Below are 72,089 nucleotides of genomic sequence, written 5' to 3' on the forward strand. Positions count from 1 at the left end.
AATTCTTCTCTGTCAGGAAATTTCTCCTTAGTTCTAAATTGGTTCTCTCTGATTAGTTCTCATCCATGGCTTCTTATAATGCTTTCAGGTGCTTTGGAGAATAGATTGACCCCTCTTCTTTGTGGTAGCTTCTTAGATATTGGAACATTGCTATCATGTCACCCCCTAGTCCTTCTTTAGGTGGCTTAACTAATAAAAGTAATGGAGGCATGACAAATGCCCCAAAATAATTTTACCTTACAAATAATAATAATAATAACAATAATGATGATGATGATGATGGAAGGGACCTTGGAGGTCATCAAGTCTAATCCCTTGCTCAGGCAGGTAACCCTATACCATTTCGGACAAATGGCTGTCCAGTTTCTTCTTAAAAACTTCCAGTGTTGGAGCATTCATTGCTTCTGTAGGCAGGTTGTTCCATTGGTTAATTCTTCTAACTGTCACGAAGTTTCTCCTTAGTTCTAGGTTGCTTCTCTCCTTGATCAGTTTCCATCCTTTGCTTCTTGTCCTGCCCTCAGGCACTTTGGAAAATAGCTTGACTCCCTCTTCTCTGTGGCAGCCCCTGAGATATTGGAACACTGCCATCATATCCTCCCTTATCCTTCTCTTAATTAAACTAGACATATCCAATTCCAGCAACTGTTCCTTATATGTTTTAGCCTCCAGTCCCCTAATCACCTTTGTTGCTCTTCTCTGTACTCTTTCTAGAGTCTCAACATCTTTTTTACATTGTGGTGACCAAAACTGGTTGCAGTATTCCAAGCGTGGCCTTACCAAGGCATTGTAAAGTGGTATTAATACTTCACGTGATCTTGATTCTATCCCTCTGTTAATGCAGCCTAGCACTGTGTTGGCTTTTTTGGCAGCTGCAGCACATTGCTGACTCATATTTAAGTGATTGTCCACTTACAGTTACTACTATTGAGCAAGGTACCCCCTATACTATACCTGTAAATTTGATTTTTCTTGCCTAAATGTAGAACCTTGTTTTTTTCACCATTGAATTTCATTTTGTTAGATAGTGCCCAGTGTTCAAGTCTGTCCAGATCCTTCTGTATCTTAAGCCTGTCTTCTGGAGTGTTGGCTATTCCTGCCAGCTTGGTGTTGTCTGCAAATTTGATGAGTTCCCCATCTATCCCCTTGTCCAAATCGTCAATGAAGATGTTGAAGAGCACTGGGCCCAGAACAGAGCCCTGGAGCACCCACTACACACTTCCCTCCATGTAGGTGTAGTTCCATTGGGGACCACACACTGAGTATGGCTGGTCAGCCAGCTATGGATCCATCTGGTGATGATGCTGTCTAATGTACATTTTTCTATCTTATCAAGTAGTAGGTTGTGATCTACTTTATCAAATGCCTACTGAAGTCCAAGTAAATTATATGCACAACATAAAGTTAGAGCTAGTACTCGGTTTGCTTATCTGCCTTATATTGCAAAAATCTTAGGGATCTGGCTGAGCAGTTAACTTTTTCTTCTCAAGAATGCTGTTTTTGAATGAAAGGGGATCCCACCTTTAAAAAAAAATCCAACTGAAGGATTTGCCTGTCAATGTTAAGGATTAAACTTGATAGAGAACTGTTTTGTGCTTGTAGCTTCTTCTGTGCCTCTCCCCAATCTCCAACTTTTCAGGCTGGATGTATGAAAGTAAGTGATGTATCTATATTCCAGCCAACATCAAAACATAGTCTGTGTTCATTGCAGATCACAAGTACTATACATAACTATATAGCCAATTATTTGGCGTAACTAGATAGCAAATTAAATTGTCATAAAAAGATGAAACAAATGGTGCATACCCTAGTTTCTCTGAGCTGCACTATAGCATGTATGTAGCAAGATGGCCACTACCACCATAGATGTTCATGCAGTGTCCAGGGCATAGATTAGCCCTCCAGCCAAGTCACTGCCTCACTCTTGTTCTTCTGTTACTCAGTAGTTAGTTCATGCATCTTAAAGTTGCTGAGACTGAGAAACACTGTCAAAAGCGCTTGGGTTCCTAATTACTAGGTTAGGATTACCCTGGTCCAACAGAATGAGAGCTAATGTGATAGAAGGAAAGTTCTATCTGCATATTTAATAGTCTTGGATCTAAGGCAGGAAAAACTGTGAAATAGTATTGGTAAATGCTATTGCTGTAGCTCTACACTTAAACACGTATGGCTGAACTAAAAATCTTCTCTGGATGACAGAACACAGTGCATACTTAAAATGACATATTAATTCTAAACCAGTTTTTCCTAATAGTGTGCCCTACCAGTATGTTTCGTTACAACCTAATTCCTAGCCAGCTGATTGGAAATTCTGAAGGTTGAATGTTAGGTCAAACACACCCAGAGGACATTGAGTCGAGCAAGGTTATTCTAGAAGTCTTTAGTCTTTTGTCTTCTTATCTGATGTTACATATGTAACATGAAAGCAAGTTCTTGTCAAAACATTGAATGCAGTAATATTCACTCTAACTGATCCTTGACGGCTGTTATGACCACAAACAGCATATAATATCCATGGCACTGAATTTATAGGCAGTAATCTCTAACACCACTAGATGGCATAGTTGCTCTTTAAACCAGTTGGAGGTCAGTTTGCTATTTGAAATGAATGAAAACAAGGCTTCTAATCTCTCAAATATTTTCAAATATGACATTCTCAATGCCATTCATAATTTAAACAAATATGAGATCCTGTATGTATTTAGAACTGAACTGGTCAGCTTTTGGTCTGTATTATAATTTGTCTGTTCAATAATCATACCAATTTCAGGGTGAATAAAACAGCCAAAAAGGGAATCACATAGATAGTTATTCCAAGTTACAAATACCCTTGCCCCTTTCTTGGACTTTTCAACTCCACAACTGCAGCGGGATAATCATAGTTTTTTAATGGAAGAATCAGAGAGATGGGTATTCTAATTAGGAAAAATTGTTAGATATGCAATTCATTATCTTCTGTTCCAAGGAGCTTAGAAGCTTAAATTAGCATAGGTAGTTTAAGCAAATTAAATAATCATTTGAACCACATTTCTTAGAAGCACAATTGAATTTCTATTTGGCATTGCTTCATAGATAACATTAGAAATAGAAAAACAGGATAAATTGGTTCAGATTTCAGGAGATGTATAAAAATTTATGGGCTTTCACAATGCTTTTTTTGTTAAAAAACAAACAAACAAACAGGTGCTGGAACTCACACATGTCATACAACCCGCCTTGCCTACCCTACAAGGTTCTATCCAAAAAAGGTGCTGGAACTCCGTTCTGGGCGTTCTATGACAAAAAAAAGCCCTGGGCTTTCATTATATAACTGCATCAACTTTCAGAAAAATTCCATTGCTCAACTGGGTTGTTATTCTCTGCATGCATATTTGATTCTGCAATTTTCTGTACTTTGTCTGACCACCTAAGAAAATCAACATTAATTAATTAATGATACTATTTTTGTCTTTGAACGATCCTTGATTAATTCTTCTGTACCACTTTTAGTTGTTAGCTAATTTGAGTTATTGAATAAATTGCACTGACAATAGCATTCAAATAACATTCAATTATTCATAATATTTCTTTTTCTTGAAGCTCTGAAAGTCAGATGAAATATATGCACTGAAGGTGGGAATATATTTAAAAGTTTTAAGCATCTGCAAAAAAAGAGGAAGTTTAGAATATTTGTTCCCCAAAATAAGTTTGTTAATAGCTACATTATTGTGAGCCTCTTAAAGAAGTAAAAATGCAGCTCTGCTCACAAGCCTGTTTTGTGAATGCTTTTCATTCAGGAATAAGGATCACCTGTGCTTTGGGCATAGTAAGTTTGTTTCTTGGATAAAAATCAGATTTGGCCTCAAAGTTATTATGCATTAGTACGATGCCTCCTTAGTTTACAAGAAAACACAGTATAACAAGACAAATTAATGAATGGGCAGCTGATCTTAGAAGATATCTCAAATAATATACATGAGCAGACTATGACCAGTCTCAATCTGAAATTCAGCATCAAACTCCTTAGAGGAATTTCAAATCCATAATCTTTTCTGGCTTCAATCTAATACACAAACAAGAGATAATTTCAACAGAATCCTGCTAGTTAGGATAATATGGACAATATCTAAGGCTGGTCAGAGGAATGTATGTCATACTAAAGAATCCTTTTGTGTCGGCTGAAATGATGCTGTCCAGATGTGGGAGATGTTCAGACAGAAACACAATAACAATTTCAGTGATGTTCTGGCAGTTGGGAGAGATCAAGGCATTAAGCAGTCAAGTGAGGCTACATGTAGAACATCTGTGGACAATGATGAGGACAATATTGTAATGCAACAATCTCTATAGAAGATAACTAGATACGGATATTATGGGATATTTTCCTTGTTTCTATTTGCAGTATAAACTGACCAGAAACACAGAGCTCTTCATAACAATATTATTTAGGTCTGGGACAGAGTGAACCAAAATAAGCCCATGTATTAGGTAGGCAAGTTTCCAATAGAAGGAGAGTAAAAAGGAAAAGGGGAATGAGAAAGAGGGAACATAGAAAGGAGAAAGGAGATTAATATAAAAAGGAGATGTTTCCCCTTCCCACAGGTTGTATCAGATTTAGAGACTTCATTTACATTAAGCCAAGAATGTTGGATAAAAGTAGATTTCATGAAATTATTTACAACATCAAGTTAGGAGCAAGTTAAATAGATCCTGTTTGGTATTATTACAAAACCATTCAAAGGAAGGCTATTTTCTAAGGTTTACAAAAAGGAGAAATAGCATTTTAAGGTCACTGTATTGTTTCACTTTCATCAACATTTTAAAACCAATGGGTGTACACAGACAAGTATGTAAAAAGGGAAAATAAGTGATGTTGTTGTAATAAGTCTCAATGAAAAGACAGTTCTGTGTAGTTTTACTAGCCACAAAAATACTTTGCAAAACTCATGTATAATAATGAATTCAGGTTTCATTCAGCTTCTTCTTTAAAATTTACCCTCAGAATAAAGTGATGCATGTATGAGAGAAATTAAGCTTCACCATTAGACCATTCAAGGCTTAGTTGTAAATATATAGAATAAAAAGAAAATAAAACATTTGATGAAGCCTATAGAAATAACTTTTACTAAAATTAGTAGAAAATTAGTATCCCTGATTGCCAAAAAAAAGATGCCAATTTAGTTTACTGGCTTCTATAAACTACATAGGGATCTGAACATTTTCACCTAGAGTTATTATTAAATTTGGAAATGATAGTTAATATTACAAACTTTCTCATTTCCAGGTCACTAACATCCTAGTAAAACGCAAACATCATATCCCAAGCAATGTGGTATTGTGGTTAAGGCATCAAGTGTACTCTTAACTATGGCAATTCACCAGCAAAGGTGATGCACAAAACAATTATTAGGTAATTCTCCAATCTCATTGTCATGGTTACCATCTTAACTGCTTTGATCATACTCTGTGGATATTGTTACGAATTGCTATTGATCAGCTCCATATACTTCACAAAGTTGTGAAATTAAAAAATGAAAATGATCAGAGGATTAGTATATGCTGCTTTAATTTGCTAAAAAAGGTGGGAAATAGGTTTAATAATTAGTCACAAGCATGACTTGTCAGATGTTTAAGATAATAGATAATTTGAGACAGCCTTAAGAGAAAGAGTGGCAGAGTTTGGGGATGAAGTTAAAAGAGGAATTGGCCTAGCATCCCTAAGCCACCACAAAGGGACAAAGTCCAATCCTCCTGGAATTCCATTAATCCTTATTCAGCACCAAAATGGTGCTGTTAGTTGAGTAGATTCCTGTGCATAGGCAAATCAGCTGAATTGGAACTTCGTATTCACTCCTGGTCTTTCATGCCTGACAAGCCTTGCATTCAAGACTCAGATTTTCAAGAGATATAATCCAGGTACAGGAGAATAAACAATTCTTCAATAAAGAAATGACTAGTTAAAAGAAGGAGAAAGAAGGTTTCTATAATGGGATTTCTCAGAAAGGAATGGCAATTAAAAAAAAAAGTTTGAAAAAATGTGGTCAACTACACCCCACGTTCATTAAAATAGGCCCAGCCACCAATACATACAGTTAAATGTGTGTCAACAGATTAACAATTTCAGTTCAGTTGAAAACCATATTTAATAATATTTATAAATAGTATTTGTTTTGTAATCAATACGACAATGGGTGGAAATGAGGTTGTATAATTCTTTGATCAAAGGATTAAACAACTCATCTTATATTAGAAGGCATATAAATACAGATACATCTTTTGTACAAAATGCATTCCTTGATCCTCCTATTAAGAATTCAATGTTACCAATATCTTGCTTTATATTTCTATATATTATCAGCTGTTTTAAACTGCAGCCCCTCTACCATGTTTTCTGTTAAAATACAGCCCTTAACAGAAATACCCAAAATACTGATATAAACTACAATGTTTAATCCAAAAAATACATATTATCTGATGTATCTAAAAGATTCTCAACTGGTCTCAAAACTGTGATCTAATTTTTCTGGGTTCCTGTCAAGCAAGAAGGCTTGGAAGGGCTCCTTCAAAATTATGTAACTGTACACAAGAAAGCCTTGTGTTTGCTTAAGCACCTTAATTCGGCTTAATGTCTTTAGCTCTCATTACAAGCAGAATTCAAGAGATGTATAACAAACCAAAGTGCAACACTGAGTTTGTTGGTGGCTAGGATTTTAAAATAGTAGTTCAAAAATAAAAACAAATCTGTTATCACATTGAATATTTCTCTAAGAAGCATACCAAGATCTGCAAAATGTTTAATATGCAAAATGCCCATGTAGCCAGCAGGTTGTTTGGGCTAGTCACATGTTTTCATCTATGTGGAGAACAAAAATATATGTTTCTGTTTTGATAATGGATCAAAATCCAGATATTTAGGGCAGTAGTGGCATAGAGAGTGGAAAAAGCCCTGAATAAAAATGCTGATGAGACATTATTGGGAAGACTGGGAGAAGAGGATCGAGTGTTGCCCATTTTTGGTAATCCTTCTGGATTCTGTTTTTGTCCATAAAAATCAAAATGTTACAGATTTTATTTCTGTCAAACTATGGTTGATATTAGAACATGTAGGATTGCAAACATGGCACTGATATTTTATTGAATTAAAATTTTACTGTTAAATAAAAATAACAAACTTCAAACACTGATAAGAGACAATAATTGAGACTGCATAATCTAGTATTAATTTAATGTCAACTATTATAACTCTCATAGAAAAATAGACTTTCTCACAATATACTAAAGTGACAAATCAATAAATAAATGGAAACAAGAATTAGTCACAGACACTACAAAATATTTAATAAAACAGAATAGGAATTCAACATTTTAAAATTAATACTTTGATAAGATATTATTCTCTGCATATTTCTTTCCTAGAAAGAATCTACATAGTAAAATCTAAATCCACAAAACATGACTGATTCACCCTTTTTTGCTTAAAAAAGGAAAATAGAACAGTATACACTATACAAAAGCATCAGGAAACACTACAAAATATATATTTTCAGTTAGGTCTATTTTAATTGTATCTATATAGGAAACTGTAAAAAAGGCTGATCAGAAATTCTAGATATTGTACTAGACAAAATATTTTAACACTTAGTACCTTTTTATGAGTGTGCAAAATAGAGGCCTGAGGACAATATGAATAAAACCACAGATATATCTTTTTACAGTAATAGAAATTGTTCTGCAGTTGTGCAGTTTAAGCCTTAATAGAGCATATGTCCAATTTCCTAGTTCTGTTAAAAATAAAAAATAAAAACAATCCATGGGATATGTGCACATTTTCAGATATTCAAATTGGCCTAGGAATTGCTATCAGTATAATATACCAATAAAATACCAATAGAAATTCCAACCATATAGTATTAGGATGTGAAGTTCATATATGATCAGGTCTTAAATATTATCATATACTGTATGCTTATGCCAAAAGTAAGCCCTTCTACTAAATTCAGTTGGACTTACTTTCAGTTAAACTGGGGCTTAAATATATTAATTTTTATTTTAGCTGAGTAGCTTTAATTTTGATCATACCATCAGAGTTGTGATCTAAATCAGGGCTTTTCAACCTTTTCACCCATTGTACTACTTTTAGGATATGGCAATATCAGAGTACCACCAGTCGCCTAGCAAGATGTCAAAAACTTATGACAAAAAAAGGACAAAAAGCGATAAAGTACTGGTAGTCCTCGACTTACAACAGTTCGTTTAGTGACTGTTCGAAGTTACAATGGCACTGAAAAAAGTACCCCCCCCCCAGCCACAGCCAAGCAAGACACCTGCCTGCCCACCTGGCGACGCTCTTCCTCCTGTCTGAGGTTTCCATTGTTGTGGGAGCATTTCTGGATTGGCAGCGGGAGTGGGGTGGGTGTTTGGTTTTTATTCCCCCGTCTGCTGGATGGTTGCAGCAGGTTTTGGTCACTTCACATTACCCTGGGACACTGTGACCATCATAAATATGAATCAGTTGCCAAGCATCTGAATGTAAATCACAAGAACCTGGAGATGCTGCAACATGCAACATTCCAGCTGATTGGTGTTTCTTCTGGGCTCAGCAGAAGCACCAGGATCAGTGCCAAGCTCCAGCTGGAGCCTGGCACTGATCCTGGCGCTTCCGCTGAGCCCTGACAGCCCTGCAGCTCCAGCCATCTCTCGCTCAGGCTTGTGCGGTGCTGCCACCAGTTCAGCTCATTCCCTTCCCCCACTATCACTTTTCTAGGATGGTTGTGTACTACCTGCCAGGTGCCAATGTACCACAGGTAGTACCCGTACCACTGGCTGAAAAGCCCCGATCTAGATCATTCTGATCTGGCAAATTTGCCACCTCAGCTTTTTTTGAACAAAAGCAATAGAAACCGAATGCATTACCATTTTTTTTGCATAACAAATGAAGAATTCACTGTATTTGACTATAACATTTTAATTTTAAAAGTTCATTATATTTACTCCTATCTTTTACCGAAAAAATATCTATCCAATTTTTGAAGCAAACTAAATGCAAATAAGAAAGTAAATACAGATTATGTAGTGATCAATTTCCTGATTCATAGGAATTGTGCTTCATTTGAAAACAGGGTGTTTTCAGACTGTAGTATAAAGAAAAAAATATATAAAGATGATGGCTGCACTGTTGCTTGATGCAGGAAAAAAAATCAGGGAAAGCTTCTATTGCACCATCAAGGCCACCATCTTTGACCACACTCTTAAAGAAGTAGGTTTTGCTTTCTAATATATTCTCCTCCAAAAGCTTCTGAACATTTGCAAGCAATATTGACACTGAAATATGTTCTATGACAATTACATACATATGTTTGGGACAATGGCTTCCATATATTTTGAGCAACCTGGATGAAAGCATACTTTTTCACTTTCTTCTAAACTAGTGCAATTAAAAAATCCTGGGCTTGCTATCCACTGAGGCTGGAAGAATAAGGAGTAACTGTACCCTTCTAACAGAGTTTTTAAAATGCATTTGTTTTCTCCCTACTTCCACTCTGTCCCCAGTGCTCAGAATAGGAAGATCCATGGATAGCTGATTTACTGATTTCTGTCAGTTACAGTTCTCTAGAATGAGATTTGGGAGTTTGTGATTATAATCCTCATCCATGTTATCTACTTCTAAAGTGAGAACAGTGCATTTTTACCACAAATGTTTTAATTAATATTCTATAACACAACTAAATAAGTTATATTATGTTAAAGTGCTACAATACCGAGTGGCCTTGCAAACTGATATAAAATCCAAGTTCCAGAATATTTCCATGTAAGCCAATGTTACCTTATCACTGCCAAGTGGAATTCAAATACACGTTAGCTGCAACCAGTAATTTAATCAGATTAAACAGTAGTTAATGCACATTTGTTTTTGTTTTGAACAAGCAGCTCTTTCTGAAACCTAGGCAGTGTTCAACTAGGACTCCAAGTCAGTTTTTTTTTAAATTACAGTGTTCAAAATTGTAAATCCCCATAGCATTAAACAATATATTTTAAAAAAAAAACATTCTCAACCGAGAAAACAAAAGATATGAAGAAACAGGTTCCTGTCTTCAAGAGCTGCATTTGAATGCTTCATTTACTTGTCTCCTGCCAATGTTTATTTCTTCAGGCTTGTCACGCCGGTAAGTTACTGTTTTTGCACAAACAGTAGGCAAGAAGGTCTTATCCTTGAAGGAGAAAATATAGTTGGTCAGAAGGCTGGCACAACTAGCATTATAATTATGTTCAAGAAAACAATCATCAGTTACCTTTTTGGCTGCAGGCACTCTGTAACCTGCAGAAGTCTTGATTCTACTGTGGTCACAATATACAATTATCTGACGGATTATGCATACTTTAAGCAAACCAATCAAAAATGTTATTATAAATATAATGAAAAATATTCTGAAATAACTTGGATCATCAGAAAGGCATTCTGCAATGAAACAGAAAAAAATAACAAAAAAAACCCTGACCATCACATTTACAATATTGTAAGAAAACTTCGACAACATATTTAGACTGCAAAAGAAACACCTTACTAAGTCAACCACTTAACTAATCAGTTTATATTGACAAAGTTTGTTCATGTTAAGAAGAACCCTTTAATAATAAATATGAATAAATTAATAATTAAATATTTATTGTCTGAAATACACCTTGTCTTTCTGCTGAAAGAGATTTACTACTTACTACTTAAGGTCACATAAAATTATATAAAATCAAAAGAAACAACAAAATTACTGATTTGGTCAAAAAAAGAAAGAGTGTACTTAATGCACATCTTAAGGAGCACATATAATAGCTTGTGATCTTTGAAGAAGGATACACACAAAAGATTGTCTCTAAAAGTTGAAAGTCAAAAGAGCTGCTCCTGTAGATCTTAAAATAAGGAAATATTTCATAAGTCAATCAATCAACTAAGCCTTCAACTGGAGGGCTACATTCCATTATACCTGCATCCTCTCTTTCTCCCAATTATTTTCTAAGAGTTTTTTAGAATGGAAATTCTTGAGGATTACCCATGTCTGCTATTGCAAGTAACTGAGTTGCAAGTAACTGTTGCAAGTAACTCTCCTGTTGCAAGTAACTGAGTTGTTTTTGATATGTAAGATAGCGTTTTATTCAAGTCAACTTGACAGACATGATTGATGTGATGACGTCAAAGGAAATTTCTGGGGAAGAATAAGGAAATGGTCTGGCAGTATGCCTTTCAATGTGTTTCTTCAAAATTCCCCATCTATATCTATGGAGATTTGATTTACCATTCTGAGATTTATTAAGGTCAGCTAAGTGCATCAATTATCTTGGCAATTGTATTTGTGCTTTCAAATTATTGGTGACTCCTGGTGATTCCCTGGGTTGGAACCAGTAGGTTTATTGGAAGATTTTTAGGAGTAGTTTGCTATTGCCTTCTTCCTAGGACCAAAAGAGAGTGACTGGCCCAAAGTACCAAGTATAGTCTCATGTTTGCTGATTTTGGGCCAGTCACCCTCTTTTAATCCTAGACAACATAAAAGGCAACAACATTAAATTAAGTCTAAATGTAGTGAACACCTTAATTATTATTCTAAAAAGGCCTAGGAGTCCCAAGTGAATCCCACCATATTCAGACACTAACAGACTTGGAGTGATCATCAAGATGATATTTTGCCTAAGGAAGTATAAGCTTCTACAAGTGATGCTTGTACAGTGGAAAAATATCTAAAAGGAGCAAGATTAGTTTTCTTAAAGTTTAAAATAGTTGCATGTTTTATTTCAATGGACAGCCTTATATGCAGAAATGACAACATATAGTGATAATCTGAGAGAACCATTTTTTCCTGAATTATTCTGGCCAGTTTTGCCAGTAACAAAATTAACTCTCAAAGGTCTCAGACTATTTAATAATCAACATTTTCTCAATATTTTAATTACATTTACTGTTATATAGATATTGCTTTCCACAGGAACAAAGATACTGGTCTTAGAACAGTTGAAGTGTTATTACATATGTATATTTATAAACATTCCTCTGAGTTTTCTTAATCAAACTGAAAACTGAATGTGATTCATATGTGAGAAAGAAAATTCTAAGCATTTGGCAACATGCTGGTGAAAGAAAGGGCAGAAGAAGAAAAAGTTACACTAAAATATATAATTTGATTACAGTTAGAAATTAATCTACAGCCATTAATCTACAGACAGTATCTATTTTTAACTATGAGTTCTATTAAAAGGAATTACACATCAGACAAATTCATATCTGGGGATGAAGAAATGTTTCATAAACAATTCTTTCTTAAAACTCACACCAAGTGAGGGTTATGAAAACTCTAATTTAATAATTAGGTCAAAGAAGGCTGATATACAAATTAAGTTGGTATTTTTATACCTACCCGATTTTTCAAGATAATGTATTCTATAATTGCAAGAGATTTTGCATTGATCAAGTGTATTGTGTGAAGAGTTGAATTGTTGGCAGTATTCACAATTGCTGAAAGACAAAATTAAGCAGACCAGGTCTTTAATTTTATTTTTCTCTATGGACTTCATAGCAATAAAAAATATTAGTCTTGGATGTAAGTCTGCTCACTGATTCATGCTTTCAGTACCAATTAGAATAATAATTATTATTTCCTGTTTAATCAAGGAAATGGACTGAAATCAAATACGCAATCATTGGGATTTCAGCTAGCTATGAATAGAAAAGGTTTCACAAGAAATATTATAATTGGAATGGTGTCTTAGATACACTAAGGGATAAGAAAGGTTCCTCTCCTTTTCTTAAACAAGCAAGGCTACCTAAAGCCTTTTTTGACATGAAAGAAGACTGGGAATTAAGGGATTATTGGCGGGAACGTAATCAAGAGGAGAGAGACTTTACTTTTTTTTCTGATAGACACCAATCTTTTTCAAGAATTGACTTTTTCTTGATTACCACGGACTTGTATAATAAAGTAAAGAATGTAAAGATTTTTCCTAGATCACTGACGGATCATAGTCCAGTTTGGATGGAGCTGATTCAAGAGAAAGAGGAAAGAAGATCTTGGAGAGTTAATGAAAATTTGTTTAGACAAGAAAAGAATGTTCAAAAACTAAAGGAGTGTTTAAAGGACTATTTTGCTTTGAATATGTATAAGGGGACTTCAATGTCAATGGTATGGGATGCAGGTAAAGCATTTATGCGCGGTGTTTTGATAAAAATGAATAATTTTTATAAGCGAAATCAGATTCAGAAACGTAGAGAACTTGAAGATGAAATTAAATTAAAAGAAAGGGCTTTGATTTTAAATCCTTCTGATGAGAGTATTAAAGAATCTGTAAAGTTATTAAGGTCACAATTTAATATGTTGATAGCAGATCAAGCTGCAACCAACTTATTATTTATGAAACAAAATACATTTTGTAATGCCAATAAGCCTGGGAGATGGTTGGCTTATCAATTAAGAAAGAAACAGAGACAAAGAATAATAGAGAAAATAAACTATAAGGGTAAATTAGTTTCTCAGAAGGAATTGATTAAAAAATCTTTTTTGGATTATTATCAAAACCTATATAAATCTACTAATATACAAATGCTAGATATAAATAAATATTTAGCTGAGGCAAGTTTTCCTAAACTGACTGAGGATCAGAAATATGAAATTAATGGTTTAATTACTAAGGAGGAAATTACCTCAGCAATTCAACAATTGAAATTAGGGAAAGCACCGGGTACGGATGGGTTAACAGCTGTTTATTACAAAGTTCTAATAGAGGAGATGATCCAACCATTACATGATCTTTTTAATGGTATTTTACAGGGTTTAGAGATTCCTCCTTCATGGCGTAGTGCTTTTATATCATTGATTCCAAAGGAGGATCAAGATCTTACCCTACCAAAAAATTACAGGCCTATATCTCTTTTAAATGTGGATTATAAGATATTTGTAAAAATTTTGGTAAATAGGCTTATGAGGGTGGTGCATCATCTTGTGCATAAAGATCAATCAGGATTTATAACAGGAAGGTATATGAAAAATAATGTCAGACAAATTATTAATTTACTAGAATATTTAGACAAGAACAACCAAGTTCCTGCAGGGCTCATATTTTTAGATGCTGAAAAAGCATTTGATCAATTGAATTGGCATTTTATGTTAAGAGTAATGGAAGAAATGAATTTTGGTGAAAAGATATTACAAGCCCTTACGGTAATATATCAAAAACAAACGGCACAACTTATTGTTAATGGAGGTTTGTCGGAGGTTTTTACAATAGAGAAAGGTACTAGACAGGGGTGTCCTTTATCGCCATTGTTGTTTGTTTTAACATTGGAAATATTATTGATCAAAATTCGAGAGTCTCAGGAAATTAAAGGAATATATGTTAATAAAAAAGAATATAAGTTGAGAGCTTTTGCGGATGACTTGGTTGTTACTTTGTCGCAACCTGATTATTCTGTAGTAAACTTATTACAGTTGATTCATCATTATGGTTTGGTCTCGGGTTTTAAGATTAACGTAAATAAGACTAAAATTTTACCTAAAAATATGTCGAGTCAGGAGAAGCAGATTTTGGTCAACTTGACGGGTTTTGAGATTGTTAATAAGGTAAAATATTTGGGGGTGATGCTGTCTGTTTCTAATGCAAAATTATTTAAAAATAATTATGAAAGGTTGTGGGTCAGGGTACAGAAGGACTTGAAGAATTGGGAAAAGTTGCAATTATCCCTCATGGGAAGAATTGCAGTGATAAAAATGAATATTCTACCCAAGTTTCTTTTTTTGTTTCAAATGTTACCAATTTTGAAAAATGAGATTAATTTAAATGAGTGGCAGAAGGGTCTCAACAAATTTATTTGGGCAGGGAAAAAACCAAGGGTTAAGTTTAAAATTATGCAAGACTTCCGTGAGAGGGGTGGACTTAAGGTACCAAATTTGAAATTATATTATGATGCGGTGGTTTTAACATTAATTAGTGATTGGGTAAATTTGACAAATTCTGAGATACTTTACTTAGAGGGATGGGATTTACTTTATGGGTGGCATGCCTATTTAATATTTAATAAAAAAATAGATTGGGCTTTTAAATCTCATATTTTAAGAATTTCTTTACTTAGGATTTGGAGAAAATATTATAAAAGTGATTTTAAAGTACCATTATGGGCTATACCTTGGCATGCGATAGAAGGAATAAAAAGAGGGGTTAAAATGGATATGGTGTCTTATAGACAGTTACTTAAATGGGATGGACAAAACTGGCAATTAAAATCACGGGAAGAGTTAGCACAAGAAAATTTTACTTATTCTTGGTTCCAATATAGGCAATTATTAGATAGATGGAAGATGGATTGTAAGGTGGGTTTTCTTAGAGAAGATGAAAACCTTATTAAGCAACTGAAGGATCAAAGACAAACCCACATTAAGAGAATTTATGGGGTTTTAGTTGAATTGGACTCAGAAACGGAACTAATTAAAGATTGTATGATTAGATGGGCGCAGAATTTTGGTGAGCCAGTTTCATTGGACACCTGGGAAACTATTTGGGTGAGAAATGTCAAATTTACTCAAGCACAGAACTTAAGGGAGAATTTTTATAAAATGTTTTATAGATGGCACCTTGATCCACAAAAAATGTCTTATATGTATCCTGACGTGCAACCCAAATGTTGGAGATGTGGTTATAAGGAGGCTTCTTATTATCATATTTGGTGGTCATGCAGAGAGATAAAAGCATTTTGGATTAAAATATGGTGGAATATCCAGAGAATTTTTAGAAGGAGGGTAAAATTTACTCCGCAATTATTTTTGTTAGGTATTGTTACAGATTGTGATACAAAGGAGGTTGTATTGATGTTAAACTTGATCACAGCCGCTAGGCTGTTAGTAGGACAATACTGGAAGAAGGAATCTTTGCCTACATTGCAGGAATGGTTTCTTAAAGTAGCTTATCTGGCAGAAATGGCAAAGATTTCGGCTTTCTTAAAGCAACAAACGCAAGAGAAGTTTTTTGCTGTTTGGGATAAATGGATAAAATTTATACAATTTAGATTGGGTATACAAAAATATTATATAGTTTTTTCATAAGTTTTATTTTCATATATATTATAGATAATTTTTTATATATATAAATATAAAGTTTTTAATTTAATTTTTATTTTTATTTTTTAAGCCTATATTCTGCTCTGGGAAGCTCAGGGGGGGGGGAAGGGAGGGTTTTTTTTTTTTTTTTGGGAGGGCTGGGGGATGGGTTTTTTTTTTTTATTTAATATATGTATTGTTTAGTTTTATTTTTCTGTATATGTTGCCTCTTGTTTTGTATTATTTTTCCTTTTTTGTAAAATTTATAAAACTTTCAATAAAAAAAAAAAAAAAAAAAAAGAAATATTATAATTTATCTTGTCTTTTTTGGAAGCTCTGCTTGGCAATGATCCTTGGGTGGAAAGGTGGAATCTATGCTGCAATAATATATTTTAAAGTTCACTTTATACAATAATCACTGTTTTGCCTCAGCCCTTTTAAATACAATCTCCTTTAAATGGACTCTTTGATGAGATGTACAAAATATTTTGACCTTGAAACAGATGTCACAAATATTATATTTTATTGAGTTGTGTTATTCCATACCATATATTGTATTGTATCATATCATATCTCATAGCATTTATACATCTTCCCAGTTCTATAAGGAATCTGGGCAATTTTCTGATGAGATAGAATTTTGAACTTTCAGGTCTTTGAAAAGAAGTTTGGAATAAGATGGTCTGATCTCAAAACGCTCTTTTAAAGTGTTCTGACTGCAAAACGAAGTATTTATTTTTTAAAGCACTCTGAATCCTTTTCCTTAAAGGTTGTCATCTGGTGGGATTGTGGAGGCATACAACTTCTCTCTAGCTCTGCCAGCCCTCTGAAATAGCCTCAAATTTGATTTGAGGGACCCTCGCTCGTCTGGCTTTCTAGAAGGCCATTAAGACTTAGCTCTTCACCCAAACACTGAGCCATGATGGGAATCAACTAAGGAGGTTAATAATTTGGTTGGTCTGTCTTGTGGGAAGGGTTAGGATTTTTATTATTCTACTTTTATTCTTGTTGTTTTAAGCCACCTATGATCACTATATGAGATAAATAAATGTTACGTTTTTAAAGTAATAATGAATGAAAATGGCAACTCTAGACAATTCTCCCTTTCCTCTTCCTACTCATTGCAATTCATCTACTCTTCTAAAAGCCAACTATGTCACAGACAATTAGTGTGTTTTCTCTCCCTGAAACACCAAGAAAAAATTAAAAAGTGGAATCAAACTACTTTGTGAAGCAAAAGATTTAGGAATATTTCATATATTGGATTTGGAATATCTTTTAAAAATGACAAATATTTCCAAAAACACAGACTTACTGCATGTCATTGCAAACTTTTTTACAAGAAGGACAGAATTCACACAAACGACCTAAACTGTTGGGGTCAGCACACTTGCATTTCCCACACACACAAGTTCCTCTTCCGCTGCAGATTAAGCCATTGGAGTTCATGCAGTGTTTTTGCAAGGATGTGGCGCACTGACAGCGATCACCTTCCCAGTCCATAAAGCATTTGCATTTGCCAGCTTCACACTCTCCATTGCCTACAAAAGCAGAGCAAAAAAAAAGGGTAAAGACTTGATTATATTATTTGCTAGAAGTCCCTTTAGATTCTTTCATATTAATAAAAAAAATACATTTTTAGGCAGACTCTTTAGAACAAATGTTATCCTATTTCATTGTGAAACCACAGGGGGTATTTTCGAGACGAAAATACTTAAAATATAAAAATGCCTTTGATTCAGCTGTGATTTTATACCCGTACAATACACTTGTGTGAATTGTAAGTAGTACTAACCCTAACCCAACACCAAAGTTCTTAGCTCCATTCATTGACTTCCAATTGCTTTCTCCAACACAACAGAATAGGTACCGTGTTTCCCTGAAATTAAGGCCTATCCTGAAAACAAGCCTTAGCTTGATTTTTTTGGGGTGGGCCTAATATAAGTCAATCTAGGGTGGGGATGCAGGGGTGGAGCTGCCCCACGCACCCCGTACCACTTATCTCGCAGCCAGGCCTCTCCTCGCCGGCCCACTTCTTCTGTGGCATCTTTTGTAGCAAGGCCTGCATTTCTTAGTCACAGGCTTTTCCATTATGGATTGAATCCATAGTTCGGTAGTTAGCTGCAGTGACTTTCCGTAAAGGCCTGACTGCAAAATGCGGGTTGGAATGCAGCTGGAAAATGAAGCTGCTCTTTTGGTGAGAAGAAGTGGACTGGCTGAGCGGGGCTGTTAGTGCCTGAGGTGAGTATAAAAGACACCCCCCCATAATAAGACCTGGTGCCTCTTTAGGAGGCAAAAAAAATAAAAAAATAAGACCTGGTCTTATTTTGGGGAAAACACAATTCCAGAACTGGGAGAATTACTTCCAAAAAATGGCAAACCAATTTTGCAATGTCTAGATTGGAGTGTTTTGGAGAAAAAAATAGAACATTGTTACCATACTAGATCTATTTTTGCTTATACAATTCTGTATTTCAAGAATGGAACTGTGGGAAGTGGGTCTGGATGTGAGGAAGACAGAGAATTTGCTTCTTAGCCTGGGACTTAGTATTAAGATGAATTATTATAAATTATATTAGAAGGACTAAAATATGAATAAAACATTATAAAATTCCAACCTTACCAGCACATAGGTGTCCAAGATAATATGGGCAGGAAAAGTCATCTTTTTCACAATATTTGCCATATATTGTACCATATTTGTTTTTATAGCAAATGCATTTCCCATGTACACATTCTCCCTGTCCACTGCAAAGAAGATGATCCTGTTGCATCTTACATTGCTCTGAAGATAATTTTTCACTGGAACCACAGACTCCATCCTTGCAGGTGGATACTTCATCATCATGAGGGGTTTCAGTGATGCAGATTTTTTTGTGTTTTGCATTGTCCTCACACTGACACACACATCTTTTGTGGATGTTAATTCTAGAGGATTCATTGAAACCAAGGGGTTTTATCATCACGTGGTTTCTTCTGCCAGTTGTACTACATTCTTTCATGGCAACAGAAATATTAAAGAATACCTGAGATTAAAAATATAAAGTATTCAAATTACTACATAATAAAAATGTTTAATGGAGATTTAGGGGAGATGCATGTTAGGATTTTGTGCTGGCTTGGAACCAATCATGGATTTCTGTCCTGGGCAATTGAACTATTGTAGAGATGGGAAATCAGCACTTTGGATGGATGATATTGTACTTCTATTTTTCTACCGAGGAACTCTTGACATTTGCCATTCTCACTTATAAATAAATGACTTCAAGTCAGTAAGACTTTTTGAAAAATATATGAGCATTTACAATGACTTGACAAGAGCATAGAGGAATTCTAGAAAATAAATTTAACTTGATTTGAGCTTATTGAAAATTCTAAGAATAAATATTTTGATTTAAAATTAATTTAAAATGAAGCTCCAAAAAAAAAAAAAAATCCATGGCAGAAACATGGAGAATGTAAAAACTTTAATCCTCTGAAATGCAGCTTTAAATCCACAGAAAGCCTTCTTCTATTTAAAAATATCACAATGTCATGAACAAAATATTTCATCTCCCTTGTTAAAAAGAAATGTTCATACTTCAGTTGAGAATTTCACATTCTTGCATCCTTCTGAACCCATTTTTCTACTTCCATCAGGACAGATTGCAGTAACTTTGACATGTATATCTTTGAGGGTGTTATCAACCTGAATTTTCACTTCAGAAAGCAGCTTCTGAAACAAAATAAGATCAAAATAAAAATAATGATATTACTTTGTGCAGCAACATATACTACTATTAGCAAGCTTTACTCAGTTCAGTCAGAGTGAAATAACGTATCAATCCAGGAATAAAGGAGAAAATTGTTTTCTGCACAGATTTTTGTTTTCACAGCTGCGTGATTCAATGCTTATGATGACCTTCCTTTTCATTCTGATGCCACAGGGCAATTTCTCATATTAGTTTCTTAACTGGACATTATTTGAAAATAAGAGCTTAAGTATTAAAGAGCAACCTATATGTCTACTATTAGCTAAAGATTATTAGAGTTTCTCACTTGTCTGATATCCAACCCTTTCCACCAATACCATCCAAAAAACATAGAAACAAAAGCACTTGCAGAAGTGTGTGTGTCATTTGAAAAGCAAGATGGCAGCAGCAATGTAAAAAGGCAATGAGGCATGGAGCATATGGTAGTCTTCCTCGCTGATCATCCTCCATTAAGTAAAATATATAATATTAAACAGTATGGGTTGTTACAAATTACTCTTCTAAATATGCTGGATTGAATCATAAAGCATGAAGTACATTCCTAAATTTTTCTAAAGCAGCACATTAACCAAATGATATATTTTTCAATTTGCTTACAAGGCTGTGCAATAATTGAACATATCGTATATATGCTATATGTTCGGTGAATTTTAGTAGTTTTTTTCCTTTTAAGAATATAAATAATATATATAATATAAATGTTACAACAGGAATTTATGGCATTATAAGCAAAATGTGTTATCACGGTCAAATGCATATACCTGCATTGTGCAATAGTCAGTGCTAAAAAACAAAATACTGAATTATACAAATCACAGCAAAATCATAGATATGCTAAGAATTATCTATGATAAAAATGTCACATACATATATATACTAGCAATGTGAGTAGTACAACCTAATTGAAAATTAGCATGAGGAAACAGAAAGAAAAGTGTGTAAAAAGAAACCTGCAGAAGTTTCAGACTTTTTCTTTAATAGTACTGAGGTAGCTAGTCTGCCTTCCAGATTTTTTGGAACATACCTTCCAAAATCCTGCTATAAGCCAAGATATCTGAGGTTACAGGGAGTTGATTTGAATTCCAAAATATCTGTAGGATTTTTAGTTTATTTTTCAAAATAGTCCAATGGCTGTTTCACAGTATAAAAAAAGATCCTCATTGATGTGAAAATAGTAGAACCTTAACATATCTTATTCAGTTTATTGCACATATATCAGTTCTAACTGTTATCACAAAAAGCAATTGATTAAAGCAAAAACTGCAACCACATTAATTTATGAAGGGAATTTTATTTTTATATTTTATAGAGTTACATGTACATACTGAACATATTCCTGTAACATATGTCTAAAATCTAAAGAATATTAACTTTAATAAACATTTTGAAAAATAAAGAATATATAAACACCATATTATAATGATGTATTAGTGTTATTGGAACATACCTTGTAAGCTTCAACTACTAAATCCCCAAGATTTGCTGTCTCTGTTTCTATCTGTTTTGCAATAGTTCCTGGTAGCAGAGGCAAAAGATCCTGTAAAAATATTAGTTTATGGTTATAATGCCAGTGTATTTCTTATCCCCAAGCAACAATTGTTTTATCTTTAAATATACCTTATACCAGTGATATTGGCTTCCTCGAACTGCAAATATTACATTAATATTGTTGTCTATGAGCTTTTCAGAAAGTTGACCAAGTGATGGGTACTCCTACAAATCAGAAAGAGGATTCATAATGTGGCTTTTACAGATTATTATAATTACCAATCCTAACATTTTACTTAAAGAAACTAACATATGTACACATATACATAAATATAAATAATTCTTTAATAATTCCAATTCCTTTTAAAAAATAAGAAACTACGTTCACACATTTAATTTAGAACCAAGACCCTTCATACAATTTACTAGCCATCTATAAATACATACTGAAATTCAATGATTTACTGAAGACTTATTCCACCATTGCCACAACCATTAGCAAGTAATGGAAAGGCTAAAAAGTTTCCTAGTAAGATAATTTTGTATAAATCATCAATTATATATAATAGCCCACAATGCAACTTAACCTAATGTTTAACAGGATAACCTTTTTTTCCTGCTTAATACATAGTTGAGTTACAAAAGTATTATTTATCATCCCAAGTACAAGGGCCAAAGCTGGCAAGGCAGAAAATGGTTACAGATTTTTATGCTATTTGTTCAATAAATAGACCTTCCTAGTAGTTTTTCAATTTCTATGTTTTTTAGGATATTTAAGTTTTGAAACACCTGGATATTTCAAAAACAATGAAATACTTTTAAATTAAAAAATCTGACCACCCTTTTTCTGAATGAACAGAAACAGAAACTTATGTATTATACAAAAGAAACATGATTAGTAGGAATGGGTTCACAAATTTTTTTTTACTATGGCAAATTTCTTCCTTTCTAGATATAGTTAAAATTGTTAAAGTTTCTTGACTCTAAAGACAAAGCAAAGAGTACAATGCAGAACCTAATGAGAGATCAATTAATCAATCTAATCAACAAGTGTGCAATCATATTTCAACTCCAAAGTAAAATAATCCTCAAAACAATAAAAACCTGAAAGAGGAGATCAAGTGGCTTTAAGTTTTCCAGAACAATTGGGTATTCTGCAAATCTGAAAAGGAACAACCTGGTAAAACTATGCAAATGTTTTAAGCTACTTTGTATTATGCAGGAAGCCACTTAAATAATCTGTTTGCATCTTTAAAGCAACTCTTGTTGCTTTACAACTTTAGAAATTACTTCTAGATCTCTCTGCATGCATGTCCAAGCTTAACCACTTCACTTTTTATTGCAAAGGGATATATTTGAGGGGAAAAAGAGAATGTTTTCTTCAACAACTGCATAAAACCAGTTTTCAATTTTTAATGTCCCTAGTACTGAAGAGAGAACCTCTGTTCTATATTTTTCTTGCGACTTTTAATCTTTTTCTCCAATGATTAATGCATTTGAACATAAGTACCCTTACTGGCAGGAACATTCATGCCAACAGTTTCAGCAATATTCTCTTCTATTAGTCATCAATCATTACCTCAGCCAAGATCTATAGAGATAAAGGGTACTCTGGCCAAGAACAAATGTATTATGTATTCTCTCTGATCCATCAAAACCATGAAATAATTTGAATGAGATAGTTTGAGCAGAAGTTCATATCTCTCAGAACCTGATTCCCACAAAGGCATTTCTAATGCTTTAGGAATTATCCCAAAAATATGACATACACCTTACCATACTGTTTGCTTTGATATACACGTTCTCTTTCAAATGGCATTTTCCATCATTTGGAATGACTATCCCTGCTAATTTACTGTCAAGAGCCAAATGAGATGTCTGATCAGTCATCATCAGAAGTAGACGCTTTGCTTCTTTGCGCCAACCAATATGGTTCTGCAATAAATAATAAATGTTAAGCTTTATAAGGGAAAGTACAAGTGCTAAGAAATATTGTAGTGCTTTTTTAAAAAGGCATCTGTATATTCCAATTCACAAAAATGGCTGGCAAAATGAAATGGGCTATAATTAAACAAAAATATCAAAGTAGCCAGCAGGTGTCAAGGGACAAAGTCACTGGTTGATCCACTATGGTGATCCAGTTCTACTGAAAAGGGTTTAAATCAAGAATCTAAAATACTGCTGGTTGTATCAAATCCTTTATTTGAAGGACAATTTCTTTTTATCCAAACTTTCACTATAAATATACCCCCAAAGTATTTTGATGGCTATAGAAGGCAAAAGTGGTAATAAATTCATTAAAGTGTATAAACCTATAGTAGAAAGTAACATGGTTTCACAAAGAATTATCATTTACATATAACATTGCAACATTACAAGATTAAATCATCCCCCAAAGAGAAAAATAAAACGTCAAATTATCTGTTATTGCTTACTTGACAAACCACTGCCTGAAGCATAGCATCAAAACCTCCTTCGGGTGTATCAATATTTCCAGAGATTTTCTGCTTATTAATTACACTTCTGAATTCTGATATTTTGTCAGTCAGTGATAAAACATGAATAAAACCATGAGGTGGCATACAATCAAGCTCATAATCACTGTTTGGAAAAAAGAATAATACTTTGTAACTCCCACAAAGAATTTTTAAACTAGTTATATTTGGAAATGCAGCACAGCAGAGATTTATAACATTATACTAATAATTTCTAGGCTTCATAAACTGAGATAGGAATTATCTTTGGTCTCCACAGCTTATTAATAATCTTCTGTTAATTCAAGTTTCTTACTATGACTTGGTTGTATCAGCATAGTTCAGAAAAAAAAATACTTTTAATTACTTTTTGGGACATGTACATCCTGCAGATAGGTAAGAGTGTAAGTGTCAATTATTTGCACATGGTAGCAAAATTTACAATATCAAAGAAGTGGACAATTTTAAAAATATCTCTATTTTTCTTATCACTAAAGTCATACAGTATATAGCCACAGAAAATTGTGACTTTTATGAAGGAGTAAGCTAGCTTCAAAAATCCACCTGTAACTTTCTGCCTCAGAAGTGAATTATATAAATTGGAAATATGCTATTTACAGAGAGAAAATAATGAAAATATTTTTTCTTTAAAAATGATTAATAAACTGTTTTAAAAAATACAACTATCCTTCTTAGCATAAGTAAAAGTGAACATCATTTCTATTCTCCTGCCATTCTCCATTCTTCTCCTAACCTCCCACACATATATCAGCAAAGAAATACCAACTAAGAAGAAAAATAACAGCTCTCAAAAAAACCAGCACGGCTGCATAAAGAACTCTCTGATAAATTGAAAGACAAAAAGGACAAGTATAAAAAGTGGAAAGAGAGGCACATAACTAAGGCAGAATATCAGCAAATAGCCTGAGCCTGCAAAGATGAAGTGAGGAAAGTTAAGGCTCAAAATGAAATAACACTTGCAACAAAAGTCAAAAATAACAAAAAAAGCTTCTTTTAACATGTAAAAAACAAGAAAAAAGTTAAGGAAATGATTGGTCCATTAGTGGGAGAAAGTGGCAAGAAGGTGACAAGCAACAGGGACAACTACTTAACTTGTTTTTTGCATTCGTCTTTACACAAAAGGAAAAAACAGTCCAACCTATCAAAAGCAGTACCGTAAAAAACAAATTAGAAACACAAGTTAAGATAGACAAGAAAATCATAAGTGACCATCTGTCCACCCTAGATGAGTTCAAATCACCAGGACCAGATGACTTATATACCAAGGTTCGGAAGGAACTGGCAGATGTAATCTCAGAACCACTGAACTGTATCTTTCAAAGATCCTGGAGCACCGGGGAACTACCAGAAGACTGGAAAAGAGCTGACGTACTTTCCATCTTCAAAAAAAGAAAAAAATGGATCCAGGAAACTACAAACTTATCAGCCTGACCTCAATACCCAGGAGGATTCTGAAAAAGATAATCAATCAATGAATCAACAAATACCTAGAGGCAAACAAAATCATTACCAAAAGTCAACATGGGTTTGTCAAAAACAGATCATGCCAGACAAATCTTATTGCATTCTTTGACAGGTGACAAAATTAGAGGACCAGAGGAATGATGTGGATATAATTTACTTGGACTTTAATAAGGCATTTGATAAAGTAGACCACAAGCTATTACTTTTTAAGATAGAAAAATATGGGTTAGACAGCATCACCATCAGATGGATTCGTAGCTGGTTGACTCAGCATGTGGTCCTCAGTGGAACTGCATCTACGTGGAGGGAAAGTGTGTAGCAGGGTGTCCCAGGGATCTGTGATGGGCCCAGTGCTCTTCAACATCTTCATCAATGATTTGGCTGAGGGATAGATGGGGAACTTATCAAATTTGTAGACATCACTAAGCTGGCAGGAATAGCCAACACTCCAGAAGATAGACTTAAGATTCAGAAGGATCTTGACAGACTTGAACATTGGGCACTATCTAACAAAATGAAATTCAATGGTGAAAAAAATAAGGTTCTACATTTAGGCAAGAAAAACCAAATGCACAGGTAGAGTATAGGTGGTATCTTGCTCAATATTAGTAACTGTGAGAGGGATCTCGGAATCCTAGTGGACAATCACTTAAATATGAGCCAGCAGTGTGCTGTAGCTGTCAGAAAAGTCCACACAGTACTAGGCTGCATTAGCAAAGAGATAGAATTAAGATCATGTCTTGATACCACTTTACAATGCCTTGGTAAGGCCACACTTGGAATACTCATCCAGTTTTGGTCACCACAATGTAAAAAAGATGTTGAAACTCTAGAAATAGTACAGAGAAGAACAACAAAGTTGATTAGGGGACTGGAGGCTAAAACATATAAAGAACGGTTGCTGGAATTGGGTATTCAATGAAGAGAAGGACACCCCCTTTGCTCCGTCGCCTCCTGCGGCACCATGCCGCCCGTCCTTGCCCCACGCTATGGCCTCAATATCTCAGTGGTTGCCACAAAGAAGAGGGAGTCAAGCTATTCTCTAAAGCACCTGAAGGCAGGACAAGAAGCAAATGATGGAAACTAATAAAAGAGAAAAGCAACCTAGAACTAAGACGAAATTTCCTGACAATTAAAACAATCAGTGGAACAACCAGCCTCCAGAAGTTGTGAATGGAAGTTTTTAAGATGAGACTGGACAACCATTTGTCTGAAATGGTATAGGGTTTCCTGCCTGAACAAGGTCTCTTCCAACTCTTCTATTATTATTATTATTATTATTATTATGGATCATCGCACAGTCAGCCAGATGTTCAGACTGGATTTGGCATTTTGTCTACCTATCGAGTCCTTACCCAGGACCTGGGATAGGCAGATGTGGATGTTTGATGGTATTACAGGTATCGTCGCAGGATGGAAACAGTTTCTAATAAGGCTGACTTTTGCAATTGACTAATAGCGAACTTGTCAATGCCAATGGTGTTCAAGTGGTTGTTCTGGGATTGCACCCAAGGAGCCTATGACTATTGGTACTACCCTTGCTTGCTTTTGCCACAGTCTTTCTATTTCTATTTGTAGGTCTTTGTATTTTGTTATCTTCTCCAGTTCTTTCTCGTCTATTCTGCTGTCTCCAGGCACTGCCACGTCCACTATCCAGACTTTTTTGTCTTTCTTATCGACAATTGTTAAGTCTGGGGTGTTATGTTGCAGGTGCTTGTCTGTTTGAATTCTGAAGTCCCAGAGCAGTTTAATTTTATCATTTTCTAATAGACTTTCTCTATTATCATCATCATCATCATCATCATCATTTCATATTTACCGAAGCCTTGTGGCAGATAAAGCAAATGCAAATTCATTCATTACTCTACTTTTCCAAAAGAGAATTAGACATTAAATGTATAAATGTGAACTATGAATGTTCCCTTGAGTTACATATATCTATTTTTAACAATACTTACCTGCACTGATTATGGATTCTTTTGGGATGAATACTAATATAGGGTGACACTGTTTTATCTACATAGGATCCAAATCCAAGTTGCAAATCAATGGAGATATTTTCCATCTTCTGAGATAATTCAAATCCAACAGAGTTTAATCGTTCTATATGTCTATGCATAGATGCAGATACGTCAACCAAATAATAAAGATCAACAGGATACTTTTCCAGTGGGCGGACTTTCAGCATAAAACTTGCTTCAGAGCCTAATAATGCAAAAAGAACTACTATCAATACTTCTGAACATTCGCATTATTTTAAAATCAAATCCTATGCAGAATATTTTTCCAGTTTTACTAGCTTAATTTAGTTTATTTATTTATTTATTTATTTATGAGACTTATATACCGCTTTAAGTGCAAGCACTCTCTAAGCGGTGTACACCAGTAAGCAATGTATATATATATTTACATTGCCCCCAACAATCTGGGTCCTCATTTTACCTACCTCGGAAGGATGGAAGGCTGAGTCAACCTTGAGCCGGTGAGATTTGAACAGCTGACCTGCTGAACACAGTCAGCTAAAGTGGCCTGCAGTACTGCACTCTAACTGCTGCGCCACCTCGGCTCATATAAAGAATAACTTTAGCTTTTAAAACTGTAACTAAGCATTAAATATATGACTGTGTGTTGCTTACACAGACACACAGACATACCTCTTCTCAAGCCATTCCATTTTCTATGCTTTTCCCATTATCCATAATACTCTTAGTGACAAAGAGGCAGTTTGGTTGAATAATTATACAACGTATATCATTAAATATAGCAATACTTTTGATCTCAGATGTGTACAGGTAGTCCTTGACTTACAACAGTTCATTTAGTGATCGTTCAAAGTTACAATGGCACTGAAAAATGTGACATGACCATTTTTCAGTTATGACCGCTGCAGCATTCATGGTCATGTGATCAAAATTCAGACTCTGCTACTGACTTATATTTATAACATTGCAGTATCCCGGGGTCATGTGATCATCTTTTGCGACCTTCTGACAAGCAAAGTCAATGGGAAAACCAGATTCACTTAACAATGGTGTCACTAACTTAACAAGTGCAGTGATTCACTTAACCAAATGTCATAAAATCGGGCAAAATTCACTTAATGTCTCACTTGCAACAGAAATTTTGGGCTCAACTGTGGTCATAAGTCAATACCTGTATTTACAAAAACTTTTCAATCCTGAGTGAATACAGTGCCTTATCAGTATCGGCCCTATTTACTTTAGGCCTAGAAAAAACCTTGGCAGAATTTAAGCAGAGGGAATGGGATTTAGATATACAGGTAGAGAGAGCCAAACTTATCCATTTTTCTTACAGGTGAATTGCTTCTTCCCTTGGACATTCAACTACTTCTATAAGATTCTCTAAGTCAGGGCTGTTCAACCGGTGGTACACATACCACAGGTGGTACTTTGGCACATGGCAGGTGGTACGCGACCATCCTAGACAAGTGTAGCAGGGGAGGGGAATGAGCTGAAGCAGCGGCAGCGCTACACAAATCTGAGGGAGATGAATGCCATTTTACATCAGGGCTGGCATTTGTTTCCGTAACTGGGGAAAAAGTACAACACTGTACTTCTATGGTAATTAAAAAATGTAAAATATACTGTATATCCTCACTTAATATTGTTCCTGCTCCTTTGATAGGAAGTAATAAAAAGCATATATGATTTCAAAATGACCTTTTTCTCCTTAGCACTTCCCCTCCGAATTTATGCAAACTCATTTCTTGTAGCAGAATTAGTAATAATCTACTTCATAATACTACTTCAATGAAATATTACTTCTGCCACAACTGTAATTTCCTGTGTTTTGCTAATGATAATAAGAAAATTATGTGGGTTTATATAAACAGAAAAACTATGTGGCTTTAGGCAACTCCTGCCATCTCTAACAGGGCTGCTGCAAGGCCAGGGACATTGAGATAAACTCATCTATTTTATGCCAATTTCCTTGAAAGAGGATAAAATGTGAAATATGTTAGAAATATGTTAAAAGCTGATTTTCAACAAACTGGAGATTTTTTTCCTGAAATGTCAGCTGGCTCAGAATACTACATTCTTTTATTCTCAGGCTCACAGGCATTGGCCAAGTTGCCCTGAGAAATTATCTAAACTTCTAAGATCATTCTTATTGGTTGAAATCAACTTAAACCTCCTTATAAGTCATCTACAGGTAGATTTTAGAGCTATAGCATTAGCTTTGCCGTAGTCAACATACCATTTTCATATGAATATGTGCATTTTTGCCTTAGAATAGCTTTGGTGCATGAAGGTCTATGTGCGTACACAGAAATCTGGTACAACTGAGTTTATCCAACCCATCACAGTTAATCTAGTTTAGGTTCCTCTTTGCAGATATTCATGTTCTATCTGTACTTATAGTTCCTTAAGGTGGAAATAAAAGAAAGATGCTATGGATGGAACCAGCAGCAAATCTCCCTAGCCCTTTAACAGCACTATAGCTACCTAGGCTTTTATTGAACATACCTTTTCCTACCACAAATGTGAATAGGTAGTTCTCGACTTACGACCGCAACTGAGCTCAAAATTTCTGTTGCTAAACAAGGCAGTTGTTTAGTGAGTTGTGCCTCATTTTAAGCCACAATTGTTAAGCTAATCACTGCAGTTGTTAAGTGAATTATACAGTTGTTAAGTGAATCTGGCTTCCCCATTGACTTTGCTTGCTTGATTACAAATGGTGATCACATGACCATGGGACAGCACAACTGTCATAAATATGTGCCAGTTGCCAAGTGCTCGAATTCTGATCATGTGACTATGGTGATGCTGCAACAGTTGCAAGTGTGAAACCTGGTCATAAACTTGAACAGTCATTAAGTGAATAGTTATAAGTCAAGGACTACTATAATGTTTTCCCAATAGGAAACAATTAGGTAATTTTCACTGATAGTACTGTAGATTTATTAAGTTTGTGGAAATTTTACATGCTAATTGAGCAAACTGATGCATTTTTAAATTTCCATGCCCTGGAGAATGTGCACAGCCGTTTGTCTACTCTAGGATTTTGTGTGAAGTAGTAAAGGATTGTAAAAGAATGCACCATTAATAGAAGTACCTGCAATCAGTGTCAATTGAGCCACATTTGCTTCAAGATCCATTCTGGGTAGGTCACCAGGACAAGAGATTTTTGAATTTCTCTCTAGCCAGAACTTCTCTCTAGCTAGTTCCCTGAAGATGGGCTCCAGCACTAGTTCAAAAGCTCAGAAGATAAATACTGTATCTCTTGTCCTGGTGATTAACACAAATCCTGAAACATTTTCCTGGTACATGTATATTTATCTACATTTGTTTCTTCTATGCTTTCTCCATGACTGCAAAAGAAGTACTGGTACTTTCCTTAATTCTACATATGTTGAAATAGCCAGAAAATCTACATTGGTTGCAACATTCAAACAACGTATTTGTTATGATAATGCCAGGTGGCTGTATTAACTGAGCTACCCAAATGTTGGAATGAGAACTGTCTTTAATGTTGAGGAATAAAAGCTGTCACTAAAATCAGTACAGATATGGAAAAGGAGCTCTGCATACATCCATTGAAATGCACAATGCTAATTTATGTACTTATTAGATTTATACTGTGGTCAATTCCACATGACTCTACACTCATCTTGCAAGGTGATGCCCACTGAAATACTATAGTTATGAAAACACATTTTTTTTCAAGGAGCTAGTAAATTGAATATATTATACTTTCTTTGATCATAGTGACTGAGAAAACTAGAAATTAGTCCTTCAATGCAGCTGGAATCAACTTAAAAATATTATTGTAAGCAAGTTAATTTACCAAGAAGAATGAGGAGTCCTGGTACAATGCACTAGACCAATAATGAACTGTGTTGATGTTGAAAACAATAATATTTGGGTAGGGAAACTGTAGGCAGATGAATAACAGTCTGAAGTTCCCCTTCACTTACAAAAGGATTAGGGACGAGGTATATGTTTGGCAAGATAATTCTGCTGTAGTTAAATGGTAGCTCAAAGAAAATCCTTTATATGTATCTGGTTCATACATTTAGATTTTTTGGAGCTAGGTTTCTGGACAAACCAGAATGTTAAAGCTCAGGTTACATTTTTACAAATGAAGTTAACCAGAGTTCCCAAACTTCTAGATAACTCCCACAACTGAATTAGCTTGTCAGAATGGAGTTTTTGTTTTTCTTAATTGTAATCATCAAATTAAATTCCTAGGTTTCCAGACCAAGAGCATTTTGAATAGACAATGATTTCTATTTTTTGCCTATATTAACATACCTTAGCACCTATTTTGCATTAAAACAAGCTTATATCCACATATTCTTAATCTGAATGAGAGCAGGATATTTGCAGCAAACAAGCCTGCATCCAATTCTGAAATTATATTGCCTCCAAGTGCTTCAAATATTCTCATATGCATCTATAACTGCAACATGCACTAGAACATGTAACTTTATTGGTTGACCCTTTGTGATTCTCATTCAACTTTCTATTTCCCACAGCCTCATCCAAGTGGTTGGTCACTGATTGCCTTTTCTGACAATCCTTCCTAATTCACATTCAGTGCAGATATTACTCAAGAGTCTCAAACTAATGAACATCCCATCAAGTGGTCTTTCAGAAGGCATAAAGCATCTAGATGCTTAAGAGAAAACAAGAATCTATTTAAAAAATTTAAATCACATCTAAATATGTATACATGACAGGAAACTTTGCTATGGCATAGCTATTAAATTTGCAAGCTGATCCCAAAGCATTGTAAACTCAGCCTATTTTGCTTTCATTATTTCCCCACTACCTGCAGAATGCAGATCCTTTTTGGAGTTTGCTGTCAAGTGAGTATGAAACAAAATTGGAAATTGGGAGCATGATGAGCAGTCAGTGATTCCAGTGAATAAGCAAGGCATAGAAGAAATGCATTGGAATGTAGGTTCTAACCAATGAGGAGGGATGAAAGATGGGGGGGGGGGGACTGGTTTTCCAAGTTTGCAGAGCAGCTGGAATATTTTGCTCCTGGCAATACATCAAGGCTAGTTTGCAGCCAGCACTGAATGAATGACAGGCATTGTGCAGCAGAAGTGAAGTATAATGCTTACTGGTAGATCTCACTGAAGGAGAATATTTGTAGCTCAGAGTTGAAATGAGAGGTTTTTGGTGCTCTCTGAGCTTGCTTGTTTTCTTGTATTACCCTAACTAGGTAACATCACTGGTGCTAGTAAGGAGGTGCTGTCTGCTGTCAGTTTATATTCTGGTGTCTTCTCTATCTGGGTGGGTGGTGGGGGCAGATTCTTTGGTTGGGTTGTTTACTAATGGCTCTGTGGCAGTTTCTTGATTGGGGTATTGCTTACTTGATCGTTGGCTTGAAGTTAACGTTGGAGTTAATCAATGCTGATCTCAGTGTTGATTAGTGGTAGATTTCTACTGTTGGTTTATGTGTGTGTCTTTCTGTGTATATGTGCCTGCATGCGTTCACAGGCATTCATGTATGGGAAGGGGAGATGCTTACTGGAGTCAGAGTCAGGTTTCACACCTGGAAAAATATTCCTGTCTTCAATTTAAAAAAATAAAATCTACCTAGGAAATATAGGCAATGTAAACAAAGTGTCATTTACAAATTTGAATGTAGGGATGAGTAACTAAATATAGAGTGATTCAGTTTAATTATCCAATGTTGATGAACAGTTAGTAGAAATTAAGACAGTGGATAATAGCAGCACCCAGGCTCATTAGCTATTTAAGAAGACGGCAAGAACATTAAAAATTGTTGGAACCAATTATTGTAGGTAATTTTAATCCAAGTACACAACTAACTGAATTAGTGTATCTAAAAGATTATGCAGTTGTAGTTTTTGAATAATTTAGAATCCTTTCATTTGTTTTCTCAAAACCAAACGAATCTTCAGAATCTATTTTTGATTACGGAAAAACATATTAGAATTTTTATCTAAGAGTCTTTATTTTCAGTCTCTTAAATTGTGCCAAAGAGAAAACATTGTTTTTAAATTAAAACAATATTTCTGATATCCAAACCTGGACGCAGCTGCACTGAAGCTTCTCCTGGTATAACCTGAATATTAGCCTCATTGCTGGGCATTGTTACATCAATGTTGGGACTTTCTATGAAATCTGGCTTGCAGCCTCTTTGGATTAAATGTAAAACTATGTCACATCTTTCTTTCAGTTTTGCTTCAGCCATGAAATCCTGTTGGAAAGGAGGGGAAAGCAAAATACATAACAAAATTGTAAGAAGTTGGGAGAACTTTCATTTTCAGAAAATATAACATCATATAAGCAAAAAGTTATTATCCCAAACCAACAATAAAGCCAACATAACCAAACCATTTATAATACCACTGTTTTTGAAGATAGGTGAGATAGTGTTGCACATTGCAACAAAACTGATGAGGATGGGAATAAAGCACATATTTTATAAGAAATCAGCATCAGTAGTAATAAATGTAAAATACATAACCGCAAGACAAAGTACAAATGCTGGTATTCATCTTCAATGTCTGTAATAATAGATAAAAAGGATAAAAAATATAAAGGATAATTTGGAGCTACTTGAGTCTGGCAAATTGGAAGCCCATTCATGTGCCCATAGGAAAGAAGATGAACTTTATAGAATTCCTCATTAAATAGATAAAAATTATTTTTCTCTTTTCTTTTGGAGAAAGCACTAAAACATTATTATTTCAGATTATTTTTAATTAAGAGACCATAAATAAGCTTATTTCTACATGTTATTCTGCCAAAGGTTTGGTCATTTATTGGAATATTGAGGCAACTAAAACCTTGGATAAGAATTCATCTTAGTGGTCTCTGTCTATCCGCTGATTCAAGGTTGCTCCTTACTTTAATGAAGAACTTTATTAGATGAAGGAGCAGAGAAGATATTTTTATTTATTTACTTATTAAATAAATTTGCTTGCTTGCTCCATCACTATAATGGAGTGATGCTGTTAAAAAAAGAGAATATGGGAAAGAGGTTAGGTTTGAGCTTATGACTTTCATGTATATGTGCCTTCAAGTCAGTATTCAAGTCAGTTTTGTGTATTTTTGTGTATGTGCCTTCAAATCACTGGAATTTGCTAAATGTGAGAAATCCCAGGAATTTCCCAAGCATTGCCCTATCAAAATTGAAGTGTTGCAAAATCCTACTGTATAGGTGGAGAAGGAAAGGTAATAATAATAATAATAGCTGACTAATACAAATAAACTGTTTACCTCTTGAACACACCAACCACATTCAGGACCCACAGCAAGACAGGCAGTACATGTTGCTGCATTTGATACGACACATCTGTTGTCTGCTACAAAAAAAAAAATAAACTAATTGCAAATAGTTGGAGGACCAAGACATAATTTATAAAATATTAATCCTTGTACTTATGACATCTTTTATTTTAGAAATAGCTCTACTGGAAAGCATGAAGATAATATTATCAGCATTTTGATTTTAACCGAAATAGGAAGTGATACAATCATAACAGACAAAGACGGACATTCGTGATGAGTTGGTGGTCGAAGGTATAGAAACTTCAAATTTGGAATAAGGTTTTCATCCTCTCTCTTTTTGAAAAGCAACCAAGCAAGTAAAGACATCAGAACAATTTTGGTGACTGAGTAGTAATATCTTTGAGGGTTTGGGGAGTTTGTGCTTGCTTTTTTATCTTCAAGCCAAGGATAAACAATGTTTAGCACTAAGAAGCTATTAAATTACAATTCCCAGCATTCATTCTTTCTAAGGATGATGAGCATTTCTAATCAATAGCTAGAATGCCATATGTCATTTACTCTGATTCAGCCAGTAGCTACATACAATTTGGTTCCTGCTTGGTTCATTTATGGCAATTCTGCTACAATAATACCTTTTTCAACATACTTGTTGAATTGGCAAGCTGAAGAAGGCACAGGGTACGTGTTTCATAAAAATCCAACTGCTTCCTAACATTACTATTATATCTACTATCTACCAATTTTTCTTAAATTTAATCTTAACTATAATTTGCCATAAATGGAGCATTTATGTCTCCGATTAAAAAGCTGCTCTAATTTGACTATGTTACTGTGACTACTACCGTTTATTTCCAAACCATATCCCTTGTATATTTGATATGTTGTTAGAAGTTTGTACTGTACTAAAGGACAGCATGCCATCAACTATTTTCATCTCTTTGTCAGAGGATACTGGAAGACAGCCATTGAAATATAATCTGTTTTGTGTTCAGTCACTTTGCAGTTTCAGTATAGCAACCATATCCATAGAAAATGAAAATTAAAAGGTGCATTTATTTCAAATTCTACAACAGCAATGGTAACATTTTGTTATTAAATGATAGCTCTCTTTTTTTCAGCATGGACCAAACAAGAAATGAAAGAAACCAAAATATCAATGACTCTTTTCATTAAAAACTGAGTGCCTTACATTAAAAACAATTTTGAAATTAGGGCAGGCCAAAACACCCTTCCAAAATATATTTTGGTAATATCTACTTAAAAACACATGGCCAAGAAATCAATTACAGGAACTACAGAATCTCATGGTTTAAATGTTTCTAAGTCTTCATTTCAGTCTGTTTATTCGAATTCATATTTGAAAGATAATCATGTTACGTAATACTTATTATTTCAATTTTTTGCTGCATTATTTCTAGTATGATTAAAAACTTAAAAATAATATCACTTAGCTTTGTCTCTATCACCAACTTTATGTAGTTCACCAAAAGTTAGATCACTGAAATATATAGTGTCTTGACACATATTATAGGGAAGAATATATCAGTAAGATGAATTATTCTCAAACAATTAGTCCATTTAATTTAGTATGAACGCTATTCATGTTCTCGAAACTGTTGTCCTCCCAAAGTGTTGGCCAATACCTTCTAATATTTTCTTCCACCAAGCCCACAGTTGGGAAGGTAGGTCTTTCCAGTAACAGGCATTAGCTGTCTAAAATCCCAGAAAGGACATTATCCCAGCCCTATTTAAGAAGCCATTGTAGATAATATTATAGGCTCAGGCGGCTCCTCTCTGACTCATTGAGGATATAAGGGGAATGGAAGATAAAATATAAGTAGACTTGGAAGATTCTATTATTACAATCTATATCATTAAAGGATACTGTAGCTATAAGTCTTACTGTGAGATTGTTTTTTTTTATATATATATAGTCTGCTTCATACAGCTGACAATGGTGTACTGTTTTATTATTGCCCTTTGCTGAATTTTTTTGCTTTCTGAATCTATGCAAGTTTTGACTGTAGGAAAAATAATCTAATAACCAAAAATTAGTATTTCAGAGTCTAATAACAAATCAACGACTGCATACCTATAGAAGGCGGCAAGAGAAATGGCCTGTAACAAGACTTCATGAACTATATTTGTTTTAAAATCATATATTAATTAATATTGCAAGGAGACAAACATGAGTTAGGGATACATAATTTTAAAAATATCATTCAAAATCTGTTTGGTTAACAATATGGTCCAATAATTTCTTATAGAAATAACATCTATAGACATATATTCATTCAGAAAATATTTTTCTGCCACTCTACTTCTAAAGAATTAGAATTAAAGCATAACTAAATTAGTTATACCTTTTTTCTTTTTTTTCTAGACCTCATAATAAAGTTGGAAATATTTTTATCGCTTGGCTCAGTATAGAAGTTTCTTACTATTCTATTAGCAGAATCCAGACAAAACTGTAGAACCAAATATTTGTGTTGTGAAAAATCAAGGGGTAAGCTTCTACTGGTTTTAGTTAAATAACAAATATGTATCAGTTAGATATTTTATAGCAAAAGAAGCCACATTTATTCCCATACATTAAACAGTATTATATACGGTATGTATTAAACTCTCAGGCATAACTAGTTGTGCAATATCAAACTGTATATCAACTTATGCATTCTAGGAGAATTACATTTTACTCTTCTAAATAAGGCTTAATAGACCAGGCATTGCAAGAATAAATGCTGTTGGAGTAAGGGTGGGGAATGTATTCTTTGTGCAAAATGAAATTCAGTGGTAAACCTGATTTAGATTATGCAAGCCGCAGAATGTTCAAATCAAATTCTTTAATTTGAAAATTAATTACATGGACTCTGACATTATAATTAGCTCTCTTAAAATCAGTCAGTTATCTAAGACCAGTACATAGTTATTCAACCTTTGATTCTCAAATCCTAGAACAGGAGCAATGATGGAGAAACAAGGAGCTAGATCTGTCCAAAAAGCAGACAGTTCTGGAATTAAATGTATGCCTATCTCAATACCTTACAGGTTACTATTATCTCAGAAACCTTAAAGATACTAAAATAACTGACACGTGATTTGCATTATATTTAAATCTTTTCATTTGTGCTAATGTGTACGGTTAGTTTATATTGATCAAATGTAATGGAGAAATTCATTCACATTAATTTTACTCCTGAAATTTTTTTCATGGCAAGCAAAAGATGGTTCTTTTCAATATCTGTATATATTTGGAATTAGTGTTTCGTTAAAAACTAAATAGGCTTCACAAACAAAAATAATTCAAAATATATTATTTTCACTCAAGTTCTCGTGATGTTGCCATTCAAGTTTCAAGTTTCACCTTTCATCAAAATCATATATTAAAGTGAATCTGATATGTATACTTTTCAAACATGAAAATATTAACTATTATTCATCTTTTAAACATTCTTGAAATCATTTAGTTCATTTTGTTTTCTTTCTGGATTATTATAAGATTTTCTCATGCACCTTAATCTTTCTCTTGCAATACACAATAGTTTAAGAAATTATAAACTGAAATCATTCATGTAACACTTCTCTATTCATTCACCTATTGCAGTGGTTCTCAACTTGAGGGTTGGGACCCCATTTGGGGTTGAACGACCATTTCATGGGGGTCGCCAAACAACGCAGTCTGCCATTTTTCCCCCCTTTTCTTTAGCTTTGCTACTCCCTTTTATTCTATTGGCTTTGGAAAGACAATAGAATAGACTCTCTTGAATAGAGTCTAATTCTATTGGCTTTCAAAAGCCAATAGGAATTGTCCAGGCTGTCTCTGCCCTGCTGAGCCCGCCCAAAGTCCCATTCTGCAAACGGTGCTGCACAAGTTGAGTAGTCCTCGACTTATGACCGGTTGAGTAGTCCTTGACTTACGACCGATTGGGGGTCGCGGCATTAAAAAGGTTGAGAACCACTGACCTATTGTAATACAGTTCTTGGGCATTAGTTTTTTCTGTCCTGCTTGAGTGGCAACAATAAGTTCAAAAGTAGCAATGAATTTGGAGTTTGGGATTCCTAGCAGGTCTAAATAAGTTCTTTCTTCTGATTATAGCAAAAGAACAGCTGCCAAGTTTTTTGATACCAGCCTTCCTTATTCAATCAAACTAGATTCTGAGCTAATATGCACTTGAGTTCATCAATTGTTGATATGATATCCTCATATACATAAATCTAACACTATTGTAAGTGGTATTATACTCTTCAAAACATCAACAGGAATACCACAAAAATTTCCTTATTGGCAATGCCCACAAAGAGACCTTTGAGGGAGTCACTGGCAAAGCCTTCTGTAAGTGCTGCTGAGAACTAGGAAGAAACCACATTCCACTTAACTGCTGGTGCCCTTTTACACTATGGTAAACATGTGTAATGACCTCCAAACCCTACCCTATTACTTCCAGAAACTTTCTGAAACTCTCCACAATTTTCTTTAAGGAAAAGGTCTGCCAAGTGTGCCCAAATTAATACATTCTCATATTTATCTGTAACAGTTTGGCTGCTTATTTTAAAGATAAAAAATATTTGAGTAAAAGTGCTTGATGTAAAAAGAGAGCCAGTTTGGTCTAGTAGTGGTTAAGGCACCAGACTAAAATGTGGGAGACTGTGAGTTCAAGGCCTGTCTTAGCCATGAAAGTCAGTTGGATGATTTTGAGCCAGTCATACTTTCTCAGCCCAACTCACCTTATAGAATTGTTGTGATGAAAATAGGAGGAGGAAGGTGTGTTGGATATGTTTGCCACCTTTTTAATGAAAATAATAAAGGCAGGATACAAATACATAAAGTAAATAAAATGTTTCTCTATGTTGTAATCTTAGCTACCATTCTGCAAAGTGTGAACATTCACTTCTGGTTTATACTAATGAACTTTCTAATCAAGTTAAAAAGATGAAACCTTAGATTTAGACAGAATAAATTAATTTAACTTGACTAAGTTCAATATTTTGTTTCAAAGCTGAAATTACTTAAATCTTATGTCCAGGGCTTTTTTGTTCTCATAGAACGCCCAGAACGGAGTTCCGGCACCTTTTTTGGATGGAACCTTGTAGGGTAGGCAAGGCGGGTTATATGACGTGTGTGAGTTCTGGCACCTTTTTTTTTTTTTTAAGAAAAGAAGCACTGCTTATATCTAAGTAAACCAGCTTCAAAAATACAGTTCATGGTCCTGGGTCATTGGCTTAAACCATTGTCAGAACTGTGTCTTAATATTCAAATTTAGACAAACTACATTTACCTGAAAATAACAGACAAATCCCTCTTACTTCTCTTTTGCACAGATCCTGGGGAAAAAGGTGAATAGCTCATTCTCTGACTACTAAACTGTGCCTTAAATTATATCCAAACATAAGCAAAAAGTGTGTATTCAAATAATTGATCTGTTAATAAAGTCTAATGGTTCAATATTCATAATGCTACCCCTATGGTATAACAGCATGTGGGAATGACCTTGGGAAACAAGAGAAAGAGTCACAGATGGAATAACCAGCCTGTAAAAGCTATCTCAGCCCACAGAAATAGGAATGGCAGAAGAAATGTTTCAGAAGGGACTTTCCTCATTTTCCAGAGAGTAAAAAGAGAGGAGAAATATCTTCAGTCTAGAAGATTCTGTTAATTTAACCTTAGGATAATGGTAAAACTAATACTCCTCATTATGCTTCTCATCTGGGCTACTTCTCAGGGATGACACTCCAATGCATTTTTATGCATAATCCAGATTAATATATATATATTTGCATTGATTCTTCTACTCAAAAAAACATTCTTCTCCCTCCATGTTTTAGGACCAAATTTATTTCTATTTAAAAATTAAAGCCTCAGAGCCCTTTAGATTTTCTCATTTCACATAAAATTCTCCAGGTGGCTCAAAACTTGAATTGCATAATCTATAAGCACATTAAATATACCCCAAACAAAAACAATTCAGTTAAAGAAGGTATAGGAAGTCCTCAACTTACAACCACAACTGACCCCAAAATTTCTGTTGCTAAGCAAGACAAATGTTAAGTGCATTTTACCCCATTTTACAACCTTTCTTGCTACAGTTGTTAAATGAATCACTATAGTTTAGTAATAAAGTTGTTAAGTGAATCTGACTTCCCCATTGACTTTGCTTGTCAGGTTGCAAAAGGTGATCACATGATCCCAGGATATCACAACTGTCATATAAATACATGCCAGTTGCCAAGCATCTGAATTCCGATCACATGACCATGAGGATGCTGCAACAGTTGTAAATGTGTCATTGCAACGTCAAATGATACTAGGTTAAACCTTTCAAAGATCATGAAAATGCTACAATCCACTCTATCCTTGGAAAGATTTAAAAGATATCCTGAGAATGGCTGTGCAGCAGACAGTTAAGTTCTGTCCTTCTCCCAAAGAATGGGTGAAATGCCAAAAAATTCCTCATTGTCAGTGATCAAACCTGAAAACAGATTTACATGCAAGGTATCCTCTATTTCCCTAAATTCCACACTTCCTTCTACAGTACTTATTACTTTGTATGTAATCTTGTGGAAATTTTCATTTTTGTAACATTTTTTTTCTTCTAATTCAACTAAAAGAGCAAATGGAAATAATAGCAGATAAAAGGGTAGGCAGACCAAGTGAGAGATGTATCCTTAGACATGGTAAGCCCTTTTTTGCTTAAAATTTGCTTCCCTTCCACCATATCATCCTTTAGCTCTTCTATGAAATCTACATAAGTTTGAAATCTCCTGAATTCTCCTATTTCTCTTATAACTGGGCAATTTTTGCTTAGAAAGATTCTAGAAAGATTCTAGTAAGATTTGAATCATTACACCTGTCAAAGAAGACCATTCCCAAATTCTAAGTTAATGTAATTAACATCAGACAATTATCTTCGTTCTTGCTATTAAAATATATTCCTTTGACAACCTTCAAATTACTGAAAAAAAAATTAAGGCACATTGTGAAAAATGTGAAAAATGATTTTGGCATTCACCTGTGTTTTTATTCCAGCACTAGATCTTTGTTTCATTTGGTTAAACTAAGTTACCATTTGGTGAAAGTCATAGAACAAGAGATTCTTTGTGACTGGGCTATAAAGCTGTTCTAGCTTATCAGTATTTTAAACTTTTTCCTAAGAATTGCCAGATTTGAAGCCTACTTTCACATAATGTTTCTTTTCATAAATTAAGTACTTTGTTTTGTTTATGTAGACAAGAGTAAGTAAAAGAACTGAAATGATCATCATAAATTTGCTAACTTCTCACTGATATTGGTACACTTCAAAACTAGTTCTTCCTAAAAAGTGATTTAGAGACACAAGCAGCCTGCTACTATGAAGAAGAGGCAAGTCTTTCAATGTTAACAAATGCATGTTCCTGTCTAACAATGGCTTTTGTTGTTGTACAGAAACGATAAAACAAGGCCCCGATGCCAAATTACAACATGGTAAAATTTACTTTTACATAATATCACTTATGCAGCATTTTGATGGAAATGGACTTTCCACTAGACTACTGCTAATATATTTGCATAGCATAAATCCATTTTGTGCACTGCTAACAATAGCAATGCACAATAACTTTATGCCTTTAGTAGTTAAGGACTTAGTAGAGAAAGATACTAGCTGAGTGATAAGTATGGGCAAGATGTCCTAATTACATCTTATGCAAATTAAATTTTGAATAGAAGAAACATAACGAGCTATTATTAATTATGAACATTTTTCCATAATAAAAGCCTTCAAGATTAACAAATGTATTTCAAAATAAAAATTTGGGTTTTAAAAATACAGATATGGTTCCAGCTGATTTAAAATTTATGGCATACCATTGAAATGGCAGAATCTATTACAAAAGCTGCATTTAAGCATCACAACAAAAGATGTGTCTTCTTATGGATATGAGTATGCTGCAGGCTTTTACAAAGTCTCTTCTGTCTTTCTTCCTCCTTTACAAGAAAGTAGGTATTAAATGCCATTAATTACCCATTCAGAACAGTTTCCCATTCTTTTTGAATGGGATGAATAAAGATATCAAAATCAGATCTAGTTTTTATAATTAAATCTGGCTTAAAACCAGTCTGATTTTACATTTCCTTTGGATTGAATTTAAGTTTAAAAAGCATTATATAAAAATGGGGAAACACAGAATAACATTTTGGGCAAATATTTCTATAAATCTTTGTTCTCTCATAATAATAAGTTGGTATATTGTAACAGTTTGAAAAACAGTGAATCTTGGGTTTTCACATTCCTCTTCTGTGGCATAATAGTAGGAAGGCAAGTTCAATGTTGCTTCCGTATTTGACTAAACTCAATTAAATATTGTATCTGAACCTAGCCAAACTGCAATTTGTCTTAAATTGGATTAGTAAAAAAAGGCTAGTTTTAGTTTTTGAAGATAGCTCAAGCCATTAAGTAAATACAGTTTAAATACAGTTTATAGGCACACTATGTAATTCTGATTAATTGAAATCAGAAGCAAATATTTCCTAATTCTCTTCCATAGCTACATTGGAAGAAGAAAAGGGAGGGGCAGAATAGATGCCAGGGACTTTTTCCATAAACCTTTGTTTATTTTTATGTCCAATATGAGCTATTAACTTGTCAAATATGTTAACAACATTCTTATTTCAGCATGAATATTTTAATTGACTCCAGGCAGATACTTGGTGTATAAACTGAATGCAAAGAAAAATATTTACTGTCCCCCAACAAATATTATGTTTTAAATCAAGAAAAGGCACATAATATTCACTATCTCAATAATAATAATCTATTTCCAAAATAGATTAATCTGGTGTTTCAAGAGTATTTGCACATGTGATGAATAAATTAATCTGGAATCCACATGTCCCAACAATGTAATCTATATGCTGATCCCATTCTTAGATAGCTTCATATCTGTCATGGTTAAAGGCACACTCTCCATGGTATTTAGGCATGGAATAATATATATGTTTACCAGAAAGGATGACGTTTCTGCATTTAAGACAACTTTCCCTAAAAAAGTTTAGACAAGAAAAACCATGTTCCCAGAAAGTTTTATGTCACAGATAAATTATTTGGGAAATCGGGTACTTCAGGTAAATATATATTATAGCATTTAATTCAAATATCAAACTAAGCTTAATGGCAATTAGTCTTTAGATTTCAGCTACTGCTAAGTTCTTCTTGATCAAATCAGAAGCTAAGATGCAAATAAAAGCACAATTTTTAATTGTGTCTAATTGTGTGTATTTTTTAAATTAAGTGCTGTATGCCACAAGTCACTTTCATAGTAGATGGGTCAGTACACAAATATGATAAATTAAATAATATTCAGCCACATTCCAAAACATGATTCTTCAATGTAAGCATCCCAGATACGTTAAGACTCCAAACTTCTAACTGGAAATTCTGATTGGTAATCCCAACACATCTGGAGAACATCAGGTTAGAAAAGGTTTATTACACAGTAAGGCAATCAGCAAACAGGCCTTACAGATCTAATTGGACAACTCTAAATATGCAGGAACCTTTTGGTTTCTCCCATGTAAGTGTCCTCCTACCAAATCCAAATATTTATTTCTTTATCTGAAGAGAGAGATTTAAGCTTCCAGTATAGTGCCAGTTCATAGAATAGAAATTATTAAGAAAGGTATCAACCTAAAACAATCTTAAGAGTTTCACAAAGGTTAAGATTTTAAATATGGTTCCTCTTTTTCTGAAAATCACTAACAGTCCAACAGATTCTCTAAAAATATACAATAGAATATTTTAGAGAAGAATTTGAAATTATCATAGTGCTGAAAAAATTGCAAATGTAACCTGGTTGCATGGGTGTCCTTATGCTGATCAACACATTACATAATATAGTTAATGGTACATGATGACTGAAGGCTAGTGAAAAAAAATTATAAGCAGGAGAAAGAGGTGAAAGATTTTCTCCACATAGATTATTGTCTTGAATAGTCTCAACTTTTTCTAAAAAAATTCTACCCATTCTTTTATTGTAACTCTTTCTTTACTATTATTTCATGGAATGTTTGGGGGGGATTGAAAAAATTGCTCAGATTTTGTCTAGATAATGAACTAATATATCCATGGGGAAAATCTAACATTCGTGTCCTGTTTATAGTTGATTTGTTAAATTCTACTCAGTGCAGCATGCAAACACTCATATACTCTTCATGAACCAATAACATTCCTCAATCTGGCATAGTTTTAAAGCAGAGAAGTTGAAAAGACCATATTTTCTTATTCAATGATCATAAGTTTCTGGACTCCATGGACCAGGGAAGGCCTGCCAAGAATCTCTGTAATTTGATGACACCTATTCAATGGATTCAGAGGGAAAAGATATTATAACCAATGGAACTGAGGAGCAATAGTATGCAAAAAGTGAAGTCTAGGACTATTAAATTATCCGAAGTAAGTACAGGCATGTACTTACTTTCAAATAGTAGTAATTAGTGACAACATCTTAGCTAATTAATTCCTATAGTTTTTCGTATCATGCATATGGAAAACATGAACATGAACTGCAAATAGTTAAACTCATCAGATTGTTTATTTTCCAGAAGTCTAAATTTCAGTTGTTTGTATCTGTAAGCAGGACTGAGAAAGGCTGGCCTTCTGAAATCTGCCAAACTGCTAACAGTACACAACCATCTAGTACTGAACTAGCTGAACCAATGTTTCTGACCATGTGTAAGGTTGTGCCTTAAATCCTGGTAACAAATTTTATATACATTTGAAAGATGCCTTGAACTTAGAACATCAGAGTTGGAAGAGACCTTGGCATTTTCTAGTCCAACCCCCTGCTCAAGCAGGAGATCCTATTCAACTCATTCAATCCATCTGGCAAAACAAAACAAAACAAAACAAAAAAACTGAAATCACTGCCAATGTCTCCAAAGTCAGGATAAGCAACTATTAGGACCCCAAATTCAAAACACTCAGCATTTATTTAGGATTACTTTCCAAAAAGTGTACTCAAAGCTTGTGTCTCTTCTAAATTCAACCTACTTCAGATCAGTCACTCCTGCCTTCCTCATTATATTTAGAAGTGTATAAAAGAGACAATGCTTGCATCAATTCATATAACTGTAACTTTACATTAGAGCTACACTCAAAGCAAACTCAAAATCAGGATTCTCGGGTTCAATTTAACTAAAGCTCGATCTAATGCATATTTGGACCAAGTTCCACTATGTTATAAGGAGGCTGATGTGGATACAACTGCAAGTAGCCAGTCAGGTGCATCTCAAGGATTAGTGTGGACAGACAGGCAGAAGAGAGGGAAGAAGGGGGAGGAAACATGATGCGATTCAGAATGGGAAGGGCAAACTTACGGCGCTGCCCCGAGCCTGGCACAATCACCGCGAGCATACGACTCATTCCCAGGACCGGGCCGGGATGCCGCTGGCATTTGTGCAGCGAGACGAGCCCGACCGTTAGAAAAGCCAGGAGTGAGATCCACATAATGCAGTTTTGTTCCCCTCGCAGGTCGAACATGGTCTCGGTGCAGAAGCTCGTCGCAGAGTCGCCAACCCTGCAGAGACCACGGCGGAGGCGGCAGGAGGATGAACTATCACCCCCACCGAGACGCAGGTAGGAAGCAATAGAGCCGGAACGGCAGCGCAGCTGCATGTTAGGGCGAGGAGGGCCATCCCTTGGCCGAAATCGCAGGACAAGGGCGGCAGAAGCGGCGCCCTACATTTCCAGAGAAACTCTCCATCCGCCTCGGCGCTCCGCTTAACTTTCTTGGATGCCGCTGCCGCCGCCTGTTGACAAAAGCCTTTTGTCCGCCTGTCCTCCGACGTCCGCTGTTCTGGCAACCAAAACCAAGTTTCTAGCAGAGGAATTAGAAAAAAGAAAGGAAGGTGAAGATCGAAAGCGTATCTGTGCCAAGGTCTCTCTTCTCTGATCCCCGGTGGGTTGGAGAAATTGTCGAAGAATGGCGCGGGTACTTGGGCATCGAAAGGCTCGTTTGATGCCGGTGGGGCTCCCGGCCGGCTGCTCTCTTCCCTTCTCTTTCAGCAGGTTAGAGCAAAACTGAAGAGACGAGAGGGAGGGACGACGGAGAGTGGGTGGAGAGCGGGGCGTGGACGTGTCTCCAGCCGCTCTTTGTTTTGTAGCAGCGGCTCAGGGTCTCGCCCCTGCCTCTATTGTTCCATTCTGAGCTGCAAAGCCGCGAGCCGCTCTCTCCGCCCTCCGTTCTGTTGGTGCTTGACAGTCAACCCACGCTCTGCTCTTTGAAAGCAGCCTAAAGCTCAGATTAGACTTCTCCGTCATTGCCCGTCAGCGAACGTATGCGTCTCTCGTTCGGAGACTGTTGCATAGCTGTTTCGTATAACGTCTGTGAATGTTAACGTTCTCGCTAGGGGGCGCTCAAACAGCATAGGACAAGAACTTGGATTAACCAATCAGCACTCAAGAGGCTCACCTCAGCACAATGCACAATTGGATTTGGGAGATGTTTGTGTTGGCCATTTGCAATGTACAACTTCTTTGCAGTATAGGCTTCCCTTCAAACCTATGTTGCAAAGAGGTTGATGGGTAAGTATAGATGAGCCAATGCAAAGACCTTCCAAATCCCAACTACGTTGTGCAGAAGTGTGCATCCTGCACAGATTGGTTCATCCAACTTCCTCCTCTCTATTATGCTGTTTGAACATCCCCAGCCTCGCCAGAGTGTTAACATTCGCAGACATATAACTGAAACAGCTGTGCAACAGTCTCCAAATGACAGACAGATACATTTCCTGATGTGCTGTGACAGAGAAGTCTAATCCAGGCCACCTGTGTCCAGCATGTTGATTTCATCTAGAAGATCAACTCTTTACCAGAAGAGTAAAAGACAAAGTTGCAGTAGCTGAACAATGGAAACCTCCCTCCTGCATTCTGAATAGTAATGCAGTGGGCAAAAATGTAGAAAGCCCAGTTTATGAAACCACACCTGTTGAACTTCTCCCTGTTTGATGGCTTCCCCAAGACAACTCTGCCACCAAAATTAGGATTCCAACCAATTCACAAGGAAAAAGAAACCAAGCTTAACCTAACATGAAAAGCTTTTTCTATAATAGAGGTGTAGTTGAACAGCATATTGTTATTTCTTGATTGTGTAATTTCAAGCACAATCTTGATGGATTGTGAAACTGGAAATAGGATAGTTTGAAGGACTATGTTTGTTTCTTCTCTTGTCAGTTCGGATCTCTGGTGTTAAGTTTGATTAAATATAATTAGTAGTAGGAAGCCAACATGGCAGGATATCCATCCTCCATGATTTTATGAGTGGGAGGCATGAAAATTGCATTGTTAGTAATTTATCTGAAGTGATTGCTTCATGTTGCCTTAGGGTAAATCAGGCCTTATATTCTTACATCAGCCAGAAAGTAGGTTTTGCTGCATTTATAAACAATGCTGTGAAATAATTCCCATTGAGTATAGTGGGATTCACTTCTTCTATCTTAACCTGAATTTAACTCAGTATGTTTTGGATTAATTATATTGTATAAGTTAGTCAGCTTTAAAATTGTAACTAAATCTAGCTCCAACTCATTTCTAGATTGCAACTTACAAGCCAGTTTTTAACCATGGTTTCAAGTTAGAAGCCTGATTCAGGCATTTCTTTAAGCTATAAATAATGATCAGCAAACTATAGTGACATGGTTTACATTATGTTAAATGAAATGAAATATTTTACCTCCTAACACAATGTATAAATGCAGACAGAATATTTTCTTAAAGTTGTTGTAGAACATCTACATCCCAGTATTTATTCTGGTTCAATGATTGACTTATTCCTAATAATTCTACGTCATAAATAGGTCAGGTGTCACATTGGATATGTAGTGGGCTGACCGAAAAGCTTTGTGGGAGCCTGGCCGGCAAGAGGAGAATGGAAAGCTCAGACAGCTACTGCCAGTTTGGGCACAGTGGGTGTAGACTGGAGGAAGGGAAGAAAAGGAGAAGGAGAAAGGGGTGGAGATTGGTTGTTGTTGCTGTTGGGGAGAGACTAAGTGAAGCTGAAGAGAATTGGAGTTTTAGGTATTCCTTTCCTTTGGAGTAATGGGAAGGAGAGGAAGGGGGGGGGGTTATTGTTCTTTCCGTTATATATTCAAGATGGACAATATTTAATATTTATGTGCTACGTATATGTAGGGATGTGGATCTTTACATATGTTGTTCATAGTATGTTTAGGTGTGTGTCATGTATGTGTTTCACTTTGAGAGCAGGCAATTAAATTTCATTTTTGATGTGTGCCATCACGCCCACAGTATAAAAATGACAATAAAGGTTATCTTATCTTATTTTCTTTTGCAAGGGGATATCCTGAGCAAGGAGAAGAGAGAGAGTAAGAGTGAGGAAATTGCCTTGGGTGTTGAACCAGATTTTAACTAGAAAGGAAAGGGGGGGGGGGAATTTGGCTTGGAGAGACCTGGGATGACGGGTCCTGACAGAAGAGAAGAAGAGGCGAGCCGCTACTACTTCAGAGACCAGCGGCCATCCAAATGTTGATCACTACCACCTGCGCATGCTATAAATATTGTGGGGAGTTGCCCTGGCAGAATGAGCCGTGACTGCGGGGTGTTGATTATCTCCGCTCATGGTTTCTGCTCCTGCTTGAAGCTGGGGAGTTCTTTCCACACACCCCTCTTGTTTCTCATATGACTGCTATGGACTATGGACTATTATTGCTACGACTGCCTGAGGCTGTTAAATATTGTTACGCACTGACTTCCGTGGTTAGGGTCTGTCACCTTCGTTCTTGCAACACCTGACAACGAGAAATTGCCATCTCTTCACTCTGCGTGAGCTCCACTGAAACTGGACATTCTGTCAATGCCTTGAAAGCGCAACTGTTGAGCAGGATTAAAGAGGGCCTGTGCTTTGGCGGCCTTTGACAGGGTATCACTACAGAGATGGATGGATGGATGGATGGATGGATGGATGGATGGATGGATGGACGGACAGATAGATAGGTAGGTAGGTAGGTAGGTAGGTACTGTTGATACTCACATAATTATATGGTGAATTATCTAATACTCCCCCACCTATTTTTCCTACACCTACAGCCCTATGACATGGGTTGGGTTGAGAGAGAGGGACTGGCCCATAGCTTCCAAGTTGGCTTTCACCCCTAAGGCAAGACTAGAATCCAGGGTCTTCCAGTATCTAGCCTGGTGCCTTAATTCTAGATTAAACAGGCCCCTGAATATGTTTTTAGTATCCAAATATGTACTTATATCTACAATCACAGCCTCTTTGGATCACACAGTAAGCAAAGATTCTAAAGCTAATATCTCCTGAAACTTCCTCTTCTCCCTTTGAGAAAAAGTATCCAAAAAATCCTAGTCCCATCAATGCAGGTAATCCTCTGTTGCTAAGTGAGAAGTTGTTAAATGAATTTTGCCTCATTTTTATGATCTTTCTTGCCACAGTTGTTAAGTAAATCACCACAGTTGTTAAGTTAATAACATGGTTGTTAAGTGAATCTGGTTTTCCCATTGACTTTGCTTGTCAGAAGGTCACAAAAGGTTATCATATGAATCTGAGATATTGCAACCATCATAAATATGAATCAGTTGCCAAGCAATTTTGATAACATGACCATGAGGAGGCTGCAACAGTTGTAAGTTGAAAGATGGTCACAAATCACTTTTTTCAGTATTGTTGTAACTCCAAAAGGTCACTAAATGAACTGTTGTAAGTCGAGGACTATCTGTATGCATCATCACATAAAGTTTGCCCACTCACTATTGCCTTTATCCCCCCAGGAGCAAATAGCATTTGGGTGCAAACCCGGAGCTGCCCAAATTTTTTCTGCCTCTTGTTTATATCAAAATTAATTCTCAGCTATACTGACTTCCTCCAGACCACAAGAGATCTCTGCTTGAATGAGTTTTATAATTGTGGAGTGCCTTCAAGACTATATCCTTCAAATGTATCATACAACTTAATATGTAACAGGATACTGAAAACAATTAGTATTGTTATTCAGTTTATTAAGGCCCATAATTAGCAAGTCCTGATTTATATCTGGAAGCCACTATAATCTAGAATAGATCGTATTACTTGTCTGGCCCAATACTGTTTACTTTGATTGCAGTTATTTTCTCCCAACCCCTTATACAGTATATAGCTGATTAGTGCATAACTGGGATTATCCACATGGGTTTAGAGTAGAGCTATAATAGTTCTTCTCATACTTCCAAACGTAATTAACTCTATTCCAAATTGGGCTGTAACTGAGAGCTCATGCAAAGTTTTCTTGGTTGTAACATTAAGACTACAGAATAATTAACTTGGACTAAAAAATTCTATAAACATTGGAAGACTTCACACACACACTTTCAGAGAAATACATAAATACTAGCAGATACATACATACATACATACATACATACATACATACATATTTGCTAATAATAACATTAAAAATATGATCCCTGGGTATACTCATATTCAGAACAAATAAATAAACATGAAAGGAAAGAAGGGAAGTGTATACCACACCTGGACAATCTGGGTGGGGCAAGGGAGGAGATCAAAGGAACACACAATTGAATAATGCAAGGGATATGGTCAAACAAAAAAGGGGGGGAATACCCCACCCGACTCTGAACTCAGCGAAGGGAAAGCGCATAATGCCACATGCACGGACAAGAGATGCAGGAAAAGAACTACGACTGGAACATAGCTTGGTCAATCAGGTCCAATGACGAGATCTAAGAGCCGGGTGCAGAACCTGGTCAACCTATAAAAGGACTCTTCCACTGACTAGCATTTCAAGCCCTGATGATGTCGGCAGTCGCCGACAAAAGCTAGGCATTTTTATTAAATTTTTATAGTAATTCCCTGGTGTTCACGTTTATTTATTTATTCTGAATACATACATACATACATACATACATACATACATACATACATACATACATACATACATACATACATACATTATTGCTAGATACTCTCAAAGTGAAAGAAAAGAGAATAGAAAATAAAGGGCCATGTATTTTTCTTCTCACTCTTAGAAGTGAATAGTAAATATGATTCTTTCTGTCTTTTCCCTTACTAATTCTTCTAACAATTATTAACTATGGATGTCTTCATTCATATCCTCTGTGAAGCTGAGAATAATGTTTTTTCTTCCATTTCCTGTAAATCATTTTAAATAATAATTCAGTAAGTCTTTATAGGCTAATTTGGATTAAGGATACAAACAAAGAAAAATACATGGATGGTTTTCCACATTACACATTTACTATTCTGACAGTTCTTGATGAGCAAACAGCAATGAACAAAGGTTTCTTTTAATGAATGAATGGAAAGTATGCCTTCTTTCAAACCAAGGAAACTCCCTCCCTTTCCCCCAGGTATTTACTCCAATAAAATGCTAGCTGAACTCACATACATGTAATAATAAGGCAGATTTTGTAAAACTGGATTACCAAATAGGTCACAATAGCCTGGTCCACTTACAATGGTAAACTAAAAACAAACCAATTACAGTTTGTGACTTACCACTGATCTCTGAGTTTACATACATGCATTTTGGATCTAGGACAGTTTTTTGGCATCTTGGAATATTTTCTCTCTAGACACACATAGTATCCAATCCATGTTATCTAAATTATACTTACTTGGACATTCTTGTAATGCAACAAACTATGTCAAATGAGGCCTATTACAAACCAAAATTAAGTACCATGGCTTATCATGTGAACAAAGAATAACAGAATTACAGAGTTGGAAGAGATCTTGGAGGTCTTCTAGTCCAGTGGTTCTTAACCTGAGCGATGTTGCCCCCAGGGGGTGATTTTGTTTTTCAGGGGGGCAATGGAATGAAAAGGGGTGACGCAGGGCAAAGGAATGAAAAGGGGGCAATATGGGGCAATGGAGTGAGAAGTTTTAGGGACACTTTTGAGACTTTTTCATACAGTGAATCGCTGTATATCTGTGTACAAAAACATCAGATCGCTCGCTATTAGTGGATTGAATTGTGTTTTCAAATGTTCCTCCAGCTAGCTTCAGTACAGAATGCCATACATATGTGAATACGTATCGCTTATCTTCATGCACATTGCGCAGCAGCCTCTACCCATACAGTGGCACGCCATTGGCCAGAATGGGCAGTGGTGGAGGGGGGAGCGCTTCTTTCGAAACATCGCATGCTGAATGGCTGTCCCCTGTGACATCAGCTGTAATGTCAACGTAACTGTTGAAACAGTTGAAACAGATGTCCATGTGTGTTTTTTTAGTGTTCCAGTGCAGTTGAAAATTTAATTTGCAGGTAGTGCCTTTCATTTCGAGGACCTCTCAACATGGCCAACAAGAGGAAGTGTTGCCAATATTCGACAGAATACCTAAAATTGGGATTCATTCCATCTCCTTCCAATGTACAGCTTCCGTTTTGTCTTCTTTGTGAGAAAACGTTTTCAAATGAAGCAATGAAGCCTTCCCAACTGAAAGACCATTTGGTAAGAATTCATTCTTACGAAGTATCTTTGTTGATAGTAAAATTGGCAAACCTCACACTATCAGAGAAACGCTGATTTTACCAGCAATAAAACAGATTGTTGCCACCATTTGGGGTCCAGTGCAAGCACTATCACACAATCGATTCCTTTGAGCAATGACACCGTATCAAAAAGAATTGATGAAATGGCTGCTGATGTGGAAGAAAGGCTTATTGACACCTTGAAAAAATACAGAATTCATGATGCAGATTGACAAGTCAACAATTCGTGAAAATGAAGCCTTATTATTGGCTTATGTCCGTTTCATCAATGGAAATGAAGAGATCGGGGAAGAACTGTTATTTGTTCGAAATTTAGCCACCGACACAAAAGGTTCTTCAATATTTAAAAAGGTTGAGTTTTTTAATGAGAAAAACATCTCTTTGACAAACGTTGTGGCATGTGCAACCGACGGAGCTGCATCTATGGTTGGATGATATCGCGGATTTCAAGCTCATCTAAAATCAGTTGTACCTAGAGTTATGACTGTCCATTGTGTCGTTCATAGACAGCACCTTGTCTCAAAAAATTTGAGTGGCTGTTTGCACGAGTCTCTACATTATGTCATTAATGCTGTGAATAAAATTAAGTCGAATGCCTTGAACAACCGACTTTTTCACAAGCTTTGTGAAGAAAATGACGAGTTTGAACGTCTCCTTTTGCACACCGAAGTAAGGTGGCTTTCAAAAGGAAAGTGTTTGTGGCAATTCTACAAACTTTTTGACACAGTTGTCGAAGTTTTTGAATCCATTGACCCAAGTCTAAGCAGTTCTGGATGTAGCTTATCTCACTTATGTTTTTGACAAGCTGAATGAAGTGAATGTAAAGCTGCAAGGAGATAAAATCAATTTTCTTAAGGCCAAGGGAGTAATCTGCTCATTTATTTCCAAACTGGACCTCCTTGCTAGCAATATGAGTCGCCAGGAGCTGTATCATTTCCCAAGCCTTGGTAATGAACGTGAACTCCAAGGACATTGGACATTTTTTGTTGCCACTTGACGCAACTAAAAGAAGATATGGAAACCATATTGACTTTAAGAGGGAGATTAGCTTGGAAAGGCTCTAAGTTATAACTCCCTGAAAGTTTCAGACTCCAGGTGTTGCAACGGAGTCATGACACTAAGCAAGCGGGTCACTTTGACTTTTTAAAAACATTGTATCTAGTGCAGAGGCAAATCTGGTGGCCGAAAATGAAAAAAGACATCGAGAATTATGTAAAACGTTGTGCCACTTGTGCTACCATGAAGAAATGTCCTGGAAAACTGCCAGGTTTATTGTAGCAAGTGACTGACCTCTCTCACCCTTGGGAAGAGATAGCCATAGATTTTATAATAAAATTAGCTGAAAGCAAGGGTAACATTGTAATATGGACTGTGATTGATCTATTTTCCAAATAGGTACATTTCATCACTTGCTGGGGACTTCCTTCAGCCCAGAAACTAACCAAACTGTTTTTAAAGCACATACACTGGCTCCATGGTGCCCCAAAGCAGATTATCTCTGACAGGGGGGTACAGTTTACTGCAAAATTTTGGAGAGAGTTTAAACTGATTGGGTCCTCCCAAATTTTGGAGACAGTTTAAACTGATTGGGTCCTCCCAATCCCAAGCAACGGATGGAAACTAATCAACCTAGAACTAAGGAGAAATTTTCTGACAGTTAGAACAATTAGCCAATGGAACAACCTGCCTCCAGAAGTGGTGAATGCTCCAACACTGGAAGTTTTAAAGAAGAAACTGGACAGCCATCTGTCCGAAATGGTTTAGGGTTTCCTGCCTGAGCAGGGGGTTGGACTCGATGACCTCCAAGGTCCCTTCCAATTATTATTATTATTATTATTATTATTATTATTATTATTATTATTATTATTATTGGCTTTCATCTGCTTTTCATCCAAATACTAATGGAGCTGTTAGAAAAGCTAATGCAATGGTGGAACAGTATCTCAGATGTTATGTAAATTACCATTGGGCTAACCTTTTACCTTTTGCAGAAGTAGCCTACAATAATATTGTGCATTGTAGTACTGGTCTCACCCCATTCAAAATAGTGATGGGTAGAGATTTTATGCCCATGCCTGAGTTCCTACAGGAACCACTTACTTGGACCAATGGGTGACATTTTTCCAGGGGTTTTGGGTGAATGTGAAGAAAGCATTAGCTAAAGCTACAAAAGTTTACAAGGAGCAAGCAGACAAACGATGTTCCTTTCAAAAACCTTTTTATATCAGACATTAGTTTATCTTTCAATGAAATATCTACAGTTAAAATTGCCCAGCAAGAAATTGGGTCTGAAATTCCTTGGTCCTTTTTCCATTGTCAGGATCATAAACCCTGTGACAGTGGAGTTAAAGCTTCTGTGCTTGTTGGGGGAAGTTCATCCTGTGTTTCATTGCAGTCTTTTAAAACCTATGTCAGAACCATCTTAAGACCTGTTCCTAAAGAGCCGCCTGATCCAGTAGTGGTAGAGGAGAGACACATTATAAGATCAAACATATTCTGGACTCTAGGTTGTACAAAGGAAAACTACAATGTCCAGTGGAAAGGTTACCCTCTTTCAGAGGCCACATGGGTGAAATATGAAAATGTGAAGGCGGATAGGTTAATATATTTTTTTTATGATAAGTACCCTCACAAGCCCCATGGAAATGGCTAATCTGATTTCTGTTTCCCCTGCAGGAGACTCTTTCTGAAGAGGAGCTGACTGTCAACTTTAAAATGAGCATGGCTGCAGCCATTTTTTCCTTCTCATTCCTAGTTGTCACATAGTATGGAGGGAGGGGGTTTACCAGGTGTTGCGCTAGACAAAACACTTTCTCTCTTCAACTTTCTCTCATGGGAACCAAGGTCATTGGCTGCTTCCAAGATTGCAGGCTAGGCATTTCATGAAAAGCCTGCCAACAAGTTGAATGAGTAGTTGCTTGCATAGCTTTAGGGGTGGGATTTCTTAACTTTGTACTAGGGAATTGTTATGCATCTCTTCAGACTTGGTTTCATTTTTGAAGTGCCGATACTCTGTATCAATAAACATGTTCTTTGAGGAATTTTTAAGCCTCGGAGTTCTGCTTTATTTGTCTCTGTCAATTGGAACCATGACAACTGCAGTACAAAAGAAATAATGCAACAAATGTTCTGAACTTAAAATATTTTGGAATCATTTGATCATAGACCAGCAAATAAAACAATTAAGATAAAAGAAAAAAATATAGTTATATTAAAATATCTTAAAGGAGTTAATACTATGTTGTACTGTGCAGGTTGTACAACAGTCAGTACTTGGTTGTGGTCAAGAGAATAAAATCAGATTGGTAATAACATCTTGAGGTAAAACAAATTGGAACAACCAGGATATTTAGTAAAGAGTGGAAATAATAATTCTTGATGAGCTTCTGCACAGGGAGAACAACACAGAATAGCATATTTATTGATGCAACTATTTGTCCATCACATTACTCAATCTCTGTACAGAGGGGATCTTTTGGTATCTTCCTTTGGTAACAGTTGTTGGGAAATATTTTAGGAAGTTGTGTTAATTTAAATTCTTATTATTATCTATGGGGGTCAACTGTGGTCCTACGTCAAGGACTATCTGTATTACTTAACTTGAATAAATCTATGTATCAGTGGGGCTTATAGCCTAGCAATCCTTGTTTGGAGGTGCAGCTTTATTTAATAATAATAATAATCTGTGGTCTTAATTTGAGAGATGTATCATAGTTGATTGTTTTATTTTATTTATTTCTATCACTGAAGAATGAACACAGTCTCCATATTTCTCTTAAGGAAAACAGTGAGTATAAAGAATTTGTTTCTCTTAAAACATGTTCACAGCTCTCAATTAATACGGCATTAGAAATTTATGTTTTTAATACCAAAATTAAGAGAAGACTGAATTAACTAGCATGTGAACGCTAGTGATACTCTTGATTTACAAGCATTAAATAAAATAATAAAACAAGCACCCCAAATCAATGTTGTACTGTCCTGATCTTTCAGATTTAGCCACCTGCAAAGTGATGCAGATAAAATTTTTATTCACAACTATGTATACTTCTCTTTGCAATATCATTGCCACAAGGAGATTACTACCTGCTATGTGATTTCTTCATTACTCTGGCCATTTAATAGGTATTTCCTCCTCCTTCTCTTCTTCCCCCTCTCCTCCTCCTCCTCCTCCTCCTCCTCCTCCTCCTCCCCCTTCTCTTCTTCCCCCTCTCCTCCATATTATTAAAACTGCATACTACTGAAGCATGTAAAATAGTTGCCACACTGCTATAACAACAAATGAATGAGACCATAAAATTTGTTGTCTTTTTGGGAAAAGTCTTAGGATCCAAAGTAGATATCTTGCTTAAAATCAATGTGAGCTTTAATGAAGTTATATACTTTTTCATTTTGTTAAAGTGACTGCAAAGATGATAGAGACACAATTTTGCAGTGGCTAATCATGCTCCATCCAAACTTCATATGACTTTGCTTCTTCCCCATCTCTCTGTAAAACCAAAGACCCTAAGAAATACTTCAAAGTGAATTATTTTTTAACTAGAGCTTCCAGGTTTTTTAATCCACTCATTCGCTTTAATCAGAAGCCAATCATAACAATGGCTTAGTTAATGCAACTTCTCTTATCCTCAGATCTAATGATTTCAATGTTTTTCAACGTTAATAGGAACATTCTAAAGGAAAGAATCTAGATGCAGCAAAGTAGTTCAAATAACATCTAATTTAGCATCATATTACTACCCAAAGTAGTGTTCCAATAAAAAGAATTCAGTATTATATATTGCACAATATTCTTCCCACATATGTTTAATATCATTGGTCCATGTCAGTGAATAAATCTTTTTTTTGAATTACACAGGATATTCTTATTGGGACAGTAAAAGCACTGTGCTTTCATTTTTGACTACTTCAGCACTTTCTTGGTTGAAAGTCAACAACAGGCTTCTGTAAATCACATATTCAGAGTTTGCATGCAAGTTGGCGCCTGCAGCATGATAGACTACAAAATAGCATGAAGGACAAATAACAGGCCACTATCATATTGTAAAGTTCTTTGACCAATCTGATCTGATTGTTGAATTAAGTAACTATGCCACATGGTTAAACGTGCATGTTGCATATTTATATACTTTTTTTCCAATTTACTAATGCATGCTAAAATATATTTATAAGTTTAACATATGATTTTAATTATATCCAGATTTCTTTTCTGCTGCTTCTTTCAAACTTGCTCTTTATGTCCATACTCCTAATCCCTTTTCCTATCTGCTTTTTCTAGTTTCATACATTGAACAATGATAATTTAACAATATTCTAAACTTGGCATATAGAACAGTTTCTGCTTCTGTCCTCCATAAATAAGTTCCCACTTACTACATCCTACCAACATGAAATTTGCATTTTAATGTTACTAAAAAAAAAAAAAAGCAGAAAAAGACAAGAGATAACAAACTTTTAAAATATGGCTGGGGTGGAAATGAAGAAAGAACATAGAAATAGAAAGCAATGGAAAATTTAGGGAGCTAAGAATAAACCAATGAGAATGAATGAAAATAGACAAAGGCGTTTTCTTACTGTTGATTATCACTATCCATAATACAGCATCTATTGCTTCTCGAGGAGAGCAAAACTTAGAATCTTAAACAGGAAAATAACAGAGGAAGGGGGGGAGAGAATGGGTAAACAGTGAAAAAATTGGTATAATTAAAAGAAGCAACATCACCTAGATCCTAATTTTGACTCTGCAGTGGTAAAACATTTCATTCCAATGATCAGATGTATAACTGGTATCTCCAGCAAGCTCTTATGTGATATACAGTATACTGCATGAGTAATATAATATGAGCACTTGATATAATGTCCCCTGCTTTAAATCCTTAGAGATTTCAATACAATATTAACATGAAAATCTATCCATCATTGACATATGTATTAAACCCAAGTTTATATCCTGGATTATTCTTATGGACAAATTTGAGTTTTATATGGGATTTATCATTCATCCTCTTTAGGATGGAAGAAGCAATACTTGTTCCAAGTATGTCTACAGGGAGTTCCCTCCAGACATAAAGATTACATTTTTCTTGGGATAACAGGAAGACCATGTTTTTTATGTGGGTGGAAAATGTGGACTGTCCTTTATCCTTTTGGGAACTGACATCTGGCTAAGTTAATCTATTTCCACCATTCCTTCCTAAAAATGAACAAAATGTTCTGTTGCCTGGTGGAAGAGAGATAAGAAATTCTTTGCAGATTTTCCTAAATCAACAGGCCATTGATATGTACTATTTATCAGTACTGATGATTATGATAATAATAAATATATATTTATGATTAATTTCTTACACAAATATTCTGGAATACTGAAAGATTGTTGAATGGTCAAGGACACAAATAACATACAAGAAATGTGCTCTGAGATATTTCATGATGTACATCTCATGAATAAGTATAACAGAATTTCTTAGGAAATTGCCCCAAAGAACTCAGTTCATTTGGTAATTCCAAACAGCTTGCATGCAGGGAGGAAAAAGGTGTTTTATACTTTCACTTGTTTGAAAATCAAAGGGCTCAGGGATATGTATAAGAGCAAAGTCCCTCTCTCCTCCTGCTTTCCTTTTGTGAGAAGTACTTATACTCAAAAGCCAAAATTTATAGCGATCCATGAAGCCTTTAGGTGGCAGGCAAGGGCTGCTGTTAACTTCTACAGGTATAATTATTTTTCTATTCTTATGGTTTTAAAGTCAGCATTCAAAATATCCAATTGCTAACTTGTAAAAGCTTTTTCCAACTAGGTACTTTGACTTTTGCAGCATGCATTAAATTGTGATAGAACTTTTGACATTTTCTCTGTGCTTTATCAAATAAGATTACAGAAGATTACATGATAGTTAAGAATGAACAAATTGTATGTTCTGCCAAAGCAGTCATTTTTTTTTCATTACTTTACTGCCATGTTTTCTCTTGCCAGTTAGCTGTAGCATGCTATCTGCAGCAGTTCTAACAATTAGTTGTCTTATTATTACAATTGCTGATTAGCGAGGAATTGGAATCAATGGAGGACTTCATTTTAAAACTATTTTTATTCCTTTTTTTTTTGCCAAGGACCACAGATCAGCAGATATAGTTTCCAAATCTCTTGAGAAGTATTTTAATATAGTAATATGTATTAAGTGCTGTCAATCAAATAAATTTTGCAATGCTTATTTTTAATCAGTATTTCATTATTAATACTCAGTAGTTTAACTTAGCATGGCTTCACTAGACTCCTAGGTTCTAGGACCAAGATTCAGCTGAAGCATCTCAGATGTTCAACATGAGGTCATGTCTAGGTAAAATTATCTTATTACTAATTATTAATTACTAAATTAATTATACTTGTTCACTTATTTTGTCATAGCCCCTAAATTGTCCTTCGCCAGGCTGAAAATAGCTACTTCTTGTACTCTCTATAATTTCATTCTGATGCTTCTTTTCCTATCCTTCCCATAGTTTAATGGATTTTTTATTTAGTACTTTTTTGAATTTGAGGCTGGGTGACTGTCATCCATAACTGGCATCTCTCTCCTGAGAAACTCTAGTTCTCAGCTCTCACATTTACTTTAAATTATTTCACTGATGTAATTTTTTTTATTGTGCTGGTATTTAATATTTAATATTTAATCAATAATACATAATGTAATAGCTAACATATTTTTGGATCATTAGAAACAAGGGCATCAAAATTCTAAAAGTACATGGAACCTTAGTGCCAACAGAAATGAAGTATAGGTGATAAAGTGAGAAAGGAAGTTAGTGATAAATGTAGTGAATATCAAAACAGTTAGAATGTGGTGCTTTTATGGAATGCAGACACATAGCTGCTTTCCTGAACTGAAACAATAAGAAATATCAATACGTGAACTTAATTAATATGCTTCTTTCATCAGAATAATAAGGAGTTAATGGAACTATGGAGTTTACCCTCAAAAGCATAGCAGTTGCGATAAAAAAAAATCTGTAATAATTTAATAAGGCATAAATATTATGGATCAGAGTCTATTTGACCAGATGTTTATATCATGATATGAGATTTAAAGTGATATATAATCACAGTATATATTTCTGATAGGATTTTTACTATGCTGTCTCTCTTACAGCCTGCTTCTTTAAACCCTAAGGAATATCACACATTATTTGCTTGTTGAACAACATTCACAATGAACCACATTCTGGATAAGAGTTGATATTCTGGATGAACCATAGGTTTTGCATTTAGAAGGTTATACTCTTGGTATCTTCAGTTGAAAGAATCAATTGCTGGGAAATGTTATTTTTGTCCAATAATCAACCACTGATTATAATAGATAGATAATATAGAACAACAAAGAAAAAAACTGATTGAAAGTAAGAGAACTCTGTTACTACTTACCCCTTAATGAACCACTAAAATAGTGCCTTGTTGGTTATTTGGAAAAGGAATTCTTGTCAAGAGAGGAAGATATTGTAATTTCTTCCTTTTCTTTAAATCTCTTCCTTTTGCAATCTGTCTCTTTGGACATTTTGCTCCTGGTAAGATCTTGTAAATGCCATTTGGAATGAATTTCCTCTGATGCTAGCAATTGCAGTTATCTACATTTTGAAATAATTGTGAGTGAACTTTCAAGAAACCTGCCAAAACATAAAAAGACAAACACATTTATTATCATGTGAGTAGTTTAATTAGGTAGTTAACATATCTCCATTAAATATATAGTTTCTTCAGAGGTATTGTTACCTTGAAACAAAAGCTGATTGCAATAATGATTGGGAAGAACACTGTGATAACAGATACTCTCATATTTTCTTGATGACACAATTACACTTAAAAAGTTGATACTCACAGTTAATCCATTACAAGAAGTATATGCACACTCATAGGTAGCAGGATTCTTTAAGGAGAGGACATTTTTTACATCAGAACTTCTATCACCATAAGAAATTATGAAAAAGGATATCTGTATATGCATATTATGTTAATGTTGCTGTTAAACTAGTATAGTTTAGTATAGTTTTCTATTGCCTAAAATTGAAAAATATGTTTCCACTAAATACCCTTGAAAATAAGATCCTGTCTTACTTTCTTTGGGGCTCTGAAGTAAGCACTAAGTTTCACTTTCGGGGAGGGCTTACATTTTGCCAGTACTGATACCAGCAAGCCACAAGTACATGGGGTGGGACGGGGCCTGTGCATAGAGAAGCAATGTGGTGGAGAGAGCGTGGTGGCGGACCAGGTATGGTACCAGTGTGGCTGTGGTGGGTGGCAGCTGAAAGGGCGCTGAGCCTGGCATGGGGCAAGTCAGCCCAGATCCAGAGTGCCACTCTGCTGCCTGCATGCCAGGGCCCTTCGCCAGTGGCCACCAGTGAAATGCACCACCCATGCCTCTACCTTTGGGCTGCTGAGTGCCAGCCTGCATGCCTGCTTGGTGCTGCAGGCGCTGCAGCTCTCATGCTGGCTGGGCACCTTTGGCCTCTATCAGCTGCTCCCGCTGAATTGCTTTCCACCTGGCAAAAAGTTCAGTCAGACTTTCTAACTTTTTGAGATCTCACGACAGGTTAGACAGTCTGATTGAATTTTTTTTTGTCTCACAAACACGTGGCAAAGGCTCTGAAGCGAATGGAAAAACGCAATGCAACTGAAATGCAGGTTAGTAAAAAAAAAAACGCTTGGAGGAGGCGAGGGCATCTGGGCAGGGGAGCGCGGCAACCTTACTCTGTGCGGCTTTGGCAGCTGTCTAGCAGGTGGAGGGAAGCAACTCCACCCCTCCACCTGCCTCATCTCCTCCTCATGGCAGTGTCCCAGCAGCAGTAGGGCCAGCAGGCAAGGCGGGCAGAGGCCAGGGCTCACCAAGGGTTTGGTTCATTGTAGCCACAGGCAAGCAGATGGTGGGACGGAGAGGGCAGGGCCGGTGGTAGCCTGTTCCACCAGAGGCAACTGGCAAAGGGCCCTGGCAGGTTGGCAGTGTGGGAGGTGCTCCAATTGTTGCATGGAGGATCTGGGCTGACTTGCCCCACCCCATTCTTGGGCTTACCTTTGGGGTAGGGCTTATATTAGGCCCATCCCCCGAAAATCAGCTGGGGCTTACTTTTGGAGTAGGGTTTACTTTCGGGAAAACATAGTATATAAATAAAGTAGCTATTTTTCTTCATTAGTGTATAAGTGAATAACCTAATGTTTATTTTAACTGAAATATTTCTCATGATAATAAACACTAGTAAAATCTAATGAAACTAAAAGGAGAATAAAAGAAGAATTTTATATGAAGGCAGAAGTAGACAACCTGTGGTTGTTCTGGGGCCATGGGCAACCTATTTGTATTTCTTCAGATGAAATATGGAGAACTAATAGACGTCGTAGCTCCCAACATCTCATATTTCCCATCCATGCCATAATTCATAATTCACTAGTGAAATTGTTATTACAATATAGAGTGATAGCCATTAATTTGGTGATATTAAAGGTGATCAGACTGGTTTATGGAAGTTAAAGAGATGCTTGAGTGGATGACATAGAAACATTGTAGTTATAAACAAATAAATAGGTATTACTGTATAACTACTAAATGCTTCTTTTAAGATCAGCAATATTAATCATAGCCACTATTTAATGGAGCTATCAGAAAGAGGGCAGGGCATCTATAATTGGAGCCATTTTGATTTACAAGCACTACACTTACATATTATCCAATCAGTCAGAGAAATGAATGGTTGAGAAGGGTGGGGTTAAGTATATCCTTCAAAGAATGTTTTTGTATCCTCCACCAGCCTTAAAATCAGTCATCCTGACCTTACAGGTATATCCATTTTTTAAGCAAGTTGTTTGACCTTAGAACTTTCAGAACACAGCTTATATAATCCTTGAAGCAAATTTACAATGAAACTCAGCATTAAAAATGTGCTTGTGGTACTTGTTGGGAATAAATATTTTTTTTTAAAAAAAATGCTTCACAAAGAAGTCACAGGACAGGCTTCTGAATTTACAAGACCTACCCATTGTTTAGAAAAATCTTGTAAGAAGCTAAAATAAAATAATCTACATATTGAACATTGATTTTTTAAGGCATTGTGTTTTTTTTCTGTTCCAATAAGTCAACTTATAGTTTGTACTACACAGAGAAGTAAATGGGGAAAATAGTTTTAAGATGCTGAATATAAAATGGTACACTATTCATTGATTATTGAATAGTGCTTGCCTTCTAAGCTTTAGAAGCAAGCAAAGTATGGTAGCTGTCCTAATCTATCTTTTTAAAAAAATGACCTGCAAATTGGTGGAAATGATAATAAGTAAGGATATTCATGTCTACTTTGAAAGGTTTAAAGAAACCTTTGATTGATTGTTTGTAGGAACAGCACTCTGGAAGAACTAGGTCTTTTATCTGATATAACAGTTTTGTTCTAATTATGTTCGTTTATTGATAAATTACTGTTTGCTATATTTTAAGATTTCTTTTTTAACTCTCTTTTTGAAGCATGTGTTCATCTAGTTTGCCCTCATTTATTTATTACTGTTATCCTTTCTTATTGTGAATTTTGTTATAACTTATTTCATGATCCTAATTTCATCTGAAAATCATTGTTTATTCTTACCTCATGTTCAGTGTGTTAGTATCAAATACATTATGAAAGCATTTTATGTTAATCTCATAATTAACTACCTATCATATAAATATTTGTGCTTTCAATAGACTTTGGAGACAAAACAACGTTTCACCAAAATGTTTGCCTGGAATTTATCAATATAACCCCCAATATACATATTATCTGTATTAAGTCCTAGAAGTGATGACGAATGAAGAAGACTCATTTCTAGTGAACAGCTCTTTATTTGCATTTAGTCAAAACTCCAACAACGAGCAAAGGCACGCAGGCCTCCTTTTATATGTCCCAAATCCCCGGACATAATGGCAACATTTCTAGGCACTTTCGCGCCTTGCGCATGCACTCTAGGCCAGCGCCACTCAGTTTGGTCCCGGGTAGCTTTTGAAATTGCCCGGAAACCCTGCAATGTCCCGAGCCTGCATTTGCAGGCTCAGGACACAACACCCCTTCCCCCTTAGCTAGAACACACACAGTACTTGTTTATTTACAGTCAACACAAGAATATAAATAATACATAAAAAATATTCTTCCCTCCTACAGACACTCTACTCGACTACAACATTGTTTTGCCACTCTCTAATGTGTACTTCGCTACCCACATAGGTTCCATCTCCTCACCATAGACTTGTATTTTCCTTATGCTGACAAGAACTTCACATACTCGTCTAGGTGTTTAGGAGGGGCTTTAGCTCGTTGGGACCTATGCAAGGTTAGGGAGGGTGCCTGGCCTGACAGCTCCCCTGTCCGACTGAACAGACCAGGACTTGACCTTAAGGGCGCCTGGCCTACTGGGCTGATGGGCTCGCTAGACCAGGACTTTTATGCACATGTTTTACAGGTGATCCCTAATAGGGTGTACCGGCAGAAATACTAGAACTCTCCCCAGGCTCTGTGAGAGTAGCTGCACTTTCCCAACCTTCTGAGTTGGCTGGGGATTCCATGACTTCTCTGAATGGCTCCTGGGAACATATGTCCTTAAGCCCGCAACCAGTCTCGGATGTGACCTGTGTAGCAGGTGTGTGTACATGGCCCCAGTATTCAGCGGACCCCAAGGTCATGCCTGAGGTGCAAAGTCAGGATTAGCCTCTCTGTTTGCCCCCCCATACAGAGGACTTCTTTCTGGGAGCAGTTGCAGAATTTGGCCTGCTCCCATGCTGAATTGCCAGTTCTCTTGCAGGATGTGAGTTGTGTGGATTCCCCCGGTCAGTCTCCCTGTCTGGAGTAGTGCTAGTTATGGGTGAATAATGTTGATACTCCCAGTGTGCCTCCCTGGCTGGAGTAAGTATGGGTATGTGGGGTGAACCCCTGCCCCATGACTTCCTGTTCAGAGCACTCGAGGAAACATGAGATGGAAGATCGATGGCCTCCTTAGCGGCCATTAATGACTGCTGACATTGATCCCCAGAATGCACATTATAACCTTCCTCCCCCCCCCAGAGCAGATTCAGGAGTGGAAGGGTGAGAGTCCAGCCTCCCACGTAGCTGATCTATGTGCCGCCAAATGATGTGGCCCTCAGCCAAGGACACTTCATAAGACAAGGGTCCCGAGACCTTGCAGACCACAGCTGGTACCCAGAGATGACCAGGCCCATAGTTCCGAGTCCAGACCAGATCGCGCACGTGAAGGCACCTTGGTGCTCATGGATGTGGCACCTGAGATGTCACTTGGTCAGGATGCAGTCTATCCAGCTTAGTAATGAGCTGGCGACCCCAGCGGAGTTCAGCAGGACTCTTCCCAGTGCATGTGCAAGGTGTGGTGTGATGTGCAAGAAGAAAGTCTGCTAACTTGTGATGCCAGTCACCGTAAGTCACTCTCTTGAGGGCATCCTTGGTGGTGCGCACCATACGCTCTGCCATTCTGTTGCTGGATGGGTGGAAAGGAGCAGAAGTTGCATGGTGGATCATGTTGGCCTGGAGAAAAACCTGGAACTCAGAAGAGGTAAATTGAGGACCGTTGTCTGAAACAAGAACATCTGGAAGGCCATGGGCTGCAAAAATACCTCTCAGCACCTGGATAGTCTTGGCAGCAGTAGTGGAGGACACAGGAATAACCTCAAGCCACTTAGAATGGCTATCAACAACAACCAAGAAGAATTGCCCCTGAAAGGGCCCAGTGTAATCTATATGTACTGTTGGAATATTCATGTGCAGGAAGAGTCATGTGGTAACTCAGTCAGCCAATGTGAAGAAAGTGCTACTGAGTCTGTGCAAAAGGGTATTGAGTTAGGAGCTGGATTTCCAGTCTCAGGTTTGTCTCTGTATCTCTCTGTAAGAAGTCTTCAATTGAGCTATGTTGCTGTAAAGAAGAATGTATGGTATTGTAAATATTTTTATATGAATATAAAGAAGTTATTTTGAATCAGCTAAATGCAGTCAACTGTGAGAGCTTCTCATTTATTTTTTCACCCACAGAGAAATTAAAATTCTCTAACAGGTTATGGGCCCAGAGCTTATTAAGGACTGCATTGTAATTTAAAGCTGGAAGAAATTGCCTGTGTTTAGAAAGTATAAGAACAAGGCAGAATTAGCGAATGGCTGCAATGGAATTTAAGGAAAGCTGTGTGCCTAGTTTGGGCCAGAAGAATTACATTATATGGGCTGCAAAAATGGAATGTTTGCTGAAAGCTAAAGAGCTGTGATATATTGTAGAAAATCCACCACAAGTATTTGCAGCTGCTGATCAAAAGAGTCATGATCAAGCAATGGCTTATCTCATCTTGAATTTAGTTGATGAACAATTTCTAAATGTTGCAAATTTAAAGATTTGGTTGAAGTTGAGAGCTGTGCAAGTGAATGTTTCTTGCATGCAATATAGTGCAATTGTCAAGAAAACTTTACAGGTCCTGTTTGCAACCAGGTGAATCTGTGGAACAGCATTTAAATAAAATGCAAAGTTTATTTTTGGACTTAGAACAACGTGGGATTAAATTCCCTGAGTCCCAGAAGGTTTTATTGGTGTTGAACAGTTTAGATAAAACCTGAAGATAAAATCTTCAATGATTATTGAATATGTCAACGTTCAGGGAGGAGAGGCTGAACAAGACATGAAACCAGAAAGACTTGAGACACAGGAGCAGTTAATACCACATAGGTCAGAACGATGTAATAAAGGAATTCCGCCTGACAGGTATTCTGCCAGCAAGGTAAAGGTTTGCAATGTGTGACATGAGCCAAGAAGTTATAAAGAAATGTAGACATTACCAAAAGCTGAACAAGAAAAATGGAAGGAGGCCATGGATAAAGAGATGAAATCCATGGAAGACTATGAAGTATTTAAATCAGTGACTTTGCAACAGGAAACCAAAGCTGTGCATTGTAAGTGGGTATATAAGAAAAAGGTATTGCCAAATAATGATATACAGTATAAGGCCAGGTTAGTGGCACAAGGTTTTTCACAATTAAAGAATGTGCACTACGATGAAGTATTTGTGCCAACTGTGAAAAGTGAGAGTATAAGATTAGCACTGGCATTGGCAGTGGCATATAAGCATAAAATATGGCACTTTGATATCACAACTGCATTCCTCAATGCTGAGTTAGAGGAAAAAATTTATATGATCCAAGTACCAGGATATGAAATTGCAAAACCTAACATGGTATATAAATTAAACAAGGCTATTTATGAGCTGAAGCAGTCAGCCAGAAACTGGAATATCTGTTTAGATACTGCTTTAAAGGATCTTGGATTTAGAAGTTGCAAAGCTGATAATTGTATATATACTGGACAGTTACAAGGAGGGAATTGTCTACTGTTATCATTTGTGGATGATCTTTGCTTCATCGCAAAGGATGCATCACAAGTCAAAGAATTTGCTGATAAATTAGGAAAGAAATTTGAATTAAAGAATTTAAGAGAAATAAAAAATTATCTCGGTGTAGAGATACAGAAAAATGAAAAAGGTGGTTATATTCTCAGTCAAGGGAGAAAAATTGAGCAGTTATTGGAGAAATATAATATGAAGGATTGCAATACTGCTCCCACACCCATGAATGCGGATTTTTATAATAGTTTAAATGTGGACAAAGGTGAAACCTGTGATCAAGAGATATATCACTCAGCAATAGGGAGTTTGTTATATCTATCACAGTGGTCCAGACCAGACATAGCTTGTGCAGTAAGCATTTTGAGTCGTTTTACTGCTGCACCTATAAAGTTACATTGGATGGATGTAAAAAGGGTTCTCAGATATTTAAAGGGAACTATAAATTTGGGTCTTCAAATATAGATTACTGAGGAATTGAAATTAAAGTGTTATGTCGATAGTGACTATGCAAATGACATAAACACAAGGAAATCAAATTCTGGGATTATAATATTGTTTGGAGGGACTCTGACTGGATGGAAGTCCAGAAAACAAACAACTGTTGCTATTTCAACAGCGGAAGTAGAGTTTATTGCTTTATCTGAATTGTGTTCTGAAGTAACATGGTATGTACAGTTGTTGCAAGATTTAAATATTAATGTAAAAGAATCTGTAAAGGTGTTTGAAGACAATGCTGCCTGTATAAAAATGGCAACTGGTGACAGGGTGAAGAACAGAAGTAAACATGTAGACATTAAGTATTGTAATGTCAGGGAAGCTGTAAAAGGAAAATTGATTAGTTTACATCATTGTTCTTCTGAGGATAGTTTGGCAGACATGATGACTAAACCATTGGGTAGTGTTCACTATGGAGAATGTATTAAGTCAATAGGTCTGATGTCTCTTCCTATCATGAAGGGAGGAGTGTTGGAATATTCATGAGCAGGAAGAGTCATGTGGTAACTCAGTCAGCCAATGTGAAGAAAGTGCTACTGAGTCTGTGCAAAGGGGTATTGAGTTAGGAGCAGGATTTCCAGTCTCAGGTTTGTCTCTGTATCTCTCTGTAAGAAGTCTTCAATTGAGCTATGTTGCTGTAAAGAAGAATGTATGGTATTGAAAATATTTTTATATGAATATAAAGAAGTTATTTTGAATCAGCTAAATGCAGTCAACTGTGAGAGCTTCTCATTTATTTTTTCACCCACAGAGAAATTAAAATTCTCTAACATGTACCCTGGACCATAGGGTTTGAGTTTCCTCCCACCTATGAACTGGGGCCTGAAGCATTTCAGGCCAGGACTGTTGGCACACATGGCACCCATGCACCTGAGCCTTGATGGCTTTATCGAGGCCAGGCCACCATAAATGGCTGCACACAAGGCTTTCATCCTGTCTATGCCAGGGTGACCGTCATGTAGAGATTGCAGCACTCTAGTCCTCAATGAGATAGGGATTACTACCCTCCTTCTCCATAACAGACAACCCTTGAAGGTGGACAACTCATGTCTCCTTTGCCAGAAACTCTGGAACTCAGTATCAGGGCATCTGTCATGCCATCCTGACAACACCCATGACAGTACACGTGTAAACCGTATGGTCAGTGGCAGTTTCTGCAGCCACATCCCTTGCATTGAGGGCAGATTCAGGCAGCTCTTGAATGGACAGAATATTAATGGCTGGAGCAGGAGCAGGCTCCAGTGTTGGAAGGAGTAATCTACTCAGAGCATCAGCATGATCCATTTCCTTTCCCAGTTTGTGAATTAATGAAAAATCATATGCTGACAGGAAGATGGACCAACACAGCATACGAGGAGAAAGAATATGTGGGGTCTGTTTGATCATGGTGAACAACCCTAGCAGTGGCTTATGGTCAGTGTAGATCATGAAATGGTGGCCGTATATGAAATCATGAAACTTCTTAATGCCAGCCACAATGGCCAGTGCCTCCCTGTCAATCTGAGTGTAATTTTGCTCATAGAAGACAGGGTTCTGGAATAATAAGCAACAGGGACCTGTGTCCCATCAGCCAACAGATGGCTAAGAACTGCCCCCACTCCATATGGGGAAGCATCGCAGGCAATGCAAACAGGGAGTTGCTCATTGAAGTAAGCTAGTACAGCATTAGAAGTGAGCAAGGCTTTAACCTCATTGAAACTTTTTTCATGGACTTTAGTCCATTGCCAACAGGCTTGTTTATCTAAGAGCCTGTGCAAGGGCTCAGCTATAGCAGCTTTATTTGGCAGAAATGCATGGTAAAAGTTTAGTAGCCCCCAAAAGGCTTGTAGTTCCCTTTTAGACTTAGGACTTGGGGCCTGCTGAATGGCCTTTAATTTAGCTTCAGAAGGGTGGATGCCTTGAGCATCTATCCTGAATCCCAAAAAGTCAGGGGAATTTACTCCTATCTTACACTTGTCCTTTTTAAACTTAAGGCCTGCTTTCCTAAAACGAAGCAAGACAGCCCTTAATCTCTCAGACAAGTTTTGAGGTGATTCCCCTGCAATGAAGCCAGGTCAAGCTTCACAAAAATGCTCCCTCCTTTTAGGGAAGCCAGAATGTGACTTACTACAGGTACTGGATAAGCATGTTGCTGCAGTGCCTTGTTTAGTATGCACTTGTAGTCTGCACATATATGTATGTCCCCATTAGCCTTTAGAGGCGTTACTATGGGGGTTTCCCATGGAATTGAGTCTACAGGTTCTAAAATGCCCTGCTGGAGCAATTTGTCCAGTTCAGCATCAATCTTGTTTTTGAGTGCAAACGGAACTCTCCTAGGCTTAACCCTAATGAATGGATCTAATCATAATGAAACTGGAGGCCCCTTGTAGGATCCAAGCTCAGAGCTAAATACATCTGCAAATTCCCTGCAGACTTCAATAAGACTAGACGTTTGCAAATGGTGCAGCCCCGTGACCTGGATTCCCAGAGCCTCAAACCAATTGAGTCCAATAAGACTCGCACGTTCACCCCCAACAACCAACACATCTAAGGGACCCTCAAAATCCTTGTACTGTACCTTAAGGGTGGCCTCCCCCTTAACACACACCTTAGAATTCTGAAAGTCTGTAAGTATCACAGTGGATGGCCTGAGTTTCACTCGAAGGCTACTGCTGCTGCAAATCTTCTTGAATGTGTTGAGGGAAATTATGGAGAGAGCGGACCCAGTGTCCAATTCCATGGATAAGGGAACCCCATGCAACTTAACTTTAAGGGACAGCTTCTTCTTTAGGGGTTTATGTGTGCCTGTCCTTAGAATACTTCTGCGTGTTGCGCAGAAACCTACCCTATTTTGGCTGGGGACCCTGGTACCTTTCAGATGCAACTCTTCTCTAGGTTGTACCTTCTGATGACCCAAACAGACAGCTGCAGTGTGGCTTTGCTTGCTACAGGCCCTGCAAATGGCGAAACGGAACCGGCATCTGTTGTGGCGTCCTCTTTTGTGGCGTCCTCCGTACCCGAAACATTGTGGAACTGCTAAAGCCTTTTCTGTGTGTTCCTTTTGTCTCCTGGCTGCCTGGTAAAGCTTATTCACCTCATCTTCAGGAACTTCTGATTCTTCTTGCACGTTCTCCTGGTGGACAGCAACGGTCTCTGGAGAGCTTCTGGTGGGCCGCATATTTTTTACTGCTTCATCTGCTGCTTCCTCTGCTGTAACCTCTTGCAGAGCATCTTGGAAGG

General features: G+C 36.3%; 1 protein-coding gene across 2 annotated transcripts; it reads right to left on the reverse strand.

The window, feature by feature from the left end:
* Window positions 1-8,684: 8,684 nt before the first annotated feature.
* Window positions 8,685-46,822, reverse strand: ITGB8 (integrin subunit beta 8). 2 transcript variants are annotated; one of them, XM_039332410.1, is made up of 14 exons: window positions 45,823-46,822; window positions 34,464-34,546; window positions 33,267-33,438; window positions 27,198-27,444; window positions 23,716-23,881; window positions 23,057-23,215; window positions 21,410-21,505; window positions 21,240-21,329; window positions 19,621-19,755; window positions 18,664-19,066; window positions 17,356-17,581; window positions 12,375-12,472; window positions 10,266-10,432; window positions 8,685-10,184 (listed from the first exon to the last, which is right to left on the reverse strand). In XM_039332410.1, exons 1-14 carry the CDS (start codon window positions 46,118-46,120, stop codon window positions 10,068-10,070), a joined length of 2,457 nt encoding a protein of 818 aa, XP_039188344.1. In that variant the 5' UTR covers window positions 46,121-46,822; the 3' UTR covers window positions 8,685-10,067. The 2 variants fall into 2 exon arrangements, with proteins under 2 accessions (XP_039188344.1, XP_039188337.1); XM_039332403.1 differs by having other exon boundaries at window positions 34,464-34,549; window positions 45,823-46,821.
* Window positions 46,823-72,089: the final 25,267 nt, after the last annotated feature.

The sequence above is a fragment of the Crotalus tigris genome, unplaced genomic scaffold (assembly GCF_016545835.1).
Source record: "Crotalus tigris isolate CLP2741 ecotype Arizona unplaced genomic scaffold, ASM1654583v1 scf7180000017624.2573661763:2888555, whole genome shotgun sequence".
Lineage (NCBI taxonomy): Eukaryota > Metazoa > Chordata > Lepidosauria > Squamata > Viperidae > Crotalus > Crotalus tigris.

Excerpts from the sequence above, each read along its gene's own strand:
- ITGB8 (XM_039332403.1), bottom strand. The coding sequence starts at position 46,120 with ATGCAGCTGCGCTGCCGTTCCGGCTCTATTGCTTCCTACCTGCGTCTC. Across the intron at positions 33,439-34,463 it reads GTGGTTGGTGTGTTCAAGAG|GATTTCATGGCTGAAGCAAA; the intron begins GTAAACAGTTTA and ends CCTTTCCAACAG. Across the intron at positions 10,433-12,374 it reads ACATTATCTTGAAAAATCGG|AATGCCTTTCTGATGATCCA; the intron begins GTAGGTATAAAA and ends GTTTCATTGCAG.